The following is a 72089-nucleotide window of genomic DNA, read 5'->3' as shown; positions in this document are numbered from 1 at the left end:
GACGTTTGAAATACCTGACCAGCGAGAAGCTGGAACGTTTGAAATACATAACCAACGAGTGTTGGGTCTGACCAGCAAAAAAGCTGGAACGTTTGAAATACCTGACCAGCGAGAAGCTGGAACGTTTGAAATGCATGCCCAACGAGTGTTGGATCTTTTGAAATACATGACCAGCAAAAACTGGGACGTTTGAAATACCTGACCAGCGAGAAGCTGGAACGTTTAAAATACATGACCAACGAGTGTTGGATCCTTTGGAAATACCTGACCAGCAAAAGTTGGAACGTTTGAAATACCTAACCAGCAAGAAGCTGGAACGTTTGAAATATATGCCCAACGAGTGTTGGATCCTTTGAAATACCTGACCAGCAAAAGCTGGGACGTTTAAAATATTTGACCAGCTGGGACATTTGAAATACATGACCAATGAGTGTTGGATCTTTTCGGAAATACCTGACCAGCGAAAGCTGGGACGTTTGAAATACCTGACCAGTAAAACTGGGACGTTTGAAATACATCAGCTTTTGGGAGATTTTAAATCAGAACTCGAATTTTGTAGAAGAAAAGATTTTGATCAAAAGATTGAATGTAGAAAGTTATTGGTGCGAGGATCGGATCCTCCAAATGAGCTCAATATATAATTAAAGATTTTGGGAAATACCCTAGTGCGAGGACCGGGTTACAAAAGATGAGCTAAAACAAAGCGAAATTTTCAGAGAATAAAGATTCTTTGGTAAAATTTAATGGACCATCATAGTTTAATTGCATATGGTCGACTTTCAGGATTTTATCCCCTTGTCCTGAACGGGGAGAGAAAAAAGAATACCTCATTGACAGGAGGCATCAGGTTTATCCCTTAACCTGATGGGGTACATTTTAAAGAAAAAGGTAGATGAAAATTTTAATAAGATTAATGAAAATTTGTTTAAAACTTGACATAAATGAGCAATAGCTTAAAGAACATTTGCTCAAACCAAAAAGTAAATCAAATAAGATCAAAATGAGAATTAACAAAATTCGAAAAAAAAAGAGCTTTTGTCTAATCTTGCCTGCATATGATGAAAGAAGATGATTATGGATCAAAATAAAATGCCCCAGTATCATGGAGAGAAATGTAAGAATTGATAGAAGATCATCATTTTATTGAAAATGGCTCTTTGAAGAGTACAAAGGCTTTAGAATGAATATTTCAGGTGTAAAACTTCTTCAAATGCAGAGCATTGATGGAATCTGACATTTCCACTCCATCTGCATTGATTAGACGATATGAATTGCGAGGAAGTGCTTCCTTAATCACATAAGGGCCTTCCCAATTGGGTGACCACTTGCCCCGTGGTCGATGCTTGAGATGAGCCGTTGATCTGAGTACCAAATCATTAACTCGAAATTTTCTCTCAATGACAGACTTGGCATAATGTCGAGCTATCCTCTGTCGATAAGCTTGAGCATGCTCTGCTGCCTTGAGCCTTTTTTCATCCAGTAAATCTAGCTGCACCAATCTCTGCTGCTGATACTGATCAAGTGGCAATTCTATGAGAGAAGCGAATTTGAGAGCGGGCTTTTGGACATAGAGAGGCAATACTACTTCAGTCCCGTAAACAAGTTCTGAAGGAGTGGCATTAGTCGAAGTCCGAATGGTGGTCCGATATGCCCAAAGTGCGTCATGAATCTTCTCATGCCAGTCTCGACCTGTCTTCACAGTCCTTTCCAGAATACGAATCAAGATCTTGTTGGTGGCTTCTGCTTGGCCATTCCCTTGAGGATAATAGGGAGCTGAGAAATGATGGTAAATTCTGAATTTAGAACAGAAGGTTTTCATTCTCTCATTTTTGAAATGGGTTCCGTTGTCTGAGACGATATCATGTGGTATGCCGAAGCGGCAAAGGATGTTCTTATGAATGAAAGAAACCACATGGCGGCTTTCTACTGTGCGTAGAGTAACAGCTTCAACCCATTTCGTGAAGTACTCTGTCGCAGCCAGAAAGTACTTGTGGCCGTTGGAAGCAGAAGGGGTAATCGGGCCGACGACGTCAAAAGCCCACATAGAAAATGGCCAAGGAGAAACAACTGATTGTAGATATGCGACTGGAGCATGAATGTAAGGCGCGTGCAACTGGCACTTGACGCACTTCTTCACAAATCTATGACAATCTTGCTGTATGGTATTCCAATAGTACCCTGCTCGAACGATCTGTTTGACGAGAGTCTGATAGCCGACATGGCCACCACAAATCCCTTCATGTGCCTCTTGGATAACTTCCATAGCTTCTTCTTTGTCTAAACATCTGGCATATTCAGAACTGAACCCACGGCGGTAAAGGACATTGGCAAGAATGAAATATCTGGTAGACATGCGTTGAATTGCACGTTGCTCCCTTTTAGGCATTTCTGGTGGAAATTTACCAGTCTCAATGAAATTTTTGATATTTTGATACCAAGGCTTCTCCTTCTGATTAACCTGGTTTATTTGCATGATTGAAGCGAAAGCAGGTTGCTCAAGTCTGCCCACTTCGAAAGAGCGACATGATTCACCACCTTTGAAGGATAGAATGGAGCCTAGGCTGGCTAAACCATCAGCTATCTGATTATGCTCTCTACTGATATGATTGAGCTGAAATTCTTCGAAGCTGTCTACAAGAGCTAGGACGATCTTCTGATACAGAATCAATTTGGAATCTTTCACTTGCCATTCAGTGTTAACTTGACTAACAACAAGTAGGGAATCACCAAAGGCATGTACTCTTTTGACATCAAAATTTTGCAAGATTTTGAGGCCTTGTATTAGAGCTTCATACTCGGCCATATTATGAGTACATTGGAAACCAAGCTTGAGAGAATAAGGGATCATTTCTTTTTCTGGAGTGATCAACAGGACTCCAATCCCGATTCCAGACATGTTTTTAGAGCCATCAAAGAACAAGTTCCAAACTGGGGGTTGTTGGACATTACAGATGTGCTCGTCAGGAAAATCATCTTCTGCTTTAATTTCTTCTGTCAGAGGGAAATCTGCCAACTGATCTATGATCGCTTGGCCCTTAATCGACTTTTGAGAAACATACTCTAAGTCATATTGCATCAGAAGGACTTGCCACTTTGCAATCCGTCCAGTGAGAAACGGTTGCTCAAGAATATATCTGAGTGGATTAAGTTTTGACAAGAATTTGATTTCAGAAGCCAATAGATAATGTCTTAATTTCTGGCACATCCAAACTAGAGCCAGGCAAGTTTTCTCCACCTGAGAATACTTCTTTTCATAATCAATGAATGTTTTGCTCACGTAGTAGATGACGTGCTCTATCAGACTGCCTTCTTCATACTGAGCGAGGAATCCACCACAGGCATTCTGATTGACTGAAATATATAGTAGGAGAGGCTTCACCAACTTTGGCGGCTTCAGAACTGGCGGATTAAGGAGATACTGCTTGATGCGCTCAAACGAGAGTTGACATTCCGATCTGTTATCATCGCAAAAATTTTTCCCCTCCCTTGCGAGAGAGAAACGAATTCCGCGAGTCAAACTCGACCAAAGTTTTGAAATTTTTTTTGAAAATTTACTCGCCTCCGTTTTGAAAATTTGCGGGAAAATTCCATGGAATGGGATCCGCCTGTCGGTACGAGGTTCAACCGTTCCTGGCGCCTTTACCAGGGGTAATTGAACCAAGGATCAATTACGTGCTTTAACTTGACTCAAATATCTAAATTATGCTCTATTTTTCCTAGAATGCACAGAGAATCAGGCTTGTGCTATGGAATTTTGAAAATAATGCAAGTTTGAGAAAATATGACGTTTGCTTTGGAAAATTGAAATATGCTGGAAAAATGATTGGAAAAGTAATTGAAATTGGGATTCCTGGAAAAATCATTGAAGTTCATTGAAAATCAGAAATTTGCATTGGAAAGTGATTTCTCAGGAAAACTTGAACTTTGGAAAATCGATTTTGAAATTTGGAATTGCTTTTCTGAGAAAATGGATTTGAGAATTCTAAGAAAATCTAAGAAATTCATTGGAAAATGACTTTTGAAATGGAGAATAAATTCTCAGGAAAACTGGAAAATATGAGAAAATAAATTTCTAAAAACTTGGGATTTTGAAATTTGAGAATTTGAAAACATAGGAAAATCTTGATTTGAAATTGGGAAATGCTTTGAAATCTCTTTTGAAAACTCAGGATTTTGAGAAAATCAGATCCTGAGAAAGACTTGGAAATTCTTGAGAAAGCTGAATTTTCTGAAATTGAAATTGGAAAATGAATTTGAGAATAATGCAATTTGAATGATATGAATGAATGAATATGAATTTGAAAAGGGAATTTCATTGAGGAATTGAGAAATCCTTTTGAAGTTAAAAAAAAAATGCAGTGCATTTTTGAAGTTAGCCTAAGTGTGTAGGCTGAATGTGGCTAATACGAAGATCATAAATCTTGGTTTTCTTCGTATTCTGACTATGGCCATAAATACGAATCCCACCGAGTTTATAAACTCCATAAAAGCTTGTGCACGTGCCATTCGTGTAAACCATAGTGAATTTGAAACAAATATGCATGAATCATACATCACATATTAAAATTTGCATAAATTAAACTATATGCAATGCAACCCTATTCTAAGCAGAAATGTAACTCTTATTCCAAATTATTACATTTGATGTTACATTGAATTGAAATAAAATAAGAAAATAAAATCTTCTTCTTGAATATTCCTGCAAAACTAGAAAACAAGGTTAGCACAAAAATGTAGGTTTTTCTGAATTTATCCGAAAATATGGGAAATTATCGGATATTATTCAGATATAAACCCCAAATCATACCCCATTTGATATAAACATGATAAATAATGAATAAATTTTGAAAATAAACTTGAAAATTCGAAATTGGGGTCAAAATGACCAAAATACCCCTGATGACCTTGAAATCAGGGTTTTCTGAAAGAATTTTTATAAATTTTGGAATTTTGAAAATCAAATGAAATAAATCAAACATAATATGATAAAACATGATGATATGCATGAAAATTTATGAAATTAGAAATTGAAATTTCGAAATTATGGTCAAAATGACCAAAATACCCCCGATAACAAGACTATGGCCTTGAAACCAGGGTTTTCTGAAATAAATTTTGCAAAATGGAAAAATATGAAATGCAAATGAGATTAAAATTAACCCTAATATGATTCTACATGCTTATGTACATGGTAAAAACCTTAAAATGACGAAAATATCCCAAAATATCAAATTTAACCTGATTTTCGCCTGATTTTCGCTTCTGAATTTAAAGATAAACTAACACATAGAGCAAATGAACTTGGAATTAAACCAAATTTGGCATGGACACCTAAAATAACCCTAAAAATAGAATGGAGCTCTAAAATTTAATTTTTTTGTATTTTTAAATATGGAAATTCAAATAAAAACCCTAAATTTCATGATTTTTGCCTAAAATATTGATTCTAAAGGGGATTTAGGATATCAAACTTCCATAAAAATTTCCCAAATTTTATGGGATGACAGATGACAGTAAGGCAAGGATTTTTGCCTTTTACACTTTCTGTTTTTGACCTATGGTCGGAGCTGTACCACTCCGGCAAGTCGGACCGGAATCCGGCGACTCTAGTAAATGAAGGAAACAGACAGGTTTCGGTAGAAAATGTGGTAAAAATGGTAGACAGATGGGAAAATGGCTGAAATTGTGGGAAAATGTCCCTGACAAACAGAGGAAGATTTGATATTTTGACACTATTGGGATTCGGGTTACGGTTTGGAAAAGGCCATACTGTTATCAGAGACCTAAATCTCTGAGATTTCTGGACATTGGAATCTGTTAGACAGAAATAGAAAATCCGGGAAAAATACTGGAACAGATCTAAAAATTCCCAAATTTTGGGAAATGACAGGAAATTATGTTATGAACAACTTTCGTGTTGAAAGTTTTTGCAGAAGGGTTATATATTGGATGGACTTGGTGCCTTAAGGTCTGTCTATACCCTGACAAAAGAAAATCGATATTTTCCCAGGGGTCTGAGAAATCCGATTTTTTGCAGAGGTCAAAACTAATTGGAAAAATCTCAAAATTTCCAGATCATTAGTAGATTCAATCATGAATCTACTGTGATTTTTGGAGAATGATCCGAATCTCCCACGATGGTGGTGTCGGAGGTTCTTGTCTGCTAAAGCAGAAATTGGAATTTCTGAGAAGTCCAAAACCCAAATTAGGATTTTGCTTTGTTCATGGGGTTACAAAACTTGAATGAAGCCGTTTTTTTTACAGGAAAGTAAGAACATATAAATCTAACAATATTAAAATTTCAAAAATTTATTGATGGAATGTTAAACAAGAAATGATGACTGGACTGAATGCTTAATATTCAAACCTATAGACTCTAGTCAAAGCACTAACAAAATATGCTATATGAATAAAACATTAATTCAAATAACAAAATGAACTTAAATGCAATGTAAAAACTATATGGGAAAAGATAAAACGAAAATGTAAAGAGGCATAAAGTATTTCATTGATTTTGGCTATTGAGAGGAGGGACTTGATCCATTTGCCGGACATATCCCTTCCTCTATGCAGCCCACAATCATGAGAAGCCCATGAAGTTCTAATAAAAAAACAAAAACCAATAGAGCATATGCAGGCTTACCTTAGATTGGTTTGGATCAGCTGGAGGTCTTGCTGCTATGGTGAAGGTGATGAAGGCTGAACCTTAGCCATATGATTGTGGTGTTGAAGTGGTGGCTGGATCGGTTGAAGGGGAGGCAGCTGCTAAAGGAAGGTTGCCGCCATGCGTGGTGGAGGTTGGTGCTGGTGGTTGGAACCGATTGCAGAGAAGGCTTCCAAAGTGCTGGGGGTGTTGAAGCTGTGGTGGAGATGTTGGAGCTGCTATGCTGCTGTGGAGGTGGAGCAATGGAGGTTGATGTTGATAGCTCAAATCCGAAGGAGCTGCCAAGGAAGCACCGGCTGGGAAAGATGGGGGTGAAGGAGGAAGCTTGGTTGCTGTGGTGGCTGAAGCTAAGGTGCTGCTGGAGGTTGGAAGGCTGTTGTGGCTGTAGCAGCCAAGGAGAGAAGAAGATAGCTAAAGGGAGAGAGAGAGAGAGGGAGATGGGTTAGAAAGATGGGGGCAGCAGTATGGCTTTTTTCCTTCTTTTTTTTCTTAACTTAGGGAAGATTATATCTTTCCCTAAGTTCTTAGCTTTAATTAGGGAAGGAAAGGAAAACAGCCTTTACGTGAATGGCTGGGCAAGAGGGAGGAAGGAAGGGAGAAAGGGAAGAAGGAAAGAAAGGGAAGAAAGAAGAAAAAGAAAAGGAAGAAAAAGAAAAAGAAAAGGAAAGAAAGAAAAGGAGGGAAAAAGGAAAAGGGAAAGAAAAACATGGGGAAAAAAAATGGAAAGTGGGGCTGGAGGTTTGGGTGACCACCTTGTGGGTCCCACCTTAGGAAGAATAACATAATAAAATAAATAAATAAATAAAATAAAATAAAACAAACAACAAAAAAATAAAGAAAAAGATAATTTTTTTTTTCTTTTCTTATAAATTAAAACAAGAGAATGCAAATGGATGGGCCATCTCAGAGCGGGTCCAAATTTTGATTTTGAAATTCATTTTGATGATTAGAGGGGTAAAATAGTCTTTTCAAAAAGTTTCCAAACGAAACGAGCTATTTTTGGCAGTTTTTGAAACGAGCTCGGATTTTGAAGTTCAATACCTCATTGCGAAGCAAATCCAGTGTAGAATTTGAAAATTTGATTTTGAAAGAAATCCAGATTGTTTTTCTTGAGAAAATATTTCCAAACGAAACGAGCTATTTTTGGCAGTTTTTTAAACGATCGCGAATTTTGAAGTTTAATAGCTCGTTGCGAAGCAAATTCAGTGTAGAATTCAAAAATTTGAGTTTGAAATAAATCCTGATTATTTCTCGTGAGAAAATATTTCCAAATTTAGACTCCCGGGGGTAAAAATGTTAATTTTGGAAACCCGGGGTTTGAAATTGATTTCTGAAAGCTTTTAAAACTCGATGTGGATTGAAATTTATAAAACTGGAGTTCTGGACTTCGAAAATGAAATGAAATGTGATGAAATGCTGAGAAATGATATGAAATGATGAGAAATGACATGAAATGTTATGCGAAATGCTAACCTTGAATAAAGAATTTTGGATGTCACACCCCGATTGACACTTGTACCAGTTTAAAAAGCATTAAAATTGATAAAATTTGCAAAATAGCTCAAGAAATGGTTTTCGGGACTCTACTGGGTCAGAGTGACACTGAAAATTGAAGTTCGAGTTGGATTGAACTGAGATGAGCTAGATTGAGCTGAGTTTTAGAGTTTCAGAACTCAAATGAACTGACTAGGCACTGACTCAACTGACCTTTTCGACTGAATTTTCAAGAAAAGCTGCCATTTTTAGAGAAATGGTACGGAATGATCACTGGAGTGAAGTGAATTATGAACTTGAGCTGAAATAAAGGTCATTAATACTGAGGTGAACTAAAATCGAGGCTCAAACACTAGCTCAACTGACTAAACTTGGCTCAATTTCAGCTAGAAGAGCTAAAATGGGCTCCTGGACACTTAGAAATGATTTCGAACTGAAACTGGAGCGCTTGAACTCCTGGTGAGCTGAAGTTAGACTCTGAGGAATATGACTGACTATGAATGACTGACTCGGAGACAATTGGCTTGGATTTGAGTGAGAAATGAGCTCATTCTTGAAGAAATGATCCCATTTTGGCAGGAATGGTCAGAAATGAAAATGGCTTTCTCACTATGATTTCAAATGAGCTTAAAATGACTAATATTCTGACTGTTCTGAACTGACCAATGAGCTTGGTTGACTCCGACTGACTGGGGTCCGGGATGACCTAGGGGTAAAATGGTAATTTTCCTAATGAAAATGGGTATAATGGTGATTTTCTGAAACTGACTCGGGGTTTGACTCCTACACTGACCTAACAGGGTTGGCACTGCATGAGGAGGGTTGTTTGAGAATGGATGAGGAAAATTTGGGGTGTTTACAGATGCCCCTCTTTGCTACTAAGCCGGCTTGAAGACGAGCTTAGTGGCAAAGAAAAACACACCAAATTTGGGCTATAAAAATGCCCCAGTTAGAAGGATCTGACTGGATATGAAGAGATTTAGCCCTGATGAAAATGGTAGATATGAAATGGAGAATGAAGAGGAAAGAATTTACTTCAAAAGAAGTGATATTCAGGTTTTGCCCTTAATCTGGATGGGACAGGAAATACCTCGTGTAGAAACGAAGCTCAGGTTTGACCCTTAACCTGATTGGGAAACGAAATACCTCATCAAAGGAGGCTCAGGTTTATACCCTTATCCTGATTGGGCGGAAAATGAAATACCTCATCAAAGGAGGCTCAGGTTTGTACCCTTATCCTGATTGGGCAGAAAAATGAAATACCTCATCAAAGGAGGCCCAGGTTTATACCCTTAACCTGATCGGGTAATAAAATACCTCATCAGAATGAAGCTCAGGTTTGTACCCTTATCGTGATTGGGCGGAAAATGAAATACCTCATCAAAGGAGGCTCAGGTTTGTACCCTTATCCTGATTGGGCAGAAAAATGAAATACCTCATCAAAGGAGGCCCAGGTTTATACCCTTAACCTGATCGGGTAATAAAATACCTCATCAGAATGAAGCTTAGGTTTGTACCCTTATCCTGATTGGGCGGAAAATGAAATACCTCATCAAAGGAGGCTCAGGTTTGTACCCTTATCCTGATTGGGCGGAAAATGAAATACCTCATCAAAGGAGGCTCAGGTTTGTACCCTTATCCTGATTGGGTAGAAAATGAAATACCTCATCAAAGGAGGCTCAGGTTTGTACCCTTATCCTGATTGGGTAGAAAAATGAAATACCTCATCAAAGGAGGCTCAGGTTTATACCCTTATCCTGATTGGGCAGAAAATGAAATACCTCATCAAAGGAGGCTCAGGTTTGTACCCTTATCCTGATTGGGAAGAAAATGAAATACCTCATCAAAGGAGGCTCAGGTTTGTACCCTTATCCTGATTGGGCGGAAAATGAAATACCTCATCAAAGGAGGCTCAGGTTTATACCCTTATCCTGATTGGGCAGAAAATGAAATACCTCATCAAAGGAGGCTCAGGTTTGTACCCTTATCCTGATTGGGCAGAAAATGAAATACCTCATCAAAGGAGGCTCAGGTTTGTACCCTTATCCTGATTGGGAAGAAAATGAAAATGGTATTGGTTGGTGAATAAGACAATTTTCTTGAAGAGGAATAAGGTGACTCTTTCAACAACACGAAAGATTAATTCTTTCGACAACGCGAAAGATAACAAGGCGATCCAAAGGAACAAGGCGATTCTTTCAACAACGCGAAAGATGACAAGGCGATCCAGAGGAGCAAGGCGATCCTTTTGACAACGCAAAAGATGAATTCTTTCGACAACGCGAAAGATGACAAGGCGATCCATAGGAGCAAGGCGATTCTTTCAACAACGCGAAAGATGACAAGGCGATCCACAGGAGTAAGGCGATTCTTTTGACAACGCAAAAGATGAATTCTTTCGACAACGCGAAAGATGGAAAAAGGCGATCCAAAGGAGCAAGGCGATTCTTTCAACAACGCGAAAGATGATAAGGCGATCCAAAGGAGTAAGGCGATTCTTTTGACAACGCAAAAGATGAATTCTTTCGACAACGCGAAAGATGGAAAAAGGCGATCCAAAGGAGCAAGGCGATTCTTTCAACAACGCGAAAGATGATAAGGCGATCCAAAGGAGCAAGGCGATTCTTTTGACAACGCAAAAGATGAATTCTTTCAACAACGCGAAAGTTAACAAAGGCGATCCTTTCACAGATAAGGCTAATCTTTCAACAACGCGAAAGATGATAAAGGTTACTCTCTCAAGGAGGTAAAAGGTGATATCAGGATGTGTTAAGATGGACATCAAGCTCTTCACTTCATGTCAAGATAGTAAGAAAATATTGCCAAAATGTTAAAAATTGTTTGTTGATTCAAAATGCTTGAAATTGATGTATATTGGTATGAAAATCTTTCCTCTTTTCCACCTGAAGTATTACCTCCGATTGAGCTTAACTCCATAGAATCAAGATTCGAATTCAAATTGCTTGCAATTGGCTTTCTTTCAAGGAAGCTATCAATTTCCTTGATATGAGCAGAAAAGAGAGTATTCTTGATATTGTGAGAGCAATTGGTGAAAGAATATTGATAATAGAATTTCACAAAATTAAAGAAGATTCTTTGGCAAATTTGGCAGTCTGATATCCTGGGATTCTTTCCTCATGATGATCTTTCTGCCCACTTTTTTTCTTTTTTTGGCAGAATTAGAGCTCTCTTAGGCTTTTGGAGATTTTATTACATCATCCTTCATTTTGGAGATGTCCTGACTTTTCTCTCTCTCTTTTTTTGGAAGGGTACGTCACAAACTCCTTCATCTTGGAGATGTTCCGATCCTTCTTTTCTCTCAGGGATTATGTCGACAGTTATTGGCTTATTGGTTGAAAATCTTTTGATGATAGCAGAAATTAAATATCCTTTAGGGTTTGTCGGGAGGCTCATCGCAGTCGCCTTCATCTTGACGATGCTCTGAACTTTCCCTGGAAGGATCCGTCACAAACTCCGTCATCTTGGAGATGATCCAAATCTTCTTTGGCCCCGGGGGTCTACTCGCCTAATTCGCCTTCATCTTGACGACAGTTGAGAGATCCCTTTTGCAGATATTTAATTGCAGCTTAGGTGATTGAGGAGATATAAAGATTGAGTGGATTTTTCTGTATCACCCAGGATATTTCGATTGCTTTATTTTCCAAGAATGACCTTTAAAAATGTGCCATTGACTGCGATCAATATCAATCACTCATGGCTTTGCAACAACATTGAATTTTCTTTACTGGCCATATCGTGGATTTATTCTTCATCCTTTTGGTTGACCAATGGAAAGATTTTGAATTTTAAATCTTTTTTCGCGAAAGCTTTGTCCTTTCGGAAGTAGTACTGAAGGTATTCTGAGGTAATGTTTTTGTGCAATAAAGATTTTTGAAATCGACAAATATTCGACGACAAGTTGGCAAAATTTTCTTGAAATCCCTTGTGAAAGTGAGCATTTGAGATGCAACGCAACACATCCATGACTAAATTGAATCCTGAAAAGACTTAGTAAGAGATCAACTCAAAGGTTAGGTTTGGTTTTGATTTACCAGCTCGAAAGCAGGATTTGTTGACCGACCAGCTCGAAAGCAGGATTTTGCTATTTTTGGTAAAATAGTTGACATTGATAGAGTTGTGGCCCGAAGGCTTGAAAATGATGGACATTAATGAAATTGTAACCCGAAGGCTTGGTAAGTGATAAATATTGACAAAGTTGTAAATCGAAAACAGGAGAATGACTGATGCTGATAAGATTGTAACCCGAAGGCTTAAATTGAGAATCTGATAGAGTGGGCGGCCCGGAGGCCTGATTGATCAAATTGGATGTCCCGAAGATTGAAATAGAGAATTAGGTGACCCAGAGGTCGAAATTAGAAATTTGGAAATTAGAAATTGGATGACCCGAAGGTCGAAATTGACATAATTGATATTGAACTTGAATTCTGATGAAAGGTCAGCGTGAAGACTGCACCTAAGAGATCGAATAACGCGACCAATGGGCAAAACACCAACACGAGTGTTAGATTTTTAAAGGGTACCAGTACGAGCACTGGATTTTGAAAACGTACCAGTACAAGCATTATGTTTTGAAAGATTACCAGTACGAATACTGGGTTTTGGAAGATTACCAGTACGAGCACTGGATTTTGAGAGATTACCAATACGAACACTAGATTTAGAAAATTTTACCAGCACGAACACTGGTTTTTGAAAATCTTATCAGCACGGACACTGGATTTTGAAAATTTACCAGCACGAACATTGGTTTTTTTGAAAATTTTACCAACACGAACACTGGATTTTTGAAAATTTTACCAGCACGAACACTGGTTTTTGAAAATCTTACCAACACGAACATTGGTTTTTTTGAAAATTTTACCAACACGAACACTGGATTTTTGAAAATTTTACCAGCACGAACACTGGTTTTTGAAAATCTTACCAGCACGAGCACTGGATTTTGAAAATTTACCCAACTGATTCTGATGAGAGATTTTCAATCTTCATCCTCACGATGACTTAGACAACTGTCGGGGTCTCAGGATTTATCCCTTATCCTGAATAGGTAGTTCAGGTTTATCCCTTAACCTGAAGGGGAAGTTCAGGTTTATCCCTTAACCTGAAAGGGAAACTCAGGTTTATCCCTTAACCTGAAGGGGAAGTTCAGGTTTATCCCTTAACCTGAAGGGGAATTGAATATGATGCATATGTATGCGAATGAATGCATGCAAATGCAAATGAATGCAAATGTATGCAAATGAATGCAAAATGATGTCAATGGATGCACATGCATGCAAAATGAGAGATTTGTTTGATCCTGCCTGCATACAAGATGTTTTGAAAACAATTTTCAAAATAATGCCCCAGTGTAACTGGGAAAGAAGAATTTGACCATTGTTGAAGAAAGTATATTGAGGAATTACAAAGGATGGAATAGAGGATTTAAGTATAGAAATTTTTCAAATGTTGAGCATTGATGGAGTCTGATAATTCCACACCATCAGCATTGATGAGCAGATATGAATTGTGGGGTAATGCTTCCTCGACAACATAGGGCCCTTCCCAATTCGTTGACCATTTGTCACTTGGGCGACGCTTGAGATAAGCCATGGATCTGAGTACTAGATCATTGACTCATAATTTCCTTTCAATGACAAATTTTGCATATTGTCTGGCTACCCTCTGCCGATATGATTGAGCGTGCTCTACTGCTCTGAATCTTCTTTCATTGAGCAAATCAAGTTGTACCAGTCGCTGCTGCTAATACTGATCAAGCGGTAACTCCAGCAGTGATGCGAAATTCAAGGTAGGTTTCTGAACATGTAGAGGCAGCACTACTTCAGTTCCGTAGACAAGTTCTGACGAAGTAGCATTAGTTGGATTTCGAATGATGATTCTGTATGCTCACAATGCATCATGGATCTTCTCATGCCAGTCACGAACTGTTTTTAAAGTTCGCTCCAAGATTCTAATAAGAATCTTACTGGTGGCCTCTGCTTGACCATTCCCTTGAGGATAATAAAGAGCGAAGAAATTATGATGGATTCTGATTTTTGAGCAGAATGTCCTCATTCTCTCATTCTTGAAATAACTGTCATTGTCTGACACGATATTGTGCGGTATGCCGAAACGACATAGGATATTCCTATGGATGAATGAGACCACATGTCGACCTTCTACTGTGCGTAGAGTGACTGCTTCTACCCATTTAGTAAAATATTCTGTTGCAGCAAGAAAATATTTATGGCCATTTGAAGCAGAAGGAGTAATGGGGCCAACAACATCAAAAGTCCACATAGAAAATGGCCATGGTGAGACGACAGATTGCAAATATGTCGCTGGCGCATGAATGGAAGGTGCATGCATCTGGCATTGAACGCACTTCTTCACAAAACGATAACAATCTTGTTGCATAGTTCTCCAGTAATATCCTGCTCGGATGATTTGTTTGACAAGAGTTTGGTAGCCGACGTGACCATCGCAAATGCCTTCGTGTACCTCCTGCACAACTTCTTTGACTTCATCTTCATCTAGACATCTGGCATATTCAGAACTGAATCCACGATAATAGAGGACATCGACAAGAATAAAATATCGGCCTGACACACGCCAAATCGCTCGTTACTCTTACCAGTGATATTCTAAGAGACGGAGACATATGTCTTATCCTTGATGAGAGCCTTTCTGAAACAGTCCTCAGCTTGCTCAGACATCATCCTAATCATCATTTTCTTGAACATCTGATATGTAGCAGGATCAATGTCATCCCTATCATTCAAACTGTGTCTTCTGGCAGATCTTGGAGAATCCATTTCTTCTCACCTGCTTCTAAAATCACGGATGCCCTGATATAGTGGTGTCTTCTTGCTTGATCTGACCTGAACCACTTGGAAATACTGATATTCTTTGTAGAATGGATGATTGAATTTCGATGATGAAGATTCAGGATAGAAATGAATATAGAAAAAATATTTGATGAGAATTTGGTAGATAATTGAAAGAGTATCCCATTATTAGGGATTGGGTCGCCGCTGGGGTCACGACAATTATGTTGTCGTTCTCTGCAAGGAGAACGAACAACTGCAAATATGCCTTGTCACCTAGGCGAGGTTATCAAACCATGATAGAATGAAAATTGAAGGATTTTTTTTTCTTTATTGAAGGAAAAATATGATTGCATCAATAGTGGACTTGAGAAAGAGGGAGTATATAGACAGTCTGTCACCACTCTTAACGATCAACAGAGACACGAGGACCAAGGAAGAGAGTGAGAATAATGAAAGAATCCCAGCCATATATGGCAGAATGGTATGTTTCAGACCATTGTGCTGATGTAAGGTCAAACTTTGGCATAACCCCTGATAGTAGCCGAGCTTCTACGCGCTTCTGTCTCTGAGAGAATTGTCTGATGCATCAATCTGGATAGTAGTAGGTACAGGAAAATGGGCCAAGTAGCTTGAATCTCTTGCCATATGCATAGGTGAATCTGGGAGGTGATAATTCTCGATCAAAATAGTCCCACACCACTTCTTCTTCCTGCAGATAGTCGATCAGGAATCGGTACCGCGCAACTGGAAGGAGCTCCTTGCCGTTGTATCTGAATGAACTAGCTCTGGTCGGTACATGCTGAAGGAACCAAGATTGAAGAGCATAAGTACATCCCTCGACTAAGATGGACTCTCCAAGTGTGAAGCGGGTCAGTCCTCTGTATAGAAAAGCAAGCGCGACCATGGCTATCGAGAGACGGCTGGTCTGTCGTCTTCCCCATCTTCTCAAAAGTTGAACTATTCTGACATCCACATAACTCTGTCCATCTGGAAAGAAAGCAAGTCCCACAGTACACAAAACCATCGCATGTTGAATCCTCTCTCGAGTTGTTCTAGATAATGAGCTGACTTCTGCAAATTCTCCATACTGTCGGTAGATCTCGATCAGACTCACGTACTCATTCCCATTTTCTTCAATCAGTGGCCAAGACTTGCGCCCTGTCATGCGAGCTACGACATCTTTGGGGTCCAGACCCTTGACATTGATCAGAAACTGCTGCTCTAACGGATCTCCAGGCTGACCGGCTGGCTCAAGCAGTCCCATAATCTCTGAAAATTCATCCATCAGTAGTGTCATCTCGCCCCACGGGAACCAGAACGTGCAAGTGCGTGGATTCCACCGCTCTGCCAGTGCATGAATCAGATTGCCGTTGACTGTCAACTTTCCCACTGCAGATGCCAATTCCAACCCACAATCGCTCAAGTGGTCCGGAAACATACGAGAGAAATTTTTGAACCAGACATAGTACCACCGGGGGAAGAAGGGTCCGGTGCTAAGAGATCGATGCTCAGGAAGACTTTGTCGCACCTCGTAGGAGATGTGACCCTCAGGAAAAACAGAATCGAGCTAACTGGATGCCATTGGACTGAAAGACAAGAAGACTGGAATTAGACTTTGGAAAAAATACAAGAATTTTGAAAATTGCAGGCAGGATTAAATGAAAGCTGGAACTTCGAAGTCCAGAGGAACGAAAGAATGGAAAATCTCCTGGAGTTTTGAAGAAAAGGTGGATAATTTGGAAAAATTGTCCAGGGTTTTTGAGAAAAAAGGAGATATTTCATAAAAGATGAAAAATGAGATATTTTGGAAAATTGTTCGGTATTTTGGAAAAATATGAGAAAATAAGGCGAAAATGAATATCATATATTCAATTACAAACAATTATGCACATACAGCAATCCCTAAGAAGCCAACTCTAAATGCATTGATTTTGAAAGAGCTTTAGGACCCTAATCTTGACTCTAGGCTCAGATCAACTGTGTCCAATCATGCTATGCCGATATACTCGAGCCGAGGCTCGATGTACGTGGCATAAAACTCATCTCCGGGTCTAGGCTTGTGTTTTCCCAACATCCTTGAGCGCCTGCCGATATACGTTGGACTATGGCCCTTGGTACGTGGCAGGGGGGCGTTAGCCCAAATAAGTGGCCCAGTTGTGAGGCTCTGTCCCGAACTATGGTTCTGGAAGAGAGCCCAGCAACGTGAAGACCGGGTAGACATAGGTGGGGTGGTTTTTGAAATATGATCACATGCAGGCAAACAGAGGGCTCTAAGTCCTAAAGAGATAGAATTTTGAAAACTTTTGAAGAAGCAAACATTGTTTTCATACAAGTCCTAGATTGAGGAGTGTTGTATTTCAGACCTAAGTCTAAGTGAGCATGCATAATTCTCCTCAATATGGTCCTACCAAACCATGCCTAGTCTATATGCAATCCATGTCAGCTGGGTTCAAGTCTAGGCTCCTAGGTTCACATGATATCAGAAATTAAAAGCTGACATTCCACAGAGCCTAATTTTGATAATTGAGCTAAGTTAAAGCACATAATTGATCAGGCGAAGACAGGTCCCATCACGGTCGCCAAACCTGTTATCATCGCAAAAATTTTTCCCCTCCCTTGCGAGAGAGAAACGAATTCCGCGAGTCAAACTCGACCAAAGTTTTGAAAATTGTTTTGAAAATTTACTCGCCTCCGTTTTGAAAATTTGCGGGAAAATTCCATGGAATGGGATCCGCCTGTCGGTACGAGGTTCAACCGTTCCTGGCGCCTTTACCAGGGGTAATTGAACCAAGGATCAATTACGTGCTTTAACTTGACTCAAATATCTAAATTATGCTCTATTTTTCCTAGAATGCACAGAGAATCAGGCTTGTGCTATGGAATTTTGAAAATAATGCAAGTTTGAGAAAATATGACGTTTGCTTTGGAAAATTGAAATATGCTGGAAAAATGATTGGAAAAGTAATTGAAATTGGGATTCCTGGAAAAATCATTGAAGTTCATTGAAAATCAGAAATTTGCATTGGAAAGTGATTTCTCAGGAAAACTTGAACTTTGGAAAATCGATTTTGAAATTTGGAATTGCTTTTCTGAGAAAATGGATTTGAGAATTCTAAGAAAATCTAAGAAATTCATTGGAAAATGACTTTTGAAATGGAGAATAAATTCTCAGGAAAACTGGAAAATATGAGAAAATAAATTTCTAAAAACTTGGGATTTTGAAATTTGAGAATTTGAAAACATAGGAAAATCTTGATTTGAAATTGGGAAATGCTTTGAAATCTCTTTTGAAAACTCAGGATTTTGAGAAAATCAGATCCTGAGAAAGACTTGGAAATTCTTGAGAAAGCTGAATTTTCTGAAATTGAAATTGGAAAATGAATTTGAGAATAATGCAATTTGAATGATATGAATGAATGAATATGAATTTGAAAAGGGAATTTCATTGAGGAATTGAGAAATCCTTTTGAAGTTAAAAAAAAAATGCAGTGCATTTTTGAAGTTAGCCTAAGTGTGTAGGCTGAATGTGGCTAATACGAAGATCATAAATCTTGGTTTTCTTCGTATTCTGACTATGGCCATAAATACGAATCCCACCGAGTTTATAAACTCCATAAAAGCTTGTGCACGTGCCATTCGTGTAAACCATAGTGAATTTGAAACAAATATGCATGAATCATACATCACATATTAAAATTTGCATAAATTAAACTATATGCAATGCAACCCTATTCTAAGCAGAAATGTAACTCTTATTCCAAATTATTACATTTGATGTTACATTGAATTGAAATAAAATAAGAAAATAAAATCTTCTTCTTGAATATTCCTGCAAAACTAGAAAACAAGGTTAGCACAAAAATGTAGGTTTTTCTGAATTTATCCGAAAATATGGGAAATTATCGGATATTATTCAGATATAAACCCCAAATCATACCCCATTTGATATAAACATGATAAATAATGAATAAATTTTGAAAATAAACTTGAAAATTCGAAATTGGGGTCAAAATGACCAAAATACCCCTGATGACCTTGAAATCAGGGTTTTCTGAAAGAATTTTTATAAATTTTGGAATTTTGAAAATCAAATGAAATAAATCAAACATAATATGATAAAACATGATGATATGCATGAAAATTTATGAAATTAGAAATTGAAATTTCGAAATTATGGTCAAAATGACCAAAATACCCCCGATAACAAGACTATGGCCTTGAAACCAGGGTTTTCTGAAATAAATTTTGCAAAATGGAAAAATATGAAATGCAAATGAGATTAAAATTAACCCTAATATGATTCTACATGCTTATGTACATGGTAAAAACCTTAAAATGACGAAAATATCCCAAAATATCAAATTTAACCTGATTTTCGCCTGATTTTCGCTTCTGAATTTAAAGATAAACTAACACATAGAGCAAATGAACTTGGAATTAAACCAAATTTGGCATGGACACCTAAAATAACCCTAAAAATAGAATGGAGCTCGAAAATTTAATTTTTTTGTATTTTTAAATATGGAAATTCAAATAAAAACCCTAAATTTCATGATTTTTGCCTAAAATATTGATTCTAAAGGGGATTTAGGATATCAAACTTCCATAAAAATTTCCCAAATTTTATGGGATGACAGATGACAGTAAGGCAAGGATTTTTGCCTTTTACACTTTCTGTTTTTGACCTATGGTCGGAGCTGTACCACTCCGGCAAGTCGGACCGGAATCCGGCGACTCTAGTAAATGAAGGAAACAGACAGGTTTCGGTAGAAAATGTGGTAAAAATGGTAGAAAGATGGGAAAATGGCTGAAATTGTGGGAAAATGTCCCTGACAAACAGAGGAAGATTTGATATTTTGACACTATTGGGATTCGGGTTACGGTTTGGAAAATGCCATACTGTTATCAGAGACCTAAATCTCTGAGATTTCTGGACATTGGAATCTGTTAGACAGAAATAGAAAATCCGGGAAAAATACTGGAACAGATCTAAAAATTCCCAAATTTTGGGAAATGACAGGAAATTATGTTATGAACAACTTTCGTGTTGAAAGTTTTTGCAGAAGGGTTATATATTGGATGGACTTGGTGCCTTAAGGTCTGTCTATACCCTGACAAAAGAAAATCGATATTTTCCCAGGGGTCTGAGAAATCCGATTTTTTGCAGAGGTCAAAACTAATTGGAAAAATCTCAAAATTTCCAGATCATTAGTAGATTCAATCATGAATCTACTGTGATTTTTGGAGAATGATCCGAATCTCCCACGATGGTGGTGTCGGAGGTTCTTGTCTGCTAAAGCAGAAATTGGAATTTCTGAGAAGTCCAAAACCCAAATTAGGATTTTGCTTTGTTCATGGGGTTACAAAACTTGAATGAAGCTGTTTTTTTTACAGGAAAGTAAGAACATATAAATCTAACAATATTAAAATTTCAAAAATTTATTGATGGAATGTTAAACAAGAAATGATGACTGGACTGAATGCTTAATATTCAAACCTATAGACTCTAGTCAAAGCACTAACAAAATATGCTATATGAATAAAACATTAATTCAAATAACAAAATGAACTTAAATGCAATGTAAAAACTATATGGGAAAAGATAAAACGAAAATGTAAAGAGGCATAAAGTATTTCATTGATTTTGGCTATTGAGAGGAGGGACTTGATCCATTTGCCGGACATATCCCTTCCTCTATGCAGCCCACAATCATGAGAAGCCCATGAAGTTCTAATAAAAAAACAAAAACCAATAGAGCATATGCAGGCTTACCTTAGATTGGTTTGGATCAGCTGGAGGTCTTGCTGCTATGGTGAAGGTGATGAAGGCTGAACCTTAGCCATATGATTGTGGTGTTGAAGTGGTGGCTGGATCGGTTGAAGGGGAGGCAGCTGCTAAAGGAAGGTTGCCGCCATGCGTGGTGGAGGTTGGTGCTGGTGGTTGGAACCGATTGCAGAGAAGGCTTCCAAAGTGCTGGGGGTGTTGAAGCTGTGGTGGAGATGTTGGAGCTGCTATGCTGCTGTGGAGGTGGAGCAATGGAGGTTGATGTTGATAGCTCAAATCCGAAGGAGCTGCCAAGGAAGCACCGGCTGGGAAAGATGGGGGTGAAGGAGGAAGCTTGGTTGCTGTGGTGGCTGAAGCTAAGGTGCTGCTGGAGGTTGGAAGGCTGTTGTGGCTGTAGCAGCCAAGGAGAGAAGAAGATAGCTAAAGGGAGAGAGAGAGAGAGGGAGATGGGTTAGAAAGATGGGGGCAGCAGTATGGCTTTTTTCCTTTTTTTTTTTCTTAACTTAGGGAAGATTATATCTTTCCCTAAGTTCTTAGCTTTAATTAGGGAAGGAAAGGAAAACAGTCTTTACGTGAATGGCTGGGCAAGAGGGAGGAAGGAAGGGAGAAAGGGAAGAAGGAAAGAAAGGGAAGAAAGAAGAAAAAGAAAAGGAAGAAAAAGAAAAAGAAAAGGAAAGAAAGAAAAGGAGGGAAAAAGGAAAAGGGAAAGAAAAACATGGGGAAAAAAATGGAAAGTGGGGCTGGAGGTTTGGGTGACCACCTTGTGGGTCCCACCTTAGGAAGAATAACATAATAAAATAAATAAATAAATAAAATAAAATAAAACAAACAACAAAAAAATAAAGAAAAAGATAATTTTTTTTTTCTTTTCTTATAAATTAAAACAAGAGAATGCAAATGGATGGGCCATCTCAGAGCGGGTCCAAATTTTGATTTTGAAATTCATTTTGATGATTAGAGGGGTAAAATAGTCTTTTCAAAAAGTTTCCAAACGAAACGAGCTATTTTTGGCAGTTTTTGAAACGAGCTCGGATTTTGAAGTTCAATACCTCATTGCGAAGCAAATCCAGTGTAGAATTTGAAAATTTGATTTTGAAAGAAATCCAGATTGTTTTTCTTGAGAAAATATTTCCAAACGAAACGAGCTATTTTTGGCAGTTTTTTAAACGATCGCGAATTTTGAAGTTTAATAGCTCGTTGCGAAGCAAATTCAGTGTAGAATTCAAAAATTTGAGTTTGAAATAAATCCTGATTATTTCTCGTGAGAAAATATTTCCAAATTTAGACTCCCGGGGGTAAAAATGTTAATTTTGGAAACCCGGGGTTTGAAATTGATTTCTGAAAGCTTTTAAAACTCGATCTGGATTGAAATTTATAAAACTGGAGTTCTGGACTTCGAAAATGAAATGAAATGTGATGAAATGCTGAGAAATGATATGAAATGATGAGAAATGACATGAAATGTTATGCGAAATGCTAACCTTGAATAAAGAATTTTGGATGTCACACCCCGATTGACACTTGTACCAGTTTAAAAAGCATTAAAATTGATAAAATTTGCAAAATAGCTCAAGAAATGGTTTTCGGGACTCTACTGGGTCAGAGTGACACTGAAAATTGAAGTTCGAGCTGGATTGAACTGAGATGAGCTAGATTGAGCTGAGTTTTAGAGTTTCAGAACTCAAATGAACTGACTAGGCACTGACTCAACTGACCTTTTCGACTGAATTTTCAAGAAAAGCTGCCATTTTTAGAGAAATGGTACGGAATGATCACTGGAGTGAAGTGAATTATGAACTTGAGCTGAAATAAAGGTCATTAATACTGAGGTGAACTAAAATCGAGGCTCAAACACTAGCTCAACTGACTAAACTTGGCTCAATTTCAGCTAGAAGAGCTAAAATGGGCTCCTGGACACTTAGAAATGATTTCGAACTGAAACTGGAGCGCTTGAACTCCTGGTGAGCTGAAGTTAGACTCTGAGGAATATGACTGACTATGAATGACTGACTCGGAGACAATTGGCTTGGATTTGAGTGAGAAATGAGCTCATTCTTGAAGAAATGATCCCATTTTGGCAGGAATGGTCAGAAATGAAAATGGCTTTCTCACTATGATTTCAAATGAGCTTGAAATGACTAATATTCTGACTGTTCTGAACTGACCAATGAGCTTGGTTGACTCCGACTGACTGGGGTCCGGGATGACCTAGGGGTAAAATGGTAATTTTCCTAATGAAAATGGGTATAATGGTGATTTTCTGAAACTGACTCGGGGTTTGACTCCTACACTGACCTAACAGGGTTGGCACTGCATGAGGAGGGTTGTTTGAGAATGGATGAGGAAAATTTGGGGTGTTTACACGATCCCCATTCAAATTTAACTCATTTTCTGAGCAAATGGTTGAAAGGCTCGCATCTCATAGCCAAATTAGAGATGAATCTGCGAATAGACTGGATACGCCCTTGAAGGCTTCGCAGTTCCCGGAGATTAGTTGGAGGCGGCATATCAATAATGGATTTTGCCTTGGCCGGATCTACTTCGATCCCTTTCTTGCTGATAATGAAGCCGTGCCGGACTCTACTCCAAAAACACATTTCTGAGGGTTAAGTCTCAATTTGTAAAGAATAAGTCTTTCAAAAACTTGACTAAGAGCATTGAGGTGATCCTCTTCTTCTTTAGACTTAACCAAAATGTCATCCACATACGCATCCATATTCTTGTGCATTTGATCGTGGAAAATAACGACCATTGCCCTTTGATAAGTTGCCCCGGCATTTTTGAGTCCGAATGGCATGACTGTATAGCAAAAAGTTCCCCATGGGGTAGTAAATGAAGTCTTCGACTGATCACGCACGGCCAGCTTGATCTGATTATAACCTGAATATTCGTCCATGAAGGAAAACATGGCATGACCTGCTGTGCTATCGATCAATAGGTCAATATTAGGAAGTGGATAATCATCTTTCGGGGTGGCTTTATTTAGATCCCTGAAATAGATGCAAATCCGAACTTTTCCGTTCTTTTTAGGGACTGCCACGATATTTGCTAACCAATCTGGATAATCAATGGCCCGGATGAAGCCTGCTTTCAATAGATCTTCAAGTCCTTCCTTGACTTGTTGCTCAATTCGAGGGTCTAATTTCCTCAATTTCTGCTTGATTGGTCTGGCCTCTGGTTTCAACTTGAGTCGATGCTCAACCAGCTTGATATCCAATCCTGGCATATTTTCGTAAGTCCAGGTGAATACTTCTCGATGCCTTCTGAGGAATTGGATGAGTTTAGCTTTCTCAATTTCACTTAGACTTGACCCGATTTTGAGAATTTTCGGATCATCTTCCGACCCAATATTGATATCCTCAGTTGGATCTTGAACCAAAGCTGATGGTTCATCCTGCTTCTGAATGTGAGCAAATTCTGGCAAATCCTGGATAGTGGAATCAAATTCAGCTGGCTCTTCAGTCTGCTCTGTTGCCTGACTGACCTCCGCTCTGTCTTTCATCTCGGGAAACCTTGCCAATTTCAGATATTTGGGATTGATAACGAATCTTGTCATTAATTCAGGAATTAATGGTCCTGAAAATGCAAGAAAGGTTTTTATTTAAGAGAAAGTATGGGCCAAATCAAATTTTTGTATAAGTAAAGAACAATGATGTAGACAAAATATAAGAAGAAATGATAGATGCTCAAAAAAATGTGAAGAGAAAGTTGATCTTTTATTGATTGGAAATGAAGTATTTACAAGACATTGACAAAAGATGGGATTGTGTTGTCCCTACAATATTTAAACAAAGAAACAAGAGCAGAAAAAGCAGGAAAACTAAGGCATCATCTCTTCATTGTCTTCCTTTGACAAAAACTGTCCTTTTGCTGGAATCTTGTCTGGTGAACCCCAACCCTGAACTGTCCGCATGCCGAACTGGAATGATGGGCTCTATCATGCCATCTTCATCTTTCCCCATGCCTCGGAATGGCTGGTATCCATGTTTTATCAACAGATCGAATCCCTTTCTTGCTTTGGAGAACTGAGGGAACAAAGGGTGATCTTTGAAGGAGGTGTAATTGATGCGTCCTCCTAGCTTGAAGAAACAAGGTCCCTGCCATTGGACCGTGGCTGCGACATTTTCCTCTCCCATGACATCTTTTAGCTTTAGCATCTCTAGACTGTCACTGAGATTAATTTCTTCTGCCTCCCGAATGCTAGGAATGTCTGCTGTAAATGTGGGACGAGGAATCATAGGCTGTGGCAGCCTTTCTTCAGGGTCTTCGCCCAAGACAGTGGTAATCATTCCGCCCTTAGACCATTTTATGCATTGGTGGAGGGTCGATGGAACTGCATTGGCGTTGTGGATCCATGTTCGTCCTAACAACAAATTATAAGTTGGCGGCACATTGACGACATGAAATAACACTGTATGCACTGAGTAGTTAATAAAAATTTCCAGGAAGATCTTGCCCTTGGCAGTCTGCCCGTGATTGTCAAAACCGTAAATGGTGATGGGGTCCGGCACGTACTCTTCTTCTTTTAATCCCAAGGCCTTTGCTGTCATTTCTGGGCAAATGTTCAAACTGCTGCCCCCATCAACAAGAACATGTGGGACAGTCATGCCCCTGGTTCTGACTACAATGTAAAGCGCATTGTTATGAAATGAATGAGGCTTAGGTAAATCCTCATCCGAGAAGGTAATAGGTGCATTAGTCATTGCTTGATTTACTATTTGCGCCATATCCTCGGGCGTGGTGCTCGGCTTCACCTTGATCTTTCTTAACAGATCATCCAACTTTTCCTGATGCTTGGGAGAATCATGCGTTAATTCGAAGATGGAAATGTTGGAAAGCGTCATAATTGGTTTCTGGAAATCATCAGCCTGTTCCTCTGCTGCTTTAGAGGTTTCTGCCTTTTCTGCGCAAGCTTTTTTCTTAAGAAAGCTCTTAGGGAAGATTTGGATCCTTTCATTCTTGACTGACACACTAGCTTGGTCAAGAAGTGAGAAGATATCTATTTTCTGATACACAGGCTGATCCTGATGTAGAACCATTGCCTGATGCTGGAGTTTTAGCTCTTCACTAGAGCATGGGTGGATATGACTCTGTGGAAGGAAAGGGTGTTCGGAGATGTTTGATACCGAGTGCTTCGGGAATGGGGCAGACAAGATTTCCATTTTGCCCTCCTCTTCGTCTTCTACGAGGATGCTTTTATCGATACAATCTTGAACCAAATGCTTCAAGACGAAGCAGTGTTCTGTATCATGCCCCATGGCTCTATGAAATTTGCAGTATTGTTCTCTGTACTTCCCCATGAAGACTGGGGGATCCGCAATTTTGGGTAATTTCACCATCCCGTGGGACAACAGATATTCCAGCACTTTTTCCAGAGGCTGGTCCAAAGGAGTGAATTTTCTATCTTTGCTCCAATTGATGTGTTTTGGTTTTTCTTGAAAGTCCCCTTTTTGTTGAGGACCGGTTGGGAGAGATTTGTCATTGCTCTTGAAGAATTTGCCCTTTCTTCCCCTGTTCTGCTCAGGTTTCGACCCGCTGCCACTGTCATTCCTGTTGCTGCTGCCCGGATGGTCTTCGGGGATATCAGCCGAGTAGGTAAAATGGGCCTTTTTCTTTGGGTCCAAGATGTTCTTTGCCGAAGAAACACCTTCGTACATCCCATTTTCTACCCCCATTTCGAGCCATTCGGCCCGCTCTGTTAGCTCGATGAAGGACTTGGAGGGATATGGGAAGAGGAGGTTTTTCAGGGGCTGACAGAAATTGTTGAGGATGACCTGGAGGGCATGCTCCTCAGAAATGGGATTCCTCATCTTATTGCAAATACTTCTCCACTTATGGATGAAATCCTTGGCCTTTTCATGGGGCTCTTGCTTGAGGTTGCATAGGTGGTTCAGGGTAGGCAGAGCCTCTGTGTTGAACAGGAAGCGTTCAACGAACATATTAACAACTTTATCAAAATCCCTCAATTCGATGGGATTGACATGCTCAGCGTACCACTTTGCTGCTATTCCGTCCAGGCTGCGGGGAAAACAAAGAAAAAGGGCACGGTTGTCTTCATTGAACCGGGCACATTCTGCGAAGAACATTGCCAGATGGGCTTTAGGATCGCCGGTTCCGTCAAACTTGATGAACTTCCGGGGGAGATTCTCCAGATCCTTGTCCCCTTCTAAACCGAGGTAGAAATCCTGCCTGGTGTACGACCTCTTTCCTTTGTCACGGATTTGCAGGTCCTTGACTATCTTGGTCAAAGCTTGAATTGAATCCTCTGCGGGGGCCCCGTACTTGGGCTTGTTTACTGACACTGGCTCTTCCACTGGCCTCTTGGACTGCCGCAGATGCTTTGGAATGTAGATCAGCTATTCTTCTTCTTCAGAGACTTCTCCTGCTGACCCAGAATCCTCAGAAGTGCTGTCACGCTGCTTCTTCTGCTTGCTGATCTTGATGGGCTTCTTCATGGGCTTTTTCTTCGCTTTGCTCTTAGAAGCTGCCTTCTTGGGAGCAGCTTTGGCCTGCTCAGCCATCATCTTGGTCATCATTTTTTGAAAGATCCGATACATGGCCGGATCAACGTCGCTTTCATCTCCGGAGTTATTCTTCTTAGACAATCTAGGAGAATTCATCTCCTCTGACTCGCTGTCACTGTGCTGTTGAGCAGCCCTCTTATCAGCCCTTGTCTGAACCATTTTCAGATGCCTAAGCTTCCCTGCAGAATATGGGAATGGTTAGAGTATGGAGAAGCCTTTTTTGAAAACCACAATTTCTTTGAGAGAAAGCAAGAAATGAGGGGATTGGGTAGACAATTTCAAGAGATTATCCCATTACCTGGGATTGGGTCATCACATGATTTGTGATAATTGTGTTATCATTTTGATGATAACAGAGAAATATGCCTTGTTACCTAGGCGAGGTCGTCAACCATGATAAAATATATTGAAGAAATGCGGAAGGAATATCCCTTTTACCCAGGATTTAGGTCGTCACCCAAAATTTGTGACTTTTATTTGTGCTATAAACGAAAATACAGAAAACAACATTTTTGGCCAAAAAGTAAATTTTTATTGATATTCTTAACATTCAAAGACAAAGAGAGGGTGGACAGACAGTTTGCCACCACTCTTGATATTCAGATGATACATTTGGTCCAGAAAATATAGACAGAGAAATAAAGGAGTTCCAGGTATATTTAGCGACATGATATGCCCCAGACCACTGATCCGACTGCAGATTGAATTCTGACACGTTGCCTGTCGGAAAACGGGTGTTGGCACGGACCTGCCGCTGTGAAAACTGCCTCAGACATCGTTCCGGCTGATAATCAACACAAAAGAAAGGGCCCATCAACTTGTAGCGCTTGTCACGGGCATAAGTGTATCGAGGAACAGTCTCTCTTCTGTCAAAGAAATCCCAGGTGATCTCCTCCTGATGCAGCTTCTCGATCAGAGCTCGGCATTGGATGACCGTTTTCGGTTGCTTACTGTTGAATCTGAAAGAACTAGCCTTCGAAGGAACGTGTCGCAGGAACCACGACTGCAAGGCGTAAGTGCATCCTTCAACCAGAATGGTCTCCCCAAGGGCAAATCGAGCCAAGCCTCTGTAAAGAAAGGCTAATGCGGCCATGGAGACTGAAAGTTGGCGGGTCTGCTTGCTTCCCCATCTTCGAAAGAGCTGAGCGACTCTGATATCTATGAAATTCTGACCATCTTGGAAGAAAGCTAACCCCACTGTACACAGGATCATGGCATGTTGAATCCTGTCCTTTGCTGCTCGAGATAGAGTGTCAACCTCTTTGTAGGCTCCATACTTTTGATATAGTTCAAATAGGTCGATGAACTGGTTTCCACCGATCTTAGTGAGAGGCCAAGATCTGCTCCCTGTTGCTCTTGCTAAGGCTTCTCGAACATCTACCCCTTTGATGTTGATCAAAAACTACTGCTTGACAGCTAGTTCAGGCAACCCCATAATGTCATTGAACTCATCCATCAGTAGAGTCATTTCTCCCCAGGGAAACCAGAATGTGCAGGTACGTGGATTCCACCGTTCTGCCATGGCTTGAATCAAAAGCTCCATTGATGGTTTGCTTGCCTACTGCTGATGCCATTTCCAACCCACAGTCATCCAAGTGGTCTGGGAACATACGTGAGAAGGTGGCGAACCAAGAATAATACCACTGTGGGAAGAAAGGACGGGACTGGATGACCCGCAGATCCGGGGGTCCATCCTGGATCTGATAGAAGACATGATCTTGGGGGAAGACAGCATCGAGGGAATTTGACACCATTGAGATGATACTGGGGAAAAAAAAGAAGAAATGAGGAGAATTAGATAGAATGCAGGACTTATGGATAGACTCTTTAAAGAATTAACCTGGAAATTTTGAAAAGGTTGATAAATTTTTAAAGGAATTTTCTGGGGTTTTGAAGAAAATTTGATCTAAAAGAGAAAAAGAAATATAGGTAGATAGAAATATACACCTGGGTTTTTTGAAAATAAAGGTAAGTTTTGAATAATACACCCAGGGTTTTTTGAAAAAGGTTTGATATATATATGAGAGAATAGGAGAAATATCACACAACCAAAGTTGCACAAACAAGGATGCACATACAGCACTCCCTAAAGACTGACTCTAAATGCAATATTTGAAATGGCTTGTAGGACCTTAATCCTAACTCTAGGGTTCAGATCATCTGATTCCAATCAAGATACGCCGATATACCCAAGCCGAGGCTTGAAGTACGTGGCATAGAAATTTTTCTCCGGTTCTAAGGTAATGGCTTCCCAACATCCTTGAGCACCTACCGATATACCTCGGACTATGGCCCTTAGGTACGTGGTAGGGGGGCGCGAACCCAAATAAGTGGTCCAGTTGTGAGGCTCTCTCCCGAACTATGGTTCAGTGAGACAGCCCAGCAACGTGAAGACCGGGACAATATAGGTAAGGAGGTTTTCAAAATATGTGCAACATGCAAGAAATCAGAAGGCTCTAATGCAAGTCCTAAAGAGATAGATTAAAATGAAGAGAAGCATACACTTGCATACATTGTTTTGCATTCAATCCCTAAAAATTGAGGAGAGTTGTATTTCAAACCTAAGTCTAATGTGAACATGGAATAATCTCCTTAATATGGTCCTACCAAACCATACTTAGATCCTATATGCAATGATGTCAGCTTAGGACAGAATCTAGGCTTCCTAAGGTTTGCATGGAAATGAAGCTGACATATGAAGAATAAAGACTTAGATAATATCGAAGCAAAAGAAAAGGCATAGATTCAACCGGACGAAGACGGGTCCCATCTCGGTCGCCAAACCTGTGATCATCGCAAAGTTTTTCCTCTCGAAATGTTCTCTCTCTTCCTTCTCTTTTCCTTTCCAACCTCTTATTTTCCTCCTTTTTGAAGGGAGAAAAGATAAAAGAACGAAAAGAAAGAGAGAAGAGAAAAGAAAGAAGAGAAGAGAAGAGGAACTCTTTTGTGGGTCTCACTTGACCTTAATTTTAAAAATATTTGAAATAACTCGCCTCCGTTTTTGAAATATTTGCGAGAAAACTGGGAGACGGGATCCGCTCGTCGGTACGAGGTTCGACCGTTCTTGGCGCCTTTACCAGGGGTAATCGAACCAAGGGTCGAATTAATGCCTTTTGCTTTGCTAAGAAATTATCTAAGTATTTATCCCAAGTCTAAAATGCACAATGAATCATGCTTGTGCAAGTGCAAAGATGTATGCTCCTTTTGAAAAATGTTTTGAAGAAATCCCAAGTGAATCCGATAAAGTGAAGAAATGTTTTCTAACTTAGAACTTAAGATTAAAGTTCTAAGTTTTTAGAATAATCAGAAGCTTTGGGAAAATAAATCTGGAATTTTGGAAATTGATCTTGAAGTCTTGAAATGAAATGAAATTGGTTTTAAGAATTGGAATTTAAAGTGAAATTTGGATTTGGAATTTTGAATGGAATCGGATTCAAGATTTGGGATCCAAGATGATATTTGGATCCGAAGTCTGAGATCCAAGATAGGGTTGGACTCTGGATCCCAAGATGGAATTGGATCTGAAGTCTGAGATCCAATGTAGGATTGGGTTCTGGATCCTAGAATGAATTTGGATCTAAAGTTTGAGATCCAATGTAGAATTGGTTTCTGGATCCTAAGAATTGGAATTTGGATCTGAATCTGAGATCCAATGGTAGAATGAGGATCTGGATTCTAAAAGAAATTTGGACCTATGATTGGAGATCCAAAGTGGAATAAGGATTTGGATCCTAAATGGAATTTGGATCTGTGATGGGAGATCCAAAATGGAATAAGGATTTGGATCCTAAGAATTTGGAATTTGGATCTGAATCTGAGATCCAAAGCAGAGTTGGATTCTGGATCCTAAGAATTGGAATTTGGATCTGAATCTGAGATCCAAAGCAGAGTTGGATTCTGGATCCTAAGAATTGGATGTTGGATCTGAATCTGAGATCCAATGGAATGAGGATCTGTATCCTAAATGGAATTTGGATCTGTAACTGGAGATCCAAATGGAATAAGGATTTGGATCCTAAATGGAATTTGGATCTGTAATTGGAGATCCAAAGTGAAATGGAGTTTTATACTTGGAAATCTGGATCCAAGTTGAGACTAGGATTTGATTTTGGATTTGGTTTATGAAAAATCCAAATAGGACCTTTAAAGATGGATCTGGGTTTTTAGAAACCCAAAATTTAAGTTTTGAGATTTAAATCCAAACCTTGATTGAAGATAAAGGAGGTGAAGTTGACCCTTTTAAAATCAGAAGATAACTTCAAAGTTAATTTGAACTTTGAATTTGAATTGATTTTGGAAATAAAATGATTTTGGAATTTCAAAGTTGAATTTGGCTTTGAAATTGAATTTTTTGAATATTGAAATGAGATAGAATTGGATTTGAATAAGATTTGATCTGAGAAATGAAGAGGGATAATCACTTGGAATTTTGAAAAGGAAATTTTTGAAAATATGATGCGATTCTATCCTATATGATGAATGAATTTGAATAAGTTTGAAATTGGATTTTGAAAAGCTATTTCATTCTTTAAGTAAATTAAGAATGAGATTGAAGATATAATATATCCCTGACTATGGTCATTGGATATATTATATAATAACCACATTTAAATTCAAGTGAAGAATGTAATACATTTTGGTGCTCTTATAGAATTTAAAATGAAATTAGTTCTCAATATACCCTGACTATGGCCATTGGTATATATGTTGAATTAATTTCAGGTTAAATTCTAATAAAAGAAGAAAATATCTAAAGAAAATATGATGATTTTGAAAGTGGATCCAGTGTTATTTCATAAAAGATAAAAATACTAAGTTTTGTTTACACCCCGACTATGGCCGTTGGTGTAAATCATCAACTTAGAATGAACTTACCTCTTATGAAAAGATGCACGTGCCATTCGTGTTTCACCATTGTGAGAATTTGAGAAATAAAGGTAAAAATGCATGAAAAACAAGTAATTCATGATATTTACAATGCTCATTCATTCTACATAAGACAAGAAATGTAAATTCTCATTAAGGTCTAACTATTACAACATACATGATCAAATTTACAACTCCAAATAATAGCCCTTTTCACATATTTCCTGCAAAACAACTGGGTTAGTATGAGAAAGGAAGAAAATTTTACACATATCATGTGGATATCAATGATAGAGAGGCTCATATAGCAAGATGTTTATAATGAAAAGAACAAAAATGACATATATATCAACATGCCTACATATATATGTATATGTTTGTATATGACCATAAGTATGAGACATATGAAGACTTTGCAGCTAAAATACCTAAAATTTCCTAAATCAGGAATTGTAACAATATTTACAAATTTCTGCAGGTAGGATCAAAGCCTCTCCAACATGTTCTACATCATTGAGTGGGATAATCTCAACTCCATTATTGCAACCAAAAGGGGCAGTAGGTGAAAAGGTGTTGTAGCAGCTGAAAAGGGAACTGTAGGTATGGTGGAACATGAAATGCTAGTGGTTGGTTGATTATTGATGTTGGTAATAATCGGCCGGAGTATGTTTAAGACTGAAGGCGGCTGGAAAATGGAATGGAGGGGGGGGGGGGGGGGGGCAGCAAAGTGCTGCTGTGGATAGTGACTGTTACAGATAGTGACTACAACAGATAATTGTGATAAATATCAAACAACAGGACTGTTTGGTGTGAATTTGTAATCCAAAAATGAAGACAGATACTGCACAGTTATAACTTTAGTGATAGTGGAGGAAGAGAAAAAAAAAGAGACTTTCTACTGTGCATTTTATCAATTATTGCTGATCGGGAGATGGGTAATCAAGGCCAGAAATCAGTGTTGAAGGTGGTGGGGGTTATGATATACATAAGTTTTAACCAACTTTTCCATTGCTTTATCAGCATATGTCTCAGCAACATCGATTGATTTTGAAATATAAAGAGGATGTCACAGAGGTAAACAGTGAATGTGTTTTATCAGCAGGATTGATATGATATGCTTAATTCTCCTGTCAACGAAGGATTGTAGAAGCTCCATCTCTCCCTTGTGCAAGCATTTCCAGTGTCTTTTACAGTTGTAACTCAAGATTGTCTAGATGAGACGCTGATGACCCATCTGCCAATTTCATAGTGGCGTGTGGGAATTCCTTAGTGTGAAATTCAATCCCTCTTACCGACATTCAGTATATCACTCACTCTCTAATCAATACCACCTAGAACATCTCTCTTTTTTTTTTTTTTTTTTTTTTTTTTTTTTTTGACAAATGAACATATGAACTTCACTTTTTACCCTATTGAAAATTGCCTGCAAACTCCAAATAGATATGACCTTATTGTTGCAATTTTTCCTGGTTTTAATGACAAAACCAGAACAACGCCTGAATCAACAATGCATCCCATTCTCAGAACGGAATTGGTCTGGTCAGATACTGAACAGAAAACTTACTGAAAGGGTGCTTACGGCACTCAACAAGTTACCAACAGTGACTGGAAAAGGGTATTAAGAGCTAATAACTTGATATTCAAACAGTCATTTGGAAGATTATTTATCAAAACAACCAAAACAACAAAAGGAAGGTACTTTGCCTTTAATCAGAAGTAGAATTCTTAGCCAATTTTCTCCAACCAGAGTACTCTTCAGTTGGTTGGTAAGCAGGTCCAAGCAGAGCGATGGACCCTCCTCTAAATTATTTCTGGACTTTATTGATGTAATAACAAAGGGGTTAGATGCCAATAATGGGAAAAGGATACGAGCTCCACTCTTGTCTGAAAGAAAAGAATGTCAGCCCATCCACCATATATACAAGAAATAGATGTTTATTTGACAAAGAAAAGGCAAAAAGAAAAAAAAAAAAAAAAAAAAAACGTGGAAGGAGAAAACTCCTAGCAGACTCTGTATCACGTAGACCAACAAACAGGAAATTTAGAAGCTATTGGGTTTTCTATCCTATCAGATGACCTGTTTTAAAGAAAAAAAGATATTTACGAAAACTATTTCAGTTAGCTCAGCTAATGTCAGATGATAAGAATCATCATCATGGCAACAATGGATTAAGAAATCCAGGAAGAAAAACCTCTCGATGTTATGCTCCTCAAGCCGATCAGTCTCAACTAGAGGCACCTCCCTGCCCTTGTTGAGACACATCTCCAAGGATATATATTCTTTATTGATGGATGGTAACCAAGCAAGGTTTTATAATGTCTCTGAGAGGCATTTGAGGCAAAGACCAGTTACTTATTTTCTTCTACCTTGTAACACATCATCATTTTTTTTTTGTAAAGGAAACAACTGAACAGGACCAGGGGCCAGAGGTGTTCGACTAGTTATCACACTAACCAGTATCATGGCAATTATAATAAGAACTGATATCTTTCAGAGGTAGAAGAGTCCTTTTACAGTCTATTTTCACATGACCGATTCAAACCGAAGCTGGCGATGACTATCAATCCAGAAATGTGTGCTGATATAAAATATGTGGGACATGAACCAATATCTATTGGTTCAAGGTGATTCCTGCTTACTACCTAGCAGATTGAACTGTACCCTCCAAAAAAAAGGGGATTAACGTTGGCTGCTAAACTATGAACCACATTGACGGTTCTGCAAAATCACCGAAAATGCCAAGAGATAGAGAAGCAAAGCTACATTAAAGGGGGTCCAGGGCGATGAAACAGAATAAAAATAATATGAACAAATTTACGTTTAGCAGAGCAATAAGATATAATCAAACAGGGAGATCAAATATAAATAGAAATTTAAAGGGTAGAACCAAGATTGAAAAAGAAGAGTCAAGGTGACTTGCAATTCAGGGGGGATGATGGGGACTAAGATACAGTAAATGTCGTGATGCAGTGACCCCAAAAGAGAATTTGTGGTACAGAATATATGAGATTGAACCAAAACAGGGAATAACATGTACAAACGAGAAATCAAGGAATAATATACTGAAATGTAAAACGTAAAAGAAAATTTGTTGGAACATAGTGGTTCCATTGATGTTGCTCAGAGGAGTATCGGGATTGCTATAGGCAACCCGATGTTTCCAAGAAAGCTCTAACGAGGCCATGAACAAGAAGAACTGAGGAAAAAAAAAAAATCATAAGCAACGGAAAGAAAAGGGGAAAACTAAAGAAGAAGAAATGGAAAAATAATAACAAAATGCAAACATTACTATCAGATGAAATTAAAAAAAAAAAGAGTTGATGCTTACCAGATTTCTTTCTTTTTTTTTTTTTTAGTTGAAGCAGGAACTTAGGAAGGGAGAAGCAATACCTTTTGGATGTTGCAGACCGTTCGACCTCTTGTTTGCAGATAACTGAATTCCTTACGGGCGACTGTAGGAAAGATAATTTGCAAAGGGATTCTTCCTCTTACCCTCAATGATGTTGGATTGTAATGGGTATCTTCCTCAGAAGAGCTGTCGATCAGAGGGAATATCGATGAAAAGCTAGGTGAAATTCATGGATTGTAAGAGATGAGTTTGATGGATGCGTGAACGCAGATAAAAAAAAATGGATGCCCTGAAGAAGCTTGGAGGGCTCTTTTTAAAGGGGAAATGGAGAGTTCGGGAAGAAAATTTATTGAGGATTGAGGGTGAAAAACAACGATGGCCGTTTGAAGATGGACGATGGAGAGAGGAGAAGGAGGAAGTGCGGGAGCGGGTTGTTGGAATTTTTGTGATATTTCCTAAAAGAGACTCCCCTTTAAAAAGAAATTTTTGTAGAATAGTTGAAATTTGAGGTTTTCAGCAAGAAACTTTTTTTTTTTTTTTTAAAAACCTTGAGAATCTTTTGCTTTTCTTGCAATTTTTCCAATTTTTTTGGTTTTTTATGTTATTTTTCTATTTTTTTGTATTTTTAGAATAAAATCCTAAAGTTTTACGAGAAAACAAAGATTAAAACTATTTTTTTGTGTTTTTGTAAAATATTTACAAAAGAGAGTTTTTCTGAGAACTCAAAGCAATTTTTTGAGAAAATTTCTTCAGAAAGTGGATTTATGTCCGGATTTTTAGGAAATATCCGAGGTTTACAACCTCGAACTGAGAAATATAGGGTTGGGGATTCAACAGAATGCCAGATGAATTGCCCGAGCCATTTAGAACCATTTTTGGTATTTTGAAAATCGGACAACGGGACTCAGATTTCGATTTAGAACACTGGGTTCGGACCCAAAATCAATTTTGAATGGATCAATATGGTTTTTAGTCCAGAAAATCTGAAGAATGACTGAAATTTAGCTTTGAAATCGCTTTGATTTTCTCATAAGATGGAGTCAGGGGCAAAAGGGTCATTTTTTTTTTAAAAACTTTGAAAAATTTGGGGTGTTCACAGATTCCTGCGAGCCAACTTTCTTAGTTACGTCAATACGAAGGGAATGGCGTACTCAGAATTTTTCAGAAAAAATCACCGGAAACCCGAAATTCTTGCGGGACCCACGGAAATATTGGTGGGACCCACAAAAATATTCCTCAGAAAATATCTGGTGGGACCCACAAAAATATCCCATGGAATATCCAAGTGGGCCCCACACCAAGGAACCTCTTGAAATTAAAAAGAAGCCAAGGGGGCAAGGGGGGGATAAAAATTCCCAAGAGGAGGTGGGCTTGGGCTATAAATAGCCCTCCCCACTCTCTCTCTTCTCATAAAAATCGACCCCCTCTCTCTCTTGCCTTCTCTCTCTCTCTCCTAAACCTCCCTTACCTAGCCTAGCCCACCTGACCTGGTCTTAGCCTGCCTGACTTAGCCTGAGCCTGCCTGACCTGGTCCTAACCCACCTGACCTGGATCTGAAACCACTTGACCTTGTCCAAACCCAGTTGACTTGACTTGAACCTAGTTGGGTTTAAAGTCAAAGTCAAAGTCCTTTTTGGTCCTGATTCCGGTTTGGGTTTCTAAACCCAGACTTAGCCTACTTGAGCTGAGTTCGAACCTGCTGAACCCAGTTGACTTAGATCGAGCCCTGTTTGGTTCAAACCACTTAGGTTGAGTAGCTTGACCTGCTCTACCTCTTTCTCAACTAAGTTAGCTTCATCTGACTTAGTCTGACCTCTCGAAAGAAGGCTCGAAGCCAAAGGAGCAACCTAGAGCCGTTTCTTCCACGATTTGAAGTAAGTTCGCTTCGTTGATCCATCTCTCTCAAGTATTTGATTGTTTGTATATAGAATATACTTTCTAAAGTAGTATCTTGCTTTAGTTCTTGATTGAGCCCTTTTTGGACACTTCGGTGTTCACCCGCTCGTCTCGGAACTATCGTCGGATATATCTATGTTCAAATACGCAGTATATGCGTTTTTAAAATGGTATCTCGCCCTAGTTCTTGGTTGAGCCCTTCAGAACACTTCGGTGTTCACCCGCTCGCCTCGTAACTATCGTTGGATACGGATCTAAGTGTATATCTGCTGATTCTGCCGACGCGTCCTATATCGCACAGGCTATGTAATTTACCTTTGCCGTCGCGTCGTATGATGCCAAGGCTCCCTGTTTTCTGCACTTCCGATTATGCATTTACTTACGCCGTCGCGTCTAACGATGCCAAGGCTCCTGCTTTCTGCAATGTATTTACTTACGCCGTCGCGTCGAACGATGCCAAGGTTCTGTTTTGTTATATATGTAGAATATTTCGTTCAGTTACACACCCTGAACAATAGTATATGCATTTCTTTACGCTGCCGCTGTATAAAGCACAGGCTTCTGCTTATACTACATATATAGCGCATAAATGAGCGTTCAAATGGAGATCAAACTCCAAATCGCCAATGCGATTCCCTGACTGCTCCTCGTTCAAGATTCTGCTTGACGAATGAAGCCCCTATTGGAAAGGCTTCGCTTTTTGGCAAAATGCTCTTTACGTAAAGACTAAGTCAATTACGTATGGTGATGTCTTTTTGCAATCGTTGTAATTTTGAAAAGATTTTTAAATGTAAAACATGTGAAAACCAGACATCAAATAATAAAAACCGGTTCTCACTAGTGAATGAGACCGGGTCGAACTCAGGGAACGGGAATATATCGTATTCAAGTACACAAGTCTAAACTAATCTTTATTGCCGAATTATGGAAATGTAAAATGTTCAGAAAAGTAAACACAACTAGCTATTACAACAAATGAATACCCTTCGCAGAGGGCGTAAAGTGCAATATTTACAAACCCACTTTAAATTCCTAAATCTAAACTAAAGAGTAAAAAAAACTTTATTCTTTGTACTTCGTGTCACGTAATCGCTTCCGCTCCAGTCTGTGCTATCCTGCACAATTCAAATAAACACAAGCAGTACCAGAGATAGAAACCTATATTAACTAGCTAAATGCTAAAAACACTGACGAATATCATCAAAAGAATTCAATGACAATTAAGACTACATTAACTAACACAATTAACTAAATTTCAATTCACTAACACTCAACTTTATGAAATCTAATTATTTCAATTAACGAACAGTGAAGACAATTAATCACTAACACTTTATTAACAAGCTATGCACTTACACTATTGAAAAATACAATATTAAAACATTTGAAAACAGTAAAATCAAGAATTGTAAACATCAAGGAATGACTAATGAAAAACAAACTGGAAAATTACACAAAAATAGCAAAAGAAACAAATTTGTAAAAGATATTGAATGAAGCAAAACAAGAAAAATCCTTGATTGGAAAAACAGCAAATCGACCTATGTCAACTAAAAAAAATAGAAAATGAAATGTAAAACAGAAATAGGATGTTGCAAAACAGAAAATTAGAAGATATAGAAAATATGAATGTGAATTTACTAAAAAAAAAAACAGGATTTCATCAAAATGAAAAGAAAAGGAAATCAAAAGAAAAACTGAAATTGAATGTAAAAACCAGAAATGATCTAATTGAAAACAGAGAAAAAAAAAACAGAAATTTAGTAAACAAAGAAATTCAATTAGATATTCAATATCTTTCAGACTGAAAATTCACGATATATTTAATCGGATTCTTATAGAATTCAGTCATTTACTTCAGAAATCCAATATTCCCTTGCCGGATTTTAGTTGATCGTGAATCAGATGTAATGAAGTATCTTATTCTTCTGTTATGCAGATGGATATCAGATTGATCTCTGCTGGACCGTTGCAGAGTTTTTCAGAACAAGCAAGAACTTCCAGCAATGAATAGTAACTCAGACGAATTCACATTGAATCTTGACAGAAGATCACAGTTCTACAACTTTTACAAATCATTCCGGCAGCTATTTGCTGAATCAAAGTTTCCTCAGAATTTATCAGTGAATGATTGGATCAGAATTTCATTTCATCGATAAAATGATAATGAACCAGAAGTCTTTAATAACTGCCAAAGATTTCAGAAAAAAAATTTCATCGGATAACATTTTGATCGATCCAGATGATCGATACTTCTTTAGAAACAAATCTTTTTTTTTTCTTTTTTTTCTTTAAACAGAAATTAATCCACTGAATCTAGATCAGATTACCAAAACTTATTCATCAGATCAAGTATTCCGGCAGAATCCCTGTCAATCGCCGGATTCCTTCACAGATTTTTTTCTTTTTATGTTTTCTCTTTTTTTTTTTTTTCAAATTAAAATTCAAACATCATGAAGATTATCATTCAGAAAGAAAAAGAAGAAGAAGAAGAAGAAGATGAAGACTTACCGTGGAATGGAGCTGGAAGAAATCGGAGAAGATATGGCCTCCACCTCATGCGCTGCCGCCGATTGAAGAAGCTCCACCACCGGATAAAGAAGATAGGCTGAAGAAGAAGAAGAACCAGCAGGAGATGAAAAAAATCCGGCAACGTGAAATGGAAGAAATTGGAATTGCAGAACACCAGAGAGGGAAGGGGAAGTTTGGCGCACAAATTGAAGGCCCCCACGATTCTGCTTTACGCCCCTTTTTAAAAGGGTTCAAACCGGTTGGAACCGGTTTGAAACAACCATTGTTTATTTTCAAAACTTCCAAACCGGTTCCAGCCGGTTTGGTTTTCGCTTTCTTCTTTTTATAAATACAAACCGGTTCCACCCGGTTTGTATTATTATTTTTTTTTTATTTATTATTTTTATTTTTATTCTTTTCAAAAGTAAAGAAAACTGTGAAAATTTTCAAAAACAAAACTCTTTATAAAAGAACTTCAAAACTAATCTACTATATTTTTTCTTTTCTTTTCTAAAAAAAACACAACACTTAAAATGAATAAAACTATTTTTCTAATTTTTTTCTTTTTAATAAAAACTAAAACCAACTAAAACTAAAATAGGCATAAGAATGTAAAATAAAACTATTTTTTTATTCATTTTCTAATTTTAAATTATTTTAGCACATTTACTCAAAAGCTAACATAAAATTAGGTTTTTGAAACATTATTTCATAAAATCATGCATATTTAAATGTTAATAAACCCTGAATTATATGCATGATCAAATACCCCCATGCTTATGTTTTGCTAGTCCTCGAGCAAACTAGAAAAATGCAAGAAATCAAACTATCACCTAACTCACTTTCGTAGGAATCACGGTTGCATTTAGCTCATGCAACAAGCCCTTTCACCTCCTGGGTTACCCCAGTGGACGAGTAAGGTCTCGTGAGGGTTTGCAGTGATGCTACCCACAAACATCTCTGTCATGTATGCATAATATTACACATCCTCATAATCAGTAGGTAATCAAAGACTTTATTTTTACAAATATTTCCTGTTATTTCAAAATCAAAATATAATTAGAGTCTTTTATGTACCACCATAGAAAAAGAATTTCTTTCACTTTTCTAAAAATCACAATTATTTATGTTTTATTCTTAGAAAATCCAATAAAAACATATTATTATTTACTTATCCTCACTCATATGTTTTCTGCACAGGTTTTCTCAATCACACTTCTAAGCATTGAACTTTTCTTTTTAAGCTCTTTCCTTTCTTTTTTTCTTTTCACGCTTTTTCTTTTTGCGCACTTATTTTTCTCTTATAGCTTGCGTGTGGTCTGCTTTTATACCTTGTGCAATGTCAATATCTTCTATATTTTTTTTCTTCATACCAAAAGATATCAACTAAGACATAAAAGTGACTTCCTTCATTCACCCTTATAACATGAGAGTCAAACATTTCAACTTGTATCTGTTCTCAGTTACTTAGGATCACGAAGTTTTCCACTCTCCCTTATGCAAATGGACTTAAAAGTTTCAACTTACATCTAAGTTCCATCTATTAAGGATTGTGGAATTATCCAAACAACCTAACACATGCTTTTTCTCACTTTTTGAGCTCATTTTTATGCTTTTGTTCATTTGCTTAGTTTTTCAAAAATAGAACTGTGCATATTCATATTTATGACTCAAAATAAATTCTAACATGTATCTATCATCATTTCCTCGAAATCCACATAAACAACCATAATTTTTAGATCTATGTCAGAAAAAAAAATTCGTGGGGCTTAAAAATCCTCTAAAAACATCAGATTTGAAATAACATTCATATAAGTTCAAACTCTTTCTTTAAAAATCTACTTTTTATGAGAGATGTGTAAACATGTGCAAGAACGTAGACAAAAATATTCTGGTGAGCTACTACACCCTCCCCCATGCTTGAATTACACTGTCCCAGTGGCATTCCCCCATGCTTATGTGAAACTAAGTGAATGCACATGAGATAAAATCAATGAGGGAAAGAAAGTAAACTCAATGAAATCTAAAATGTGAAAATATGCCTACCATGATTATGGTTTATGAATTATGCACATGAACTATATGAAAGTACTCTTAAAAAAATTGTTTTTCTATGAATATTTACAAAATTTTTAAAATATATACAAACATGTGTGAGTCCTAAACTTCTAAAAGATCAACATCCTCAATGTCTTGTCCTGTCACAATATATGAGATATAAGGCTTCAGCCGTTGCCCATTTACTTTAAAAATAGCACCCGTACGAGGGTCAAAAAGATCTATTGCTCCATATGGAAACACCCTATGCACAACAAATGGACCATTCCATCTTGACTTCAACTTACCTGGAAAAAGATGAAGACGTGAATGATAAAGCCATACCTTTTGCCCAGGCTCGAACTGTTTCCTAACAATATATCGATCATGAAAATGCTTAGTTCGAGCTTTGTAAATCTTTGCACTCTCATAGGCTTCATTACGCAATTCCTCTAGCTCACTCAACTGTAATTTTCTCTCGACTCCAGCTTGGGTCATGTTGAAATTGAATTTTTTTATAGCCCAATATGCTCGATGTTCTAACTCAACAGGAAGATGGCAAGGTTTACCGAAAACTAATCGAAATGGTGACATACCAATCGGGGTCTTGAAAGCAGTCCTATAAGCCCACAAGGCATCATCAAGGCGCTGAGACCAATCCTTGCGGTCTGGTCTGACAGTCTTTTCAAGAATCCTCTTTATCTCCCTGTTAGATACCTCAACTTGGCCACTGGTTTGTGGGTGGTAAGGTGTAGCAATCCGATGATGCACAGAATATTTCCTAAGTAAGGAAGCTACCTGCACATTACGAAAATGCGTCCCACCATCACTGATGATCGCTCTAGGAACTCCGAACCGACTAAAAATGTTGTGCTTAATAAACCGAAGCACCTCTTTATGATCGTTGGTCCGGGTGGCCACAGCCTCGACCCATTTTGAAACATAATCAACCGCCACTAAAATATATGTTAATCCAAATGATGGCGGAAAAGGACCCATGAAATCAATGCCCCAAACATCAAAAATTTCCACAATCAGAATAGGTAAAAGAGGCATCATGTCGCGCTTGGTAATGCGACCTGTTTGCTGACATCGCAAACACTTCCTACAGAATTCGTGAGCATCTCTATGAAGTGTGGGCCACCAAAATCCAGACTGAAGGACCTTTGCAGCGGTCTTCCGACTAGAAAAATGACCTCCACAAGCTAAAGAATGACAAAAGGATAAAATGGAATGATACTCTTCTTCGGGCACACATCTCCGAATCATCTGGTCCGGGCAAGATCTAAATAATTCTGGTTCCTCCCAAAAATAATGTTTCACCTGCGCAAAAAATCTATCTTTTTCATTTCGGTTCCAGTGCGCAGGATACTCTCTAGTAACCAGAAAATTTACAATATCCGCGAACCAAGGTAAACGCTTGACATGAAATAATTGCTCATTCGGAAAAGAATCAACAATCTGTCCTTGATCAATAGATGAATCTATAGTCAGTCTAGACAGATGATCTGCTACAAGATTCTTACATCCACTCTTATCTCGAATCTCAATATCAAATTCTTGTAACAGAAGAATCCAACGAATGAGACGCGGTTTAGCATCCTTTTTACTCATCAAATATCTTAATGCAGCATGATCTGAGTAAATGATAACTTTGGAGCCTAACAAATATGATCGAAACTTCTCAAGTGCAAATACAACGGCTAGTAACTCCTTCTCAGTGGTAGTATAATGCATTTGTGTGTCAGAAAGAGTCCTACTAGCATAATGAATAACATGAGATCGTTTCTCAATTTTCTGTCCTAAAATAGCTCCAACCGCATAATCTGAAGCGTCACACATAATCTCAAAAGGCACTGACCACTCAGGAGATCTGAGAATAGGAGCAGTGGTCAATGCTTCCTTTAGGGCTAAAAATGCCTTCAGACAGGCATCATCAAACACAAACGACTGATCTTTCGACAGCAGGTTACACAACGGTCTAGAAATCTGACTAAAATCCTTAATGAACCGTCTATAGAAACCTGCATGCTTTAAAAATGAACGCACTTGCCTCACAGAGGTCGGTGGAGCTAATTTGACAATGGTCTCCACTTTTGCCTTATCGACCTCAATACCTTTCTCAGACACAATATGTCCAAGAACAATCCCCTGCTGTACCATGAAATGACTCTTTTCCCAACTCAACACTAGATTTGTCTCCCTACAGCGCTGAAGTACACGAGATAATTTTTGGAGACAATTATCAAAAGAAGAGCCATAAACTGAGAAATCGTCCATGAAAATCTCAAGGACATCATCCATCATGTCAGAGAAAATCGCCATCATACATCTCTGAAATGTAGCCGGGGCATTACAAAGCCCAAACGGCATCCTCCTATATGCAAATGTACCATAGGGACAGGTAAATGTCGTCTTATCCTGATCCTCGGGATGAACGGCCACCTGGTTATATCCGGAACATCCATCTAAAAAGCAATAATATTGCTGGCCTGCAAGTCTTTCTAAAATTTGGTCGATGAACGGTAACGGGAAATGATCTTTCCTAGTTGCACTGTTCAACTTCCTATAGTCAATACATACTCGCCATCCCGTAGTAATCCTCATGGGAATGCTCTCTCCTTTCTCATTTTTTTCCACAGTGAGCCCAGACTTTTTGGGAACAACCTGGGTAGGACTCACCCACTGACTATCGGAGATAGGATAAATAATCCCAGCATCTAACAATTTAACTACTTCCTTCTTTACCACTTCTTTCATGTGAGGATTTAATCTCCTTTGTGATTCTCTTGAAGGTTTAGCTCCCTCATCCATAATGATCTGATGCATACAAAAGGAGGGGTCAATCCCCTTTAAATCCGCCACAGACCATCCAATAGCTTCCTTGTGCTCATGCAAAACCTGTAACAACTGATGCTCCTGTGAATCTGTCAGGTTTGCAGAAATAATAACTGGGAGAGTCTGCTCTTTTCCTAAAAAGACATACTTGAGTGAAGCTGGTAAAGGCTTCAACTCCAACTCTGGGGGACTCTCTATTGATGGCTTTGCGGGCTTCTCAGCTAATTCTGGAAGTGGTTCAGGATGCCAAATCCCACTGACATTATCTGCCTCACTATTTATCATATCAAGGCGATCCTCTTTGAATGATTCATCAATCTCCTCTTGAGGTGGATCACTCAACAACCAATCATGTTCAGCTTCTATAATATCTTGAATGATATCAACATCAAAAGAAGCTTCTTCAGTATCAGACTCCATCGATGCACAAAAAATGTTCATCCTCATTTTCCTATTTCCAAATGAAACATCCATTTCACCAGTGCGGCAATTAATGCACGCATTGGCGGTAGCTAGGAAAGGGCGACCAAGAATAATAGGAGTCTGTCTGATGCTATCAACTCCCTCCATATCTAATATCACGAAGTCAACAGAGAAATAACAATCCTCCACCTTGACTAACACATCTTCAAGTATCCCTCTCGGGACCTTAATCGATCTATCTGCTAATTGAAGCGTCATAGGTGTAGATTTCATCTCTTTCAATCCAAATTTGTCATAGAAGAAACCCGGCAAAATGTTAACACTTGCCCCAAGGTCAAGCAAAGCACGCTCAACAATAATGTTTCCTATGACACATGATATGATAGGGGTCCCTGGGTCCTTAAGTTTGGGTGGAGTCTGGTGTTGCAATACTGCACTGATCTGCTCCGTCAAATATATTTTCTTCTGCGCATGGGACCTCAACTTCCTTTTCTGCGTACAAAGCTCTTTGAGGAACTTTGCATATGCAGGGACTTGCTGGATGGCATCTAGTAAGGGAAGGTTTATATGGACGTGCTTGAATATCTCAAGCATCTCTTGCATGTTTACTCCCGACTTACCTAATGCTCTCGGTTTCTCTAACGCCTCAGGAAAGGGGGCTTTAGGAATATGGGTTGTGGAAGGCTCAAATGGAAGAACCTTCTCGCTTTCCTGGGGTACAACATTAGGGACAGGCTGCTTCTTACTTATCTTCTATCTTTCTTTTGCAGCCTCCCTCGAATGGTACTGTTTCCCACTTCTAAGGGTTACTACTGCCTGAGCTTGCTCTTGATGTGTATCTGTCATATGCAAACTCTGCAGAGGTTCTTTACCCCTAGGGTTAACTATAGGCTGACTAGGCAATGCTCCCTCAGTTCTCCTGCTAAGTGCTTCAGCAAGCTGCCCCATTTGAGTTTCTAACTTTGCAATCGACTCGGTATGTGAGCTCAAAGCTTGCAAAATCTTATCCTCAAAAGATTGACTAGATGAAGGCTCCTGAAAATGGGGTTGAGTATAAGCAGGTTGGGCTGGAGGGTCATTGGATCTTTGAAATCCAGGTGTATAACCACCTTGTCTGGATTGACTATGGGAAGGGTTAGGGGCTTGAGCCTGTGAGTTACGCCATGAGAAATTTGGATGATTTCGCCAGCCCGGGTTGTAAGTATTGGAAAATGGATTGGGTGCGGGCCTAGCGAAGTTTTGAGCTATCTGAGCTTGCTCTTGGACAAACTCAGGATACTGTGGCGCAGCTGGACATTGGAGAACATGGTGTGCAGGACTCGCACACACCTGCATGGCAGGAGAGGGACCCAACAATAATTGATCTAATTTCTGGGATAGTTGGTCTACCTTGTTGCTTAACTCAAGGTTCATCCCTATTTTGAAAATACCTGCCTTCTTAGCACTATCATGTACAGGTGTAACTCTATCAGACCGTGAAGCTGTCGCGTGGTGCATCGAATTCTCGCTTAATGTCTCAAAGAGCAACCACGCTTCATCCTCACTCTTGAGCATGAAAGTGCCCCCTCATGCGGCATCAACCATTTGACGATTCTTCTCAGTAAGACCGTCATAGAAATATTGCACCAGTTGCCATCGAGGCACCTGGTGGTGGGGACACTTGCGGAGAAGATCCTTCATCCTCTCCCAAGTCTCATGAAACAGTTCCCCCTCTATTTGCGTAAAACTGGTGATGGCTTTTCGATACTGATTCGTCTTACCAATTGGGAAATATTTCTTTAAAAATTCTCTTTGCATATGTTCCCATGTGGTAATTCTAACTGTATCTAATGCCTTCAGCCAGTGTTTGGCTTTATCCTTCAGAGAGAAGGGAAACAGGGTCAACCTCATAGCATCATCTCCAAAGTTGTTTATTCTCACTGTAGAGCAAATCTCTAAGAATTCGTCGAGATGACGATATGGATCTTCATTGCGAAGGCCATAAAATGAGGGTAACATTTGGATTACACTGGCCTTAATCTCAAACTGATTTGCTCCTACATCAGGTCTTGTGATGCAGGAGGCGGGAGTATAGGTGTTAGGCATGAAGTACTCCCTAAGGGGACGAGTAATCTGCTGATTCTCAGCCATGGTTGCAGATCTCTGGGCTCTCCTAATAAGGGACTCGGGGTCCTCAATCGGCTCTACCAGCTCAGGGTCAAGTGAGCGTTGCCCTTGCATACACCTTAGAGTAGACCGGTGTAGCTCACGTCCTAACTTTGGGTTTTCTACCTAACTAACGCACTAAGCGGCCAAACCACGCAAACCACAAAGCGAGTAAACTAAAAACAACAAAAACTAAACAAACACCACGCAGTTACACATAACAGAGATTATGCAAAGAAATATAAAATCTATGTGTACGGTACCAATCGTACACAGTCACCTCTAAGGGAATCCTAATAGGTGGGCTGTGCAGAAAAGTAAGCTCTTCTCTAAGATATGCACATACGTGGTTCTAAACCTAAATGCAAAGCAAACACTAGGCAATAAAGTGAATACTAATATTACGCCGTTCCCCGGCAACGACGCCAAAAAATTTGATGTCTTTTTGCAATCGTTGTAATTTTGAAAAGATTTTTAAATGTAAAACATGTGAAAACCAGACATCAAATAATAAAAACCGGTTCTCACTAGTGAATGAGACCGGGTCGAACTCAGGGAACGGGAATATATCGTATTCAAGTACACAAGTCTAAACTAATCTTTATTGCCGAATTATGGAAATGTAAAATGTTCAGAAAAGTAAACACAACTAGCTATTACAACAAATGAATACCCTTCGCAGAGGGCGTAAAGTGCAATATTTACAAACCCACTTTAAATTCCTAAATCTAAACTAAAGAGTAAAAAAAACTTTATTCTTTGTACTTCGTGTCACGTAATCGCTTCCGCTCCAGTATGTGCTATTCTGCACAATTCAAATAAACACAAGCAGTACCAGAGATAGAAACCTATATTAACTAGCTAAATGCTAAAAACACTGACGAATATCATCAAAAGAATTCAATGACAATTAAGACTACATTAACTAACACAATTAACTAAATTTCAATTCACTAACACTCAACTTTATGAAATCTAATTATTTCAATTAACGAACAGTGAAGACAATTAATCACTAACACTTTATTAACAAGCTATGCACTTACACTATTGAAAAATACAATATTAAAACATTTGAAAACAGTAAAATCAAGAATTGTAAACATCAAGGAATGACTAATGAAAAACAAACTGGAAAATTACACAGAAATAGCAAAAGAAACAAATTTGTAAAAGATATTGAATGAAGCAAAACAAGAAAAATCCTTGATTGGAAAAACAGCAAATCGACCTATGTCAACTAAAAAAAAATAGAAAATGAAATGTAAAACAGAAATAGGATGTTGCAAAACAGAAAATTAGAAGATATAGAAAATATGAATGTGAATTTACTAAAAAAAAAAACAGGATTTCATCAAAATGAAAAGAAAAGGAAATCAAAAGAAAAACTGAAATTGAATGTAAAAACCAGAAATGATCTAATTGAAAACAGAGAAAAAAAAAAAACAGAAATTTAGTAAACAAAGAAATTCAATTAGATATTCAATATCTTTCAGACTGAAAATTCACGATATATTTAATCGGATTCTTATAGAATTCAGTCATTTACTTCAGAAATCCAATATTCCCTTGCTGGATTTTAGTTGATCGTGAATCAGATGTAATGAAGTATCTTATTCTTCTGTTATGCAGATGGATATCAGATTGATCTCTGCTGGACCGTTGCAGAGTTTTTCAGAACAAGCAAGAACTTCCAGCAATGAATAGTAACTCAGACGAATTCACATTGAATCTTGACAGAAGATCACAGTTCTACAACTTTTACAAATCATTCTGGCAACTATTTGCTGAATCAAAGTTTCCTCAGAATTTATCAGTGAATGATTGGATCAGAATTTCATTTCATCGATAAAATGATAATGAACCAGAAGTCTTTAATAACTGCCAAAGATTTCAGAAAAAAATTTCATCGGATAACATTTTGATCGATCCAGATGATCGATACTTCTTTAGAAACAAATCTTTTTTTTTTCTTTTTTTTCTTTAAACAGAAATTAATCCACTGAATCTAGATCAGATTACCAAAACTTATTCATCAGATCAAGTATTCCGGCAGAATCCCTGTCAATCGCCGGATTCCTTCACAGATTTTTTTCTTTTTATGTTTTCTCTTTTTTTTTTTTTCAAATTAAAATTCAAACATCATGAAGATTATCATTCAGAAAGAAAAAGAAGAAGAAGAAGAAGAAGAAGAAGAAGAAGATGAAGACTTACTGTGGAATGGAGCTGGAAGAAATCGGAGAAGATATGGCCTCCACCTCATGCGCTGCCGCCGATTGAAGAAGCTCCACCACCGGATGAAGAAGATAGGCTGAAGAAGAAGAAGAACCAGCAGGAGATGAAAAAAATCCGGCAACGTGAAATGGAAGAAATTGGAATTGCAGAACACCAGAGAGGGAAGGGGAAGTTTGGCGCACAAATTGAAGGCCCCCACGATTCTGCTTTACGCCCCTTTTTAAAAGGGTTCAAACCGGTTGGAACCGGTTTGAAACAACCATTGTTTATTTTCAAAACTTCCAAACCGGTTCCAGCCGGTTTGGTTTTCGCTTTCTTCTTTTTATAAATACAAACCGGTTCCACCCGGTTTGTATTATTATTTTTTTTTTTTTTATTATTTTTATTTTTATTCTTTTCAAAAGTAAAGAAAACTGTGAAAATTTTCAAAAACAAAACTCTTTATAAAAGAACTTCAAAACTAATCTACTATATTTTTTCTTTTCTTTTCTAAAAAAAACACAACACTTAAAATGAATAAAACTATTTTTCTAATTTTTTTCTTTTTAATAAAAACTAAAACCAACTAAAACTAAAATAGGCATAAGAATGTAAAATAAAACTATTTTTTTATTCATTTTCTAATTTTAAATTATTTTAGCACATTTACTCAAAAGCTAACATAAAATTAGGTTTTTGAAACATTATTTCATAAAATCATGCATATTTAAATGTTAATAAACCCTGAATTATATGCATGATCAAATACCCCCATGCTTATGTTTTGCTAGTCCTCGAGCAAACTAGAAAAATGCAAGAAATCAAACTATCACCTAACTCACTTTCGTAGGAATCACGGTTGCATTTAGCTCATGCAACAAGCCCTTTCACCTCCTGGGTTACCCCAGTGGACGAGTAAGGTCTCGTGAGGGTTTGCAGTGATGCTACCCACAAACATCTCTGTCATGTATGCATAATATTACACATCCTCATAATCAGTAGGTAATCAAAGACTTTATTTTTACAAATATTTCCTGTTATTTCAAAATCAAAATATAATTAGAGTCTTTTATGTACCACCATAGAAAAAGAATTTCTTTCACTTTTCTAAAAATCACAATTATTTATGTTTTATTCTTAGAAAATCCAATAAAAACATATTATTATTTACTTATCCTCACTCATATGTTTTCTGCACAGGTTTTCTCAATCACACTTCTAAGCATTGAACTTTTCTTTTTAAGCTCTTTCCTTTCTTTTTTTCTTTTCACGCTTTTTCTTTTTGCGCACTTATTTTTCTCTTATAGCTTGCGTGTGGTCTGCTTTTATACCTTGTGCAATGTCAATATCTTCTATATTTTTTTTCTTCATACCAAAAGATATCAACTAAGACATAAAAGTGACTTCCTTCATTCACCCTTATAACATGAGAGTCAAACATTTCAACTTGTATCTGTTCTCAGTTACTTAGGATCACGAAGTTTTCCACTCTCCCTTATGCAAATGGACTTAAAAGTTTCAACTTACATCTAAGTTCCATCTATTAAGGATTGTGGAATTATCCAAACAACCTAACACATGCTTTTTCTCACTTTTTGAGCTCATTTTTATGCTTTTGTTCATTTGCTTAGTTTTTCAAAAATAGAACTGTGCATATTCATATTTATGACTCAAAATAAATTCTAACATGTATCTATCATCATTTCCTCGAAATCCACATAAACAACCATAATTTTTAGATCTATGTCAGAAAAAAAAATTCGTGGGGCTTAAAAATCCTCTAAAAACATCAGATTTGAAATAACATTCATATAAGTTCAAACTCTTTCTTTAAAAATCTACTTTTTATGAGAGATGTGTAAACATGTGCAAGAACGTAGACAAAAATATTCTGGTGAGCTACTACACCCTCCCCCATGCTTGAATTACACTGTCCCAGTGGCATTCCCCCATGCTTATGTGAAACTAAGTGAATGCACATGAGATAAAATCAATGAGGGAAAGAAAGTAAACTCAATGAAATCTAAAATGTGAAAATATGCCTACCATGATTATGGTTTATGAATTATGCACATGAACTATATGAAAGTACTCTTAAAAAAATTGTTTTTCTATGAATATTTACAAAATTTTTAAAATATATACAAACATGTGTGAGTCCTAAACTTCTAAAAGATCAACATCCTCAATGTCTTGTCCTGTCACAATATATGAGATATAAGGCTTCAGCCGTTGCCCATTTACTTTAAAAATAGCACCCGTACGAGGGTCAAAAAGATCTATTGCTCCATATGGAAACACCCTATGCACAACAAATGGACCATTCCATCTTGACTTCAACTTACCTGGAAAAAGATGAAGACGTGAATGATAAAGCCATACCTTTTGCCCAGGCTCGAACTGTTTCCTAACAATATATCGATCATGAAAATGCTTAGTTCGAGCTTTGTAAATCTTTGCACTCTCATAGGCTTCATTACGCAATTCCTCTAGCTCACTCAACTGTAATTTTCTCTCGACTCCAGCTTGGGTCATGTTGAAATTGAATTTTTTTATAGCCCAATATGCTCGATGTTCTAACTCAACAGGAAGATGGCAAGGTTTACCGAAAACTAATCGAAATGGTGACATACCAATCGGGGTCTTGAAAGCAGTCCTATAAGCCCACAAGGCATCATCAAGGCGCTGAGACCAATCCTTGCGGTCTGGTCTGACAGTCTTTTCAAGAATCCTCTTTATCTCCCTGTTAGATACCTCAACTTGGCCACTGGTTTGTGGGTGGTAAGGTGTAGCAATCCGATGATGCACAGAATATTTCCTAAGTAAGGAAGCTACCTGCACATTACGAAAATGCGTCCCACCATCACTGATGATCGCTCTAGGAACTCCGAACCGACTAAAAATGTTGTGCTTAATAAACCGAAGCACCTCTTTATGATCGTTGGTCCGGGTGGCCACAGCCTCGACCCATTTTGAAACATAATCAACCGCCACTAAAATATATGTTAATCCAAATGATGGCGGAAAAGGACCCATGAAATCAATGCCCCAAACATCAAAAATTTCCACAATCAGAATAGGTAAAAGAGGCATCATGTCGCGCTTGGTAATGCGACCTGTTTGCTGACATCGCAAACACTTCCTACAGAATTCGTGAGCATCTCTATGAAGTGTGGGCCACCAAAATCCAGACTGAAGGACCTTTGCAGCGGTCTTCCGACTAGAAAAATGACCTCCACAAGCTAAAGAATGACAAAAGGATAAAATGGAATGATACTCTTCTTCGGGCACACATCTCCGAATCATCTGGTCCGGGCAAGATCTAAATAATTCTGGTTCCTCCCAAAAATAATGTTTCACCTGCGCAAAAAATCTATCTTTTTCATTTCGGTTCCAGTGCGCAGGATACTCTCTAGTAACCAGAAAATTTACAATATCCGCGAACCAAGGTAAACGCTTGACATGAAATAATTGCTCATTCGGAAAAGAATCAACAATCTGTCCTTGATCAATAGATGAATCTATAGTCAGTCTAGACAGATGATCTGCTACAAGATTCTTACATCCACTCTTATCTCGAATCTCAATATCAAATTCTTGTAACAGAAGAATCCAACGAATGAGACGCGGTTTAGCATCCTTTTTACTCATCAAATATCTTAATGCAGCATGATCTGAGTAAATGATAACTTTGGAGCCTAACAAATATGATCGAAACTTCTCAAGTGCAAATACAATGGCTAGTAACTCCTTCTCAGTGGTAGTATAATGCATTTGTGTGTCAGAAAGAGTCCTACTAGCATAATGAATAACATGAGATCGTTTCTCAATTTTCTGTCCTAAAATAGCTCCAACCGCATAATCTGAAGCGTCACACATAATCTCAAAAGGCACTGACCACTCAGGAGATCTGAGAATAGGAGCAGTGGTCAATGCTTCCTTTAGGGCTAAAAATGCCTTCAGACAGGCATCATCAAACACAAACGACTGATCTTTCGACAGCAGGTTACACAACGGTCTAGAAATCTGACTAAAATCCTTAATGAACCGTCTATAGAAACCTGCATGCTTTAAAAATGAACGCACTTGCCTCACAGAGGTCGGTGGAGCTAATTTGACAATGGTCTCCACTTTTGCCTTATCGACCTCAATACCTTTCTCAGACACAATATGTCCAAGAACAATCCCCTGCTGTACCATGAAATGACTCTTTTCCCAACTCAACACTAGATTTGTCTCCCTACAGCGCTGAAGTACACGAGATAATTTTTGGAGACAATTATCAAAAGAAGAGCCATAAACTGAGAAATCGTCCATGAAAATCTCAAGGACATCATCCATCATGTCAGAGAAAATCGCCATCATACATCTCTGAAATGTAGCCGGGGCATTACAAAGCCCAAACGGCATCCTCCTATATGCAAATGTACCATAGGGACAGGTAAATGTCGTCTTATCCTGATCCTCGGGATGAACGGCCACCTGGTTATATCCGGAACATCCATCTAAAAAGCAATAATATTGCTGGCCTGCAAGTCTTTCTAAAATTTGGTCGATGAACGGTAACGGGAAATGATCTTTCCTAGTTGCACTGTTCAACTTCCTATAGTCAATACATACTCGCCATCCCGTAGTAATCCTCATGGGAATGCTCTCTCCTTTCTCATTTTTTTCCACAGTGAGCCAAGACTTTTTGGGAACAACCTGGGTAGGACTCACCCACTGACTATCGGAGATAGGATAAATAATCCCAGCATCTAACAATTTAACTACTTCCTTCTTCACCACTTCTTTCATGTGAGGATTTAATCTCCTTTGTGATTCTCTTGAAGGTTTAGCTCCCTCATCCATAATGATCCGATGCATACAAAAGGAGGGGTCAATCCCCTTTAAATCCGCCACAGACCATCCAATAGCTTCCTTGTGCTCATGCAAAACCTGTAACAACTGATGCTCCTGTGAATCTGTCAGGTTTGCAGAAATAATAACTGGGAGAGTCTGCTCTTTTCCTAAAAAGACATACTTGAGTGAAGCTGGTAAAGGCTTCAACTCCAACTCTGGGGGACTCTCTATTGATGGCTTTGCGGGCTTCTCAGCTAATTCTGGAAGTGGTTCAGGATGCCAAATCCCACTGACATTATCTGCCTCACTATTTATCATATCAAGGCGATGCTCTTTGAATGATTCATCAATCTCCTCTTGAGGTGGATCACTCAACAACCAATCATGTTCAGCTTCTATAATATCTTGAATGATATCAACATCAAAAGAAGCTTCTTCAGTATCAGACTCCATCGATGCACAAAAAATGTTCATCCTCATTTTCCTATTTCCAAATGAAACATCCATTTCACCAGTGCGGCAATTAATGCACGCATTGGCGGTAGCTAGGAAAGGGCGACCAAGAATAATAGGAGTCTGTCTGATGCTATCAACTCCCTCCATATCTAATATCACGAAGTCGACAGAGAAATAACAATCCTCCACCTTGACTAACACATCTTCAAGTATCCCTCTCGGGACCTTAATCGATCTATCTGCTAATTGAAGCGTCATAGGTGTAGATTTCATCTCTTTCAATCCAAATTTGTCATAGAAGAAACCCGACAAAATGTTAACACTTGCCCCAAGGTCAAGCAAAGCACGCTCAACAATAATGTTTCCTATGACACATGATATGATAGGGGTCCCTGGGTCCTTAAGTTTGGGTGGAGTCTGGTGTTGCAATACTGCATTGATCTGCTCCGTCAAATATATTTTCTTCTGCGCATGGGACCTCAACTTCCTTTTCTGCGTACAAAGCTCTTTGAGGAACTTTGCATATGCAGGGACTTGCTGGATGGCATCTAGTAAGGGAAGGTTTATATGGATGTGCTTGAATATCTCAAGCATCTCTTGCATGTTTACTCCCGACTTACCTAATGCTCTCGGTTTCTCTAACGCCTCAGGAAAGGGGGCTTTAGGAATATGGGTTGTGGAAGGCTCAAATGGAAGAACCTTCTCGCTTTCCTGGGGTACAACATTAGGGACAGGCTGCTTCTTACTTATCTTCTCTCTTTCTTTTGCAGCCTCCCTCGAATGGTACTGCTTCCCACTTCTAAGGGTTACTACTGCCTGAGCTTGCTCTTGATGTGTATCTGTCATATGCAAACTCTGCAGAGGTTCTTTACCCCTAGGGTTAACTATAGGCTGACTAGGCAATGCTCCCTCAGTTCTCCTGCTAAGTGCTTCAGCGAGCTGCCCCATTTGAGTTTCTAACTTTGCAATCGACTGGGTATGTGAGCTCAAAGCTTGCAAAATCTTATCCTCAAAAGATTGACTAGATGAAGGCTCCTGAAAATGGGGTTGAGTATAAGCAGGTTGGGCTGGAGGGTCATTGGATCTTTGAAATCCAGGTGTATAACCACCTTGTCTGGATTGACTATGGGAAGGGTTAGGGGCTTGAGCCTGTGAGTTACGCCATGAGAAATTTGGATGGTTTCGCCAGCCCGGGTTGTAAGTATTGGAAAATGGATTGGGTGCGGGCCTAGCGAAGTTTTGAGCTATCTGAGCTTGCTCTTGGACAAACTCAGGATACTGTGGCGCAGCTGGACATTGGAGAACATGGTGTGCAGGACTCGCACACACCTGCATGGCAGGAGAGGGACCCAACAATAATTGATCTAATTTCTGGGATAGTTGGTCTACCTTGTTGCTTAACTCAAGGTTCATCCCTATTTTGAAAATACCTGCCTTCTTAGCACTATCATGTACAGGTGTAACTCTATCAGACCGTGAAGCTGTCGCGTGGTGCATCGAATTCTCGCTTAATGTCTCAAAGAGCAACCACGCTTCATCCTCACTCTTGAGCATGAAAGTGCCCCCTCATGCGGCATCAACCATTTGACGATTCTTCTCAGTAAGACCGTCATAGAAATATTGCACCAGTTGCCATCGAGGCACCTGGTGGTGGGGACACTTGCGGAGAAGATCCTTCATCCTCTCCCAAGTCTCATGAAACAGTTCCCCCTCTATTTGCGTAAAACTGGTGATGGCTTTTCGATACTGATTCGTCTTACCAATTGGGAAATATTTCTTTAAAAATTCTCTTTGCATATGTTCCCATGTGGTAATTCTAACTGTATCTAATGCCTTCAGCCAGTGTTTGGCTTTATCCTTCAGAGAGAAGGGAAACAGGGTCAACCTCATAGCATCATCTCCAAAGTTGTTTATTCTCACTGTAGAGTAAATCTCTAAGAATTCGTCGAGATGATGATATGGATCTTCATTGCTAAGGCCATAAAATGAGGGTAACATTTGGATTACACTGGCCTTAATCTCAAACTGATTTGCTCCTACATCAGGTCTTGTGATGCAGGAGGCGGGAGTATAGGTGTTAGGCATGAAGTACTCCCTAAGGGGACGAGTAATCTGCTGATTCTCAGCCATGGTTGCAGATCTCTGGGCTCTCCTAATAAGGGACTCGGGGTCCTCAATCGGCTCTACCAGCTCAGGGTCAAGTGAGCGTCGCCCTTGCATACACCTTAGAGTAGACCGGTGTAGCTCACGTCCTAACTTTGGGTTTTCTACCTAACTAACGCACTAAGCGGCCAAACCACGCAAACCACAAAGCGAGTAAACTAAAAACAACAAAAACTAAACAAACACCACGCAGTTACACATAACAGAGATTATGCAAAGAAATATAAAATCTATGTGTACGGTACCAATCGTACACAGTCACCTCTAAGGGAATCCTAATAGGTGGGCTGTGCAGAAAAGTAAGCTCTTCTCTAAGATATGCACATACGTGGTTCTAAACCTAAATGCAAAGCAAACACTAGGCAATAAAATGAATACTAATATTACGCCATTCCCCGGCAACGGCGCCAAAAATTTGATGTCTTTTTGCAATCGTTGTAATTTTGAAAAGATTTTTAAATGTAAAACATGTGAAAACCAGACATCAAATAATAAAAACCGGTTCTCACTAGTGAATGAGACCGGGTCGAACTCAGGGAACGGGAATATATCGTATTCAAGTACACAAGTCTAAACTAATCTTTATTGCCGAATTATGGAAATGTAAAATGTTCAGAAAAGTAAACACAACTAGCTATTACAACAAATGAATACCCTTCGCAGAGGGCGTAAAGTGCAATATTTACAAACCCACTTTAAATTCCTAAATCTAAACTAAAGAGTAAAAAAAACTTTATTCTTTGTACTTCGTGTCACGTAATCGCTTCCGCTCCAGTCTGTGCTATCCTGCACAATTCAAATAAACACAAGCAGTACCAGAGATAGAAACCTATATTAACTAGCTAAATGCTAAAACACTGACGAATATCATCAAAAGAATTCAATGACAATTAACACTACATTAACTAACACAATTAACTAAATTTCAATTCACTAACACTCAACTTTATGAAATCTAATTATTTCAATTAACGAACAGTGAAGACAATTAATCACTAACACTTTATTAACAAGCTATGCACTTACACTATTGAAAAATACAATATTAAAACATTTGAAAACAGTAAAATCAAGAATTGTAAACATCAAGGAATGACTAATGAAAAACAAACTGGAAAATTACACAGAAATAGCAAAAGAAACAAATTTGTAAAAGATATTGAATGAAGCAAAACAAGAAAAATCCTTGATTGGAAAAACAGCAAATCGACCTATGTCAACTAAAAAAAAATAGAAAATGAAATGTAAAACAGAAATAGGATGTTGCAAAACAGAAAATTAGAAGATATAGAAAATATGAATGTGAATTTACTAAAAAAAAAACAGGATTTCATCAAAATGAAAAGAAAAGGAAATCAAAAGAAAAACTGAAATTGAATGTAAAAACCAGAAATGATCTAATTGAAAACAGAGAAAAAAAAAAACAGAAATTTAGTAAACAAAGAAATTCAATTAGATATTCAATATCTTTCAGACTGAAAATTCACGATATATTTAATCGGATTCTTATAGAATTCAGTCATTTACTTCAGAAATCCAATATTCCCTTGCTGGATTTTAGTTGATCGTGAATCAGATGTAATGAAGTATCTTATTCTTCTGTTATGCAGATGGATATCAGATTGATCTCTGCTGGACCGTTGCAGAGTTTTTCAGAACAAGCAAGAACTTCCAGCAATGAATAGTAACTCAGACGAATTCACATTGAATCTTGACAGAAGATCACAGTTCTACAACTTTTACAAATCATTCTGGCAGCTATTTGCTGAATCAAAGTTTCCTCAGAATTTATCAGTGAATGATTGGATCAGAATTTCATTTCATCGATAAAATGATAATGAACCAGAAGTCTTTAATAACTGCCAAAGATTTCAGAAAAAAAATTTCATCGGATAACATTTTGATCGATCCAGATGATCGATACTTCTTTAGAAACAAATCTTTTTTTTTTCTTTTTTTTCTTTAAACAGAAATTAATCCACTGAATCTAGATCAGATTACCAAAACTTTTTCATCAGATCAAGTATTCCAGCAGAATCCCTGTCAATCGCCGGATTCCTTCACAGATTTTTTTCTTTTTATGTTTTGTCTTTTTTTTTTTTTCAAATTAAAATTCAAACATCATGAAGATTATCATTCAGAAAGAAAAAGAAGAAGAAGAAGAAGAAGAAGATGAAGACTTACCGTGGAATGGAGCTGGAAGAAATCGGAGAAGATATGGCCTCCACCTCATGCGCTGCCGCCGATTGAAGAAGCTCCACCACCAGATGAAGAAGATAGGCTGAAGAAGAAGAAGAACCAGCAGGAGATGAAAAAAATCCGGCAACGTGAAATGGAAGAAATTGGAATTGCAGAACACCAGAGAGGGAAGGGGAAGTTTGGCGCACAAATTGAAGGCCCCCACGATTCTGCTTTTCGCCCCTTTTTAAAAGGGTTCAAACCGGTTGGAACCGGTTTGAAACAACCATTGTTTATTTTCAAAACTTCCAAACCGGTTCCAGCCGGTTTGGTTTTCACTTTCTTCTTTTTATAAATACAAACCGGTTCCACCCGGTTTGTATTATTATTTTTTTTTTATTTATTATTTTTATTTTTATTCTTTTCAAAAGTAAAGAAAACTGTGAAAATTTTCAAAAACAAAACTCTTTATAAAAGAACTTCAAAACTAATCTACTATATTTTTTCTTTTCTTTTCTAAAAAAAAGACAACACTTAAAATGAATAAAACTATTTTTCTAATTTTTTTCTTTTTAATAAAAACTAAAACCAACTAAAACTAAAATAGGCATAAGAATGTAAAATAAAACTATTTTTTTATTCATTTTCTAATTTTAAATTATTTTAGCACATTTACTCAAAAGCTAACATAAAATTGGGTTTTTGAAACATTATTTCATAAAATCATGCATATTTAAATGTTAATAAACCCTGAATTATATGCATGATCAAATACCCCCATGCTTATGTTTTGCTAGTCCTCGAGCAAACTAGAAAAATGCAAGAAATCAAACTATCACCTAACTCACTTTCGTAGGAATCACGGTTGCATTTAGCTCATGCAACAAGCCCTTTCACCCCCTGGGTTACCCCAGTGGACGAGTAAGGTCTCGTGAGGGTTTGCAGTGATGCTACCCACAAACATCTCTGTCATGTATGCATAATATTACACATCCTCATAATCAGTAGGTAATCAAAGACTTTATTTTTACAAATATTTCCTGTTATTTCAAAATCAAAATATAATTAGAGTCTTTTATGTACCACCATAGAAAAAGAATTTCTTTCACTTTTCTAAAAATCATAATTATTTATGTTTTATTCTTAGAAAATCCAATAAAAACATATTATTATTTACTTATCCTCACTCATATGTTTTCTACACAGGTTTTCTCAATCACACTTCTAAGCATTGAACTTTTCTTTTTAAGCTCTTTCCTTTCTTTTTTTCTTTTCACGCTTTTTCTTTTTGCGCACTTATTTTTCTCTTATAGCTTGCGTGTGGTCTGCTTTTATACCTTGTGCAATGTCAATATCTTCTATATTTTTTTTCTTCATACCAAAAGATATCAACTAAGACATAAAAGTGACTTCCTTCATTCACCCTTATAACATGAGAGTCAAACATTTCAACTTGTATCTGTTCTCAGTTACTTAGGATCACAAAGTTTTCCACTCTCCCTTATGCAAATGGACTTAAAAGTTTCAACTTACATCTAAGTTCCATCTATTAAGGATTGTGGAATTATCCAAACAACCTAACGCATGCTTTTTCTCACTTTTTGAGCTCATTTTTATGCTTTTGTTCATTTGCTTAGTTTTTCAAAAATAGAACTGTGCATATTCATATTTATGACTCAAAATAAATTCTAACATGTATCTATCATCATTTCCTCGAAATCCACATAAACAACCATAATTTTTAGATCTATGTCAGAAAAAAAATTTCGTGGGGCTTAAAAATCCTCTAAAAACATCAGATTTGAAATAACATTCATATAAGTTCAAACTCTTTCTTTAAAAATCTACTTTTTATGAGAGATGTGTAAACATGTGCAAGAACGTAGACAAAAATATTCTGGTGAGCTACTACACCCTCCCCCATGCTTGAATTACACTGTCCCAGTGGCATTCCCCCATGCTTATGTGAAACTAAGTGAATGCACATGAGATAAAATCAATGAGGGAAAGAAAGTAAACTCAATGAAATCTAAAATGTGAAAATATGCCTACCATGATTATGGTTTATGAATTATGCACATGAACTATATGAAAGTACTCTTAAAAAAATTGTTTTTCTATGAATATTTACAAAATTTTTAAAATATATACAAACATGTGTGAGTCCTAACCTTCTAAAAGATCAACATCCTCAATGTCTTGTCCTGTTTTGCAACATCCTATTTTTGTTTTACATTTCATTTTCTATTTTTTTTTAGTTGACATAGGTCGATTTGCTGTTTTTCCAATCAAGGATTTTTCTTGTTTTGCTTCATTCAATATCTTTTACAAATTTGTTTCTTTTGCTATTTCTGTGTAATTTCCAGTTTGTTTTTCATTAGTCATTCCTTGATGTTTACAATTCTTGATTTTACTGTTTTCAAATGTTTTAATATTGTATTTTTCAATAGTGTAAGTGCATAGCTTGTTAATAAAGTGTTAGTGATTAATTGTCTTCACTGTTCGTTAATTGAAATAATTAGATTTCATAAAGTTGAGTGTTAGTGAATTGAAATTTAGTTAATTGTGTTAGTTAATGTAGTGTTAATTGTCATTGAATTCTTTTGATGATATTCGTCAGTGTTTTAGCATTTAGCTAGTTAATATAGGTTTCTATCTCTGGTACTGCTTGTGTTTATTTGAATTGTGCAGGATAGCACAGACTGGAGCGGAAGCGATTACGTGACACGAAGTACAAAGAATAAAGTTTTTTTTACTCTTTAGTTTAGATTTAGGAATTTAAAGTGGGTTTGTAAATATTGCACTTTACGCCCTCTGCGAAGGGTATTCATTTGTTGTAATAGCTAGTTGTGTTTACTTTTCTGAACATTTTACATTTCCATAATTCGGCAATAAAGATTAGTTTAGACTTGTGTACTTGAATACGATATATTCCCGTTCCCTGAGTTCGACCCGGTCTCATTCACTAGTGAGAACCGGTTTTTATTATTTGATGTCTGGTTTTCACATGTTTTACATTTAAAAATCTTTTCAAAATTACAACGATTGCAAAAAGACATCAAATTTTTGGCGCCGTTGCCGGGGAACGGCGTAATATTAGTATTCACTTTATTGCCTAGTGTTTGCTTTGCATTTAGGTTTAGAACCACGTATGTGCATATCTTAGAGAAGAGCTTACTTTTCTGCACAGCCCACCTATTAGGATTCCCTTAGAGGTGACTGTGTACGATTGGTACCGTACACATAGATTTTATATTTCTTTGCATAATCTCTGTTATGTGTAACTGCGTGGTGTTTGTTTAGTTTTTGTTGTTTTTAGTTTACTCGCTTTGTGGTTTGCGTGGTTTGGCCGCTTAGTGCGTTAGTTAGGTAGAAAACCCAAAGTTAGGACGTGAGCTACACCGGTCTACTCTAAGGTGTATGCAAGGGCGACGCTCACTTGACCTTGAGCTGGTAGAGCCGATTGAGGACCCCGAGTCCCTTATTAGGAGAGCCCAGAGATCTGCAACCATGGCTGAGAATCAGCAGATTACTTGTCCCCTTAGGGAGTACTTCATGCCTAACACCTATACTCCCGCCTCCTGCATCACAAGACCTGATGTAGGAGCAAATCAGTTTGAGATTAAGGCCAGTGTAATCCAAATGTTACCCTCATTTTATGGCCTTAGCAATGAAGATCCATATCGTCATCTCGACGAATTCTTAGAGATTTGCTCTACAGTGAGAATAAACAACTTTGGAGATGATGCTATGAGGTTGACCCTGTTTCCCTTCTCTCTGAAGGATAAAGCCAAACACTGGCTGAAGGCATAAAATTTGATGTCTTTTTGCAATCGTTGTAATTTTGAAAAGATTTTTAAATGTAAAACATGTGAAAACCAGACATCAAATAATAAAAACCGGTTCTCACTAGTGAATGAGACCGGGTCGAACTCAGGGAACGGGAATATATCGTATTCAAGTACACAAGTCTAAACTAATCTTTATTGCTGAATTATGGAAATGTAAAATGTTCAGAAAAGTAAACACAACTAGCTATTACAACAAATGAATACCCTTCGCAGAGGGCGTAAAGTGCAATATTTACAAACCCACTTTAAATTCCTAAATCTAAACTAAAGAGTAAAAAAAACTTTATTCTTTGTACTTCTTGTCACGTAATCGCTTCCGCTCCAGTCTGTGCTATCCTGCACAATTCAAATAAACACAAGCAGTACCAGAGATAGAAACCTATATTAACTAGCTAAATGCTAAAAACACTGACGAATATCATCAAAAGAATTCAATGACAATTAACACTACATTAACTAACACAATTAACTAAATTTCAATTCACTAACACTCAACTTTATGAAATCTAATTATTTCAATTAACGAACAGTGAAGACAATTAATCACTAACACTTTATTAACAAGCTATGCACTTACACTATTGAAAAATACAATATTAAAACATTTGAAAACAGTAAAATCAAGAATTGTAAACATCAAGGAATGACTAATGAAAAACAAACTGGAAAATTACACAGAAATAGCAAAAGAAACAAATTTGTAAAAGATATTGAATGAAGCAAAACAAGAAAAATCCTTGATTGGAAAAACAGCAAATCGACCTATGTCAACTAAAAAAAAATAGAAAATGAAATGTAAAACAGAAATAGGATGTTGCAAAACAGAAAATTAGAAGATATAGAAAATATGAATGTGAATTTACTAAAAAAAAAAACAGGATTTCATCAAAATGAAAAGAAAAGGAAATCAAAAGAAAAACTGAAATTGAATGTAAAAACCAGAAATGATCTAATTGAAAACAGAGAAAAAAAAAACAGAAATTTAATAAACAAAGAAATTCAATTAGATATTCAATATCTTTCAGACTGAAAATTCACGATATATTTAATCGGATTCTTATAGAATTCAGTCATTTACTTCAGAAATCCAATATTTCCTTGCTGGATTTTAGTTGATCGTGAATCAGATGTAATGAAGTATCTTATTCTTCTGTTATGCAGATGGATATCAGATTGATCTCTGCTGGACCATTGCAGAGTTTTTCAGAACAAGCAAGAACTTCCAGCAATGAATAGTAACTCAGACGAATTCACATTGAATCTTGACAGAAGATCACAGTTCTACAACTTTTACAAATCATTCCGGCAGCTATTTGCTGAATCAAAGTTTCCTCAGAATTTATCAGTGAATGATTGGATCAGAATTTCATTTCATCGATAAAATGATAATGAACCAGAAGTCTTTAATAACTGCCAAAGATTTCAGAAAAAAATTTTCATCGGATAACATTTTGATCGATCCAGATGATCGATACTTCTTTAGAAACAAATCTTTTTTTTTTTCTTTTTTTTCTTTAAACAGAAATTAATCCACTGAATCTAGATCAGATTACCAAAACTTATTCATCAGATCAAGTATTCCGGCAGAATCCCTGTCAATCGCCGGATTCCTTCACAGATTTTTTTCTTTTTATGTTTTCTCTTTTTTTTTTTTTTCAAATTAAAATTCAAACATCATGAAGATTATCATTCAGAAAGAAAAAGAAGAAGAAGAAGAAGAAGAAGAAGAAGAAGATGAAGACTTACCGTGGAATGGAGCTGGAAGAAATCGGAGAAGATATGGCCTCCACCTCATGCGCTGCCGCCGATTGAAGAAGCTCCACCACCGGATGAAGAAGATAGGCTGAAGAAGAAGAAGAACCAGTAGGAGATAAAAAAAATCCGGCAACGTGAAATGGAAGAAATTGGAATTGCAGAACACCAGAGAGGGAAGGGGAAGTTTGGCGCACAAATTGAAGGCCCCCACGATTCTGCTTTACGCCCCTTTTTAAAAGGGTTCAAACCGGTTGGAACCGGTTTGAAACAACCATTGTTTATTTTCAAAACTTCCAAACCGGTTCCAGCCGGTTTGGTTTTCGCTTTCTTCTTTTTATAAATACAAACCGGTTCCACCCGGTTTGTATTATTATTATTTTTTTATTTATTATTTTTATTTTTATTCTTTTCAAAAGTAAAGAAAACTGTGAAAATTTTCAAAAACAAAACTCTTTATAAAAGAACTTCAAAACTAATCTACTATATTTTTTCTTTTCTTTTCTAAAAAAAACACAACACTTAAAATGAATAAAACTATTTTTCTAATTTTTTTCTTTTTAATAAAAACTAAAACCAACTAAAACTAAAATAGGCATAAGAATGTAAAATAAAACTATTTTTTTATTCATTTTCTAATTTTAAATTATTTTAGCACATTTACTCAAAAACTAACATAAAATTGGGTTTTTGAAACATTATTTCATAAAATCATGCATATTTAAATGTTAATAAACCCTAAATTATATGCATGATCATATGGCATGGCTATGGCCCAGGGTTCCTGCAACCTTGATGGATGCAAGGTACGCACAACGGTGCGCATCCATTTCCCCGAATTAAGCGTGACAATTTCCTACCAAAGAGGGGAGATGCCGCTGAAATGGATAAAAGAAACGCACACTTTCTCCGTAAAAGAGAGGAAGTGCTGCTGAAATTTCTGAAGAAGCTAAGAATAGCTCAGAAAGAACGTAGCAAGACACTCTGACATATAGTAGAGTGCTACCCAGTTCATGGTTTGCCCTCTACAACGTAGAAGGGTTCATCGCACCACTGCCGGTAGAGCAGAAGAGGTGCTGACGAAATGGTCGGCAGAAGAGCTGCCGGAACCAATGGAACGGCATAATGATGTCCGTTGATGGAACGATGCCAGATCGGCTCGTATCCTTGTGCCTGCAAGGGCACCTTCCTCGTAAGGGCCACTGAGCCGGAGTAGAGGTTGCGCCTTGGCTAGGTTTGGACTCATTGCGTAAAAATACTCCGAGTAGCCGATATATTTAGATCGAGTCATATGCATGCTCATTGAGAACGGTTACGCAACCAGACTCGTAAGGGCCAAAGAGCCAGAGTGTGTTGTTTCCACCCAAAGAGGTGTGATGCTCGTGGTGGCCGAAGTGCCAAAGAGTGGTGTTCTGCATGCATATGAATAAGACTTAAGGTCGCACATACCCCGCAGTTGAAAATCGTGTTAGGGGTACCCCCTCAGTAATGACTGTGTTGGGGCAGACTGAATGGGGTCGGGTACATACTCCCGTAGTGCTAAAAGCACGGGCTGCCTAAATGGCATGCAGATTCTGTCCAAGTAATTGTAAGACTGGCAGACCCCTTCAGGAATTATGCTCACTGTGGAATGACAGTGATGGTACAGCCTTGAGTGACATGTATTTTACTTTGGACCTGATAGAGTCCACGATGGCCTCAGTCACTCATGGGTTTTGGGGTCGTGGTTATCCTTAAGATCTAAGGATTGAACCCAACTACTGCAAGTAGAGGATGCATCCGAATATGGGCCTATTAGGGTTCTCCCAGTTAAAACACACTGCCCTACTGTGGATAGGGTCAACAGGCCTCTGGGGTATCTAAAATACATAGAATAATCAACCCCCAGAACGTCGCGTTGATGCCCGGACAATAGCTCTACCTGCGTACCAAAGGCGGGAGCGGTTAATTATCAAACAATGCATTAGTTTTAGGTTCAGCGATGCTTTGAATGTATGAGTGGATGACGTGTTGAGTCAGTCCTGCATAACCTTTGTGAAGGTGTCATGTTCGGTATACTACTGGACCGACTGGGCAAAGACCCGTGTTGTATCCGCACGACTAAGCGAAGCTCGAGGAGTTGTCCTTAGATGCATGGGATACGGATGTGCCAAGTATGAAGACTTGAGCTAAACATCACTTTGAGACCCGAAAGAGGTCATGGCTAAGTCGTGGAGACTTAAGCGGTTATTCAAATCACAGCCATGAAAAGGCTTGCTCTAAGTCATGAAGACTTGAGCGGATGTTCAACTCATAGCCCTGCGGAGGCTCTTGCGATATACGCTAAGTCTTGGAGGCTTGAGCGTCGTTATTGCGCATTGCGACCCTGAGTGGTCATTATTGTATTTGAGTTGAATGGATGTATGACTGCATGCTTACCAGACCATCAGTGGTTCTGACCCCGTTTTATGGGGATTTCAGGTGTTGGACCTGCGTGACGATATGCGGAGCAAGGCGGCATCGAGTTCCAGGGTTTCTCTGGACAGAGTTGTACTGCTTCCTTTTATTGAACCTACACTGCTTTCCTAAGCAGTAGTGTTGTAATAAACATATGTTTTCGATAAAATGAAACACTTTGGTGGTCAATGAGTTGCTTGGCCACATACCTGCAACGTGCTCAGAGTTTTCTAAAACTGACGACTCATTATCGTCTGATTCCGCTGCTAAAAGCTTTTGTAAGTTCCGCTGCAAAGAAAAAAAAAAGAAATTCATGAAAATTTTAACTTAGCTTTGTTTTGGAAATCCGGGGCGTTACACAGCCGAAAATGGATGTGTAAGTGGAGCGAAATAGTGTGTGCACTGCTACTAAAACAAAATGTTGAAGACATTATATATAGGTGAACATAATTGCAGTGGATGGGATAGGTTAAAACAGATTCATTTCTCACTACGTACAAAACTGAGGGAACCCCAAAGAGCCCATTCATCAACACCAACATCAGGTAATATGACTTTTTTAATTTTAACCATATCCAGAAAAGAATCACTCGCCCCTACCAAGATCCAGGCAATACAGCTTTTACATTAGAGTTTAAAGCATCTCCGGAACCAGCCACCACTTAGCAATTTAATGGTTGCATAAAACAAAAAAAAATCTTATTATGTCTCTATGTTTGTTTGCCCTTGCAAGCCATAGAACAATTCATGATTTTGAAACTAAATGGGGGCATGCTCTCACAGAGCATAAGCCTACAAAAGTTGCTTTGTAGTATCTATAATGCTGGATACATAAGACTGTAATAACCTCCAAAGGCAAGATCATGCTTGTTTCAAGGTAAGCAGTACACATTAAAATTTTAGATAAACTTACAAATGCATCAGCAGGTGTCCTATACATGAATGGTTGTCCAAATAGACAAGAGAAGGAAAACTATTACACAGAAAAACGACGTTCAATAAAATCTTGGAATATAGGAACACTTACCTAATAACTGACAGATATTTTCTTTCAAGTTCATCCCTTTTACGCACAAACGCGGGTATGAACACACATGCACCTGATACAATGCACACCAGGTTTTCTCTATGAAGTCGTAACTCCTCCAACAATTTGCTTCTTGATCAACCATCCATTAGCATTCTCAGCGTCTTCTCTTTGCTTCTCCTTTACTTTGAAAAGTTTAATCCATCTCTTGAACTGATTACATCTGGATCACTAATCCATCCACTCAGGTGAAGTGCCAAGGATTGTATGACATTCAGACACGTAACCATGCATTCTGGGCAGCTTTCATCTTTCTCTTGTAATCAACATATGAACATGAAAATCCTGCTTTCAGTCAAAATATTTTATCAGAATTGTGTTGTTCTACATTTTGACTACATTAGTGTCATCAATTATAGTAACTGAAACATAAAACAGTGATATAACAGATTTTTGTTACTGAAGCATATAACAGTGATACAACAGATTTTTATAACTGAAGCATATAACATGATGCTTGTTGATCCCCAGCCATTGAATCCTATGTTTCTAATGGATACATTACAAAGCGAATGAAAGGAATAATGGCCACCCGATCTAGGATCCCTTGATTCTGGATAATCTTCTGGTGACTTACCTTGCTAATGACATCTTAATAGAATCTTTGGGTTCAGACATGGATGAATATGTCTCCAAAATAACTGTCTTGGTTGAAGGATAGCCCCAGAACACATGGATATTCACTCCAGCAGAGACACTCTCAAGATGAACACATTTAAGGGATGCTAATGTGATGCATAAACATCATGTTTATCTTCAAAATGCTGAACATACAACATGATAAAATGATATCACACAATGTATAGATATGCTCTCATCGCAGGAATTAACACAAAACGCAGGTCCAAGATTCACAACACAGAACAAATGCAGATGGGAACTAAGTGAATGGTATGCACCCCTCTAAAGCTGGATTGGTAGAGGAGGTAGGTGGGTAGAGGTAACACTAAAGAAAAATACATGTATTATTGATGTATAATAACTGGAGATTGCAACAGGTGAACCGTTGCATTACAACTCATCATTTGTAAACTGAAACAAAAAAAAAATCTGCCATGAGTATGTAATTGGAAGGGCACGCGATGCAAAAATAATGATAATGAATAATAACAAAAGAAATAAAAGCAAAACAAGAAATCAAGATTCAGGAAAAGTGGAAAATCAACATGACGAATGCAGAAACATAAAACAGAGCCTGCAAGAAATTAATACAAAGTAATGATAAAGCAAGAGTTCGATATAGAACACAAATCCATACATATAAGTTACCCAGGCTACTCATGGTTGCAATTGTATGGCCATAACAATACATAAAAGTCTTCGGATTTTAGCGCATCATCAAAACTTTTATAGATGAGTTTCATGTGAGTACCTTCTGTAGGACTATTAATTAGGCATTCTTGACATCGTAAACATTTTACCCTTATGGGCACACCTGGTCAGCAGGGCGTGTGTAAAGATGCTCCAGACGGAGGATGCCAGATCTAAATTCCTTCGCTTCCAGGATGTACCCTACTTGTAAGACCCGCAATTTTTCAGATAACTCTAAATAAATTCCTGAGGCATTCTTCAGTGAAAAATAGCATTTTTACCGTAAAGCGAATCGAACCGATTCCTGCGACCCAGATATACTTAAGATATTCGTATCTTCACGAATATATGCTCAAACGCTCTGGAGGTCATAACTTCCTATCTGAACAAAATCAAAGGATTCCTGCGAGCCAACTTTCTTAGTGGCATCAATACGAAGATAATGGCGTACTTAGAATTTTTCGGAAAAAAATCGCCGAAAACCCGAAATTCTTGCGGGACCCACGAAAATATTGGTGGGACCCACTGAAATATTTCTCAGAAAATATTCTAGAATATTCTAGAATATTCCAGCACCTTCCAGCATCTTCCAGAGCCTTCCAACATGTTCCAGCACCTTCTATGGAAGGGATTCTCAGAAAGCCCAAGGGCAAAATGGAAATTCTGAAACTTGGGGCTCAAGTTTCAGAATCTATAAATAGAGGAGCCCCCCTCCTTTGAAAAATCGTCTAGCCCTCTCTCTCTCCTCCTTTTCTAAACCTCTCCTACCTAGCCTAGCCCACCTGAGCCCACCTGACCTGGTCTGAGCCTGCCTGACTTAGCCTGAGCCTGCCTGACCTGGTCCTAACCCACCTGACCTGGGTCTGAACCCACTTGACCTGGTCCAAACCCAGTTGACTTGACTTGAACCTAGTTGGGTTTAAAGTCAAAGTCAAAGTCCTTTTTGGTCCAGATTCCGGTTTGGATTTCTGAACCCAGACTTAGCCTACTTGAGCTGAGTTCGAACCTGCTGAACCCAGTTGACTTGGATCGAACCCTGTTTGATTCAAACCACTTAGGTTGAGTAGCTTGACCTGCTCTACCTCTTTCTCAACTAAGTCAGCTTCATCTGACTTAGTCTGACCTCTCGAAGGAAGGCTCGAAGCCAAAGAAGCAACCCGGAGCCGTTTCTTCCACGATTTGAAGTAAGTTCGCTTCGTTGATCCATCTCTCTCAAGTATTTGATTGTTTGTACATAGAATATACTTTCTGAAGTAGTATCTTGCTTTAGTTCTTGGTTGAGCCCTCTAGGACGCTTCGGTGTTCACGCGCTCGCCTCGTAACTATCGTCGGATATATATGTTCGAATGCGCAGTATATGCGTTCTTCAAAAATAGTATCTCACCCTAGTTCTTGGTTGAGCCCTCTAGGACACTTCGGTGTTCACTCGCTCGCCTCGTAACTATCGTTGGATACAGATCTAGGTGTATATCTACTGATTCTGCCGACGCGTCTTATATCGCACAGGCTATGTAATTTACCTTTGCCGTCGCGTCGTATGATGCCAAGGCTCCCTGTTTTCTGCACTTCCGATTACTGCACTTCCGATTATGCATTTACTTACGCCGTCGCGTCGAACGATGCCAAGGCTCCTGCTTTCTGCAATGTATTTACTTACGCCGTCGCGTCGAACGATGCCAAGGCTTCTGCTTTGTTATATATGTAGAATATTTCGTTCAGTTACACACCCTGAACAATAGTATATGCATTTCTTTACGCCGCCGCTGTATAAAGCACAGGCTTCTGCTTATACTACATATATAGCGCATAAATGAGCGTTCAAATGGAGATCAACTCCAAATCGCCCATGCGATTCCTTGACCGCTCCTCGTTCAAGATTCTGCTTGACAAATGAAGCCCCTATTGGAAAGGCTTCGCTTTTTGGCAAAATGCTCTTTACGTAAAGACTAAGTTAATTACGTATGGCCTGGCTATGGCCAAGGGTTCCTGCAACCTTGATGGATGCAAAGTACTCACAACGGTGCGCATCCATTTCCCGAATTAAGCGTGGCGATTTCCTACCAAAGAGGGGAGATGCCACTGAAATGGATAAAAGAAACGCACGCTTTCTCCGTAAAAGAGAGGAAGTGCTGCTGAAATTTCTGAAGAAGCTAAGAATAGCTCAGAAAGAACGTAGCAGGATACTCTGACATATAGCAGAGTGCTACCCAGTTCATGGTTTGCCCTCTACAACGTAGAAGGGTTCGTCGCACCACTGCCGGTAGAGCAGGGGAGGTGCTGACGAAATGATCGGCAGAAGAGTTGCCGGAACCAATGGAACGGCATAATGATGTCCGTTGATGGAACGATGCCAGATTGGCTCGTATCCTTGTGCCTGCAAGGGCACCTTGCTCGTAAGGGCCGCTGAGCCGGAGTAGAGGTTGCGCCTTGGCTAGG

Source organism: Nuphar pumila, chromosome 4 (genome assembly GCF_984573655.1).
Source record: "Nuphar pumila chromosome 4, dmNupPumi1.hap1.1, whole genome shotgun sequence".
Lineage (NCBI taxonomy): Eukaryota > Viridiplantae > Streptophyta > Magnoliopsida > Nymphaeales > Nymphaeaceae > Nuphar > Nuphar pumila.
This window is presented reverse-complemented; position numbering follows the sequence as displayed.